General features: G+C 38.3%; 1 protein-coding gene and 1 long non-coding RNA gene across 2 annotated transcripts; both read right to left on the bottom strand.

The window, feature by feature from the left end:
* Positions 1–15,794: 15,794 nt before the first annotated feature.
* LOC121049190 (homeobox-leucine zipper protein MERISTEM L1-like) lies at positions 15,795–20,375 on the bottom strand. The gene is made up of 10 exons (XM_040505828.1): positions 20,228–20,375; positions 19,941–20,065; positions 19,713–19,794; positions 19,000–19,539; positions 18,792–18,896; positions 17,755–17,955; positions 17,497–17,668; positions 16,799–17,070; positions 16,264–16,362; positions 15,795–16,160 (listed from the first exon to the last, which is right to left on the bottom strand). The coding sequence occupies exons 2-10, from the start codon at positions 19,991–19,993 to the stop codon at positions 15,795–15,797; spliced, it is 1,890 nt and encodes a 629-aa protein (XP_040361762.1). The 5' UTR covers positions 19,994–20,065; positions 20,228–20,375.
* Positions 20,376–30,607: 10,232 nt separating this feature from the next.
* LOC121049541 lies at positions 30,608–31,852 on the bottom strand. Its single transcript, XR_005800678.1, has 4 exons — positions 31,429–31,852; positions 31,216–31,285; positions 31,025–31,122; positions 30,608–30,936 (listed from the first exon to the last, which is right to left on the bottom strand). It is a non-coding gene; the product is annotated as an uncharacterized LOC121049541 (long non-coding RNA).
* Positions 31,853–52,969: the final 21,117 nt, after the last annotated feature.

Raw genomic sequence — 52,969 nt, 5'->3', positions numbered from 1 at the left:
ATCCTACGTACAAAAAGGTAACTTTGCAAGAAAGCTTCTTTTGCCAATGCGCTCAATTGCGGTGCACCAGAAGTTTTCATTATCAAGATATAAAAACAAACTTACAGTTTGCGGGCTAGAAACTACTCTAGTTACGAATCCCAAACTTTCATCTTGCCCTTATCTTTGGAATGTTCTTTATTTTTGGAGTCCAATGGTTGACCTCTCTTCTTTTTTACCTCCACCTTCTCAGCTAGCAAAGGTTCCTTAGACATCATCACTTTCGCAGACACCAGCATTCCACCTAGGAGTTTCAATTAGTCTAAGAGATTTTGTCGTAAAGTGAAACTCTGGGCCTTTACTTTCTTCATGGGGGTGGTAACATTCGTCTTCCCCTCAAGAAGATCATTCATTAAAAATGTTAGCTTTTTTGGAGAGGTGCAAGGGGAGGAAGGGCGCCCTTGCTTCTCTATCTTTTTCTTGTCTTCCTGCAAAATTTCAACAGAAACTCGTTCCTTTTCCATCTCTTGAGTTTGTTCTCACATCAATTCAACAAGAACCAACTCCTTCCCATGAGTTGTGTCCTGCAAAGCATCAACAAGAACTAACTCTTGCTCTTGAGTGTTGCTTGGCGAGGCATTAACATGAACCAACTCCTTCTCATGGGTTATGTCCTGCAAGTATCAATAGAAACTATTTCCTGTTCATAAGTGTTGTTCTTCAAAGTAGGAATGGGAACACAAGCATTCAAATCAACTAGCACCAGAGCCCTAGAGTTGTCCACATTACGAAAGGCTTTCAAAATCTTCTACCTAATAACCAAAGGTTTGTGTGGTTTAGCTATATCTCTAGGACCAAAAAGATTTCAAGAGATTGAGGGTAGAACTAGTGTCTGAACACCCTTGAACTTGAAGGCTCCATTGGCAAAACTTCCATCTGCAAAGCTTTGGAAAGAACTAGGTAGTTCCAGCCAATTTTCCTTCTGCACATCCAATTGTTTCACTGTTGCACGCTCTGTTAGCTTGCAAGCACCATCCGCATGATAGATCAAATTGAACAGCCTGCACTTGCCTACTAGGTTTTTAAAGAAGAAAGAAATTTCCTCGATAACCTCAGGTGCCAATTTTATAGGGCTAGCCATTTAGACCGAATGGGCTGAGTCGGGTCGATTTCGAACCGAGCCAAATCGATTTGGGCCAAATATTCGGCTTACCAACCTTTCAGCTCAGCTTAGCAGTACTGAAAGTCAGCTTCGGCTCGGCTATGGTATGCAACTCCTCATACTGTCGGTATACCGTACCAAACGTATATACGTATACTATCGAATAATGTACAAAATGTTTAAAACTTGGCAACAGAAAGGAGTCAAACCCCTAACCTCTTGCCCACGATCTTCTCCCCTCAGCCAAATGGCTTAGATTATGACTTTGTGCTAGTTGTGAAAGTTTTTGTACATGTTGTTGGGAAGATTTTGGCATAGGCATCATGACCTAACCAGCAACGCGTGGAGCCCACGTGCAGCCACTGACGGCGGCGCATGGTAGCGCGTTCGACCAATTTTTGGGGTTATGTTTTAATAGTTGTCACGTAATTGTCGATACGAGCATGTTGATATATTATGAGGTCATGTTATGATGATTTGAATCATGCTAAGTTTACGCAGTTTCAGTTTTCTCGGTTTCCGATCTTTAAGGATTCGACCATTGGATCGTCATATAATTTTGTTAAATTGACCCTGAAAGTGTTCCGAAGACCTTGGGAGGTCTTGGAGGAAGTTTTGTCTTGATTAACGAATCTTTGATTTTTGGTTCAAATGCTCGGTTCGATCCGTAACCGCTTTCGTTTTAAATCGTGTGCTAAGTTGAGACCTTATTTTACTTAGGTGATTGATGGAGTGTGTTCTGTACTTTATCTTGGCTGTTAGAGACGACGCAATGGGATTTAGAGATGAGTACATTTCACAAGGTTCATTTATGAACGGAGTTACATTATTATTCAGAATTATTTGATAATTGTGAAATCGTTTCGGAAATGAATATTTGTTTTAAATTATATGAACTTGATCGTCTACGGTTCATAGGCAAGTTAAAATGAGATTTTATTATAAAGGACTAAATTCAGTTTAGTCCCTCAAACTTTAGGCCAAACATCAGTTTGGTCCCTCATTTTTTTTTAATCAAACTCATCCTCGATCTATCAAATTGCATCAACCTCGTCCAAAGTTTGAATCTGGCGCCAAATATGACATCATCCGCTGAGCTGGAGCCGACAAGGAGGTCCTACATTTCTGATTTTGAACCCAAAAGAAAGGCAAAATGTACATTTCATATTTAATTTAATTTCTAATTTTTTTCTCTTATTTTCTCTTTCTTCTCTCTCTTGCTCTCTCTCACTCTCTTCACTCTGTCCACTTCCGATGAAACCCGATTTGTGCAACCCAAAACCCACCCTGAAATGCTAAGAAGCATCCGTTCCTAGAGGCCCCACCGCCAGCGTTACGATGTGTACATCGGCGCTATGATCTTCGCCTCCTCTTCGTCTCTCTCCTCTACACCCGCCTCTCCCACTCCTAATGCCACCGCTTCAACTACTGCCACTAAACCCCCATCTCCCAAAACGACGACGTTTCTCTCTCCAACCCCCTCATCTCTGACGACGCCACCGCCGCCTTCACCACTATCCCTGCCGATTTTTCTTCGATCATGTCAACAAGGTTAAGATGTTCAAGTCCAATTTGGGGGAGTTCTTTGATCATCACAACCCACCAATCCAATACCTAACCAAAATGTAATGCAAACACCACAACCCAAAATTGAAGAAACCCAAGCAATCAACAACTTCCATTCAACAACCAACAAATTACATAAAAAATATATATATATATATATATATATATAAAGACATAAATGAACCTCTTCCTTGTGTGAACCGAGCTCCGAGTTTAGCATAAAAGGAAGGCTTGATGTTAAGATCTCCCTCTATCTACCAGGTCAAGTACCTCTGGACTCCCTCGACGAGTCCAAGTCAGTCACCGGAGAGGAAGATGAGGACGACGCCTATCAAGAGGCAGAGGCGGAGGCAAAGAGAGAGGCTTTGACGGTGGATTTGATCGAGGCCTCCTGTTGCTTCGGTTTTTAGAGGGTGTGGAGTTTGGTTGAGGTGTTGGGTAGTGGGAACTTGTGAGTAGAGATTCATGGTGGTCGGCCGGTGTTCAAAGTGGTTGGGAATATGTGTGTGTGTGTGTGTGTGTGAGAGAGAGAGAGAGAGAGAGATAGAGAGAGAGAGAGAGAGAAGAGGTTTCAGATGTGAGTGAGAGAGAGCAAGAGAGAGAAGAGAGAGAAAATAAGAGAAAAAAATTAGAAATTAGATTAAATATGAATTGTCCATTTTGCCCTTCTTGTGGGTTCTAAATCAGAAATGTGGGACCTCCTTGTCGGCTCCAACTCAGTGGATGACGTCACATTTGGAGCCAAATTCAAATTTTGGACAAGGTTGATGCAATTTGAGAGATCAAGGATGAGTTTGATTTTAAAAAAGGGTTATTATCACAAATGGTACCTGAACTATACCTCAATCTTATCGATGGTACCTGAACTTCAATTTTGATCACAACCAGTACCCGAACTTTTCGATTTCATTTTAAATGGTACCTAGAGCCACCTCCGATCACTATTCTGACTAAAAACGGCATGGGAGGCGATCATAGTGATGATTTCGAGGGTTGCGATCATATATAGTGATGATTTTTGGTAATAGACTTGCCTTGAACTTGTTTTTTTTTTTTTTTAGATTTGACTTTTTTGGCAGGAATAGTGATCGAATGTGACCTTAGGTACCATTTAAAATGAAATCGAAAAGTTCAGGTACTGGTTGTGATCAAAATTGAAGTTCAGGTACCATCGATAAAATAGAGGATAAGTTCAGGTACCATTTGTGATAATAACCCTTTAAAAAAAATGAGGGACCAAAGTGATGTTTGACCTAAAATTTGGGGGACTAAACTGAATTTAGTCCTATTATAAAAATAATTTTTCTCAACTTTTGTGATTGTGGACTATAGTTGGTATTGTACTTACTTGAGCATTTGCCTAAACTATAATTAGGTATAATGAGCCACGCTCATGCTACCGCCAGCAGTACCAACAGCTATCAAGGGTGTGACCTTTGGAAACACCACCAGACAGGCTATCGCTTGAGCTCCGGCTTAGCCAATATCGCCGCTGACAAGCCGCGCCAAAATCACCTCGCTGAAGTATCAAAAACTAGGAATAGAAGCATATTAGTCCCACATCGAAAACAAGGAACAGATCAGTCTCTTCCTCACCTATAAAAGGTCCACTCATCTCTCTTCATTAAATACGCATTTACTACTTACCTAACGTTATTCTATCAACATAAATACATTGCCTAACTTAGGCATCAGAGTAGAGAAGATCGCCAACCGCGATCTCCCTCTGACGCACTGTGTATTTTATTTGACAGCTAGTGGAAACACCAAGATCTTTACAAGTAACGGTCCGCCTTGCGGACCAGCGTTAACTGAGGTTTTGCTACCGTTGAATCTCAAACATTAACATGTATTAGTGACATTCCTGAGTGGATGACTACGTATATATATATATATATATTTATGTGAAATATATATCTTGATGGTGTGGCATTGTGAGAAGTATAATAATTGTGATTTTACTCGGGTTATTGTTTTGAGCATTTACTCTTTTCGGGAATGCAATATCATGCAATTGTTGATTTTTATTGTGTTGAAGAGTACCTTAAGTTGAGTGTAACATTTTGAGTCATGTGAGACTTTTTAAATGTTTTCAGTCTGAGGACCTACTGTCACAGTGGTGATTGAGTTGAGTGTAAAATTTTGAGTCATATGAGACTCTTTTAACGTTTTCGATCTGAGGACCTATTGTGACATTGGTGATCAAGGCAAGGACACTGGGAACCACGCCTTTGGCCGGGTGAGTGGTTACGATCAGTTAGAGCTCAAGTCTGCCTGCCAATGTACTGCTTGGGGGATAATTTTGTGTTATCGCTCTCATGAGTACATATTTGTAGAAGAGAGTTTCGCGTGTTTCTTTCTTTTATTGTCCATAAGAGACTTGAGTTCTTACTAATTTGTGGAGTTGTTTTGGTTGCTTAATTTATTCATGAGTTGCGAAATTGTTAAGCATGCGTTGTTTGTGTCATTTTAATTGAGTTTAGTCATACGAGCTTAATAGGCTTACATGGTTTGTTGTTGCAACTCGGTGTACTATTCCATGGTGTAGGTGTTATTCTTGTAGGTCAGGACAACCAAGGTTGAGACCGCGGCGTGTAGTTGCAGCAGTGTTAGGTTCAAGACCTATTTTGTTATATATTGTTGTATGTAGTATGCTCTTGGTGATGTAATATTTGACTCTAGTGATTGAGTCTGTATTGACATGTATAGACTCAGTTTATTTTATTGCTTAGTTTAAATGAAAAAAAAAGTTAAGCATTTGGGCGATTTGTTGAGTTATCGCGTTTCAGATTTGAATTTCCTTTATTCAAAATTCTAGGCGTGACACTAGCTAGCGGAATATTTGTGATTCTGACTCAGAGGAAGACTTAATGAGTCCATTTTGATGGTATGAGGCACTATCTGACCATCATACTCTTGAAGGACCAAATGAGCTTGATTGAAATACCAAGGAACACCCCACAACACCTTATTGCGGTCTCTTTTGAGGTCCAAAGCTATCACAAAATGATTTTGAGGTTGCTCCTGATCCCTAAATTTGCCATCAATGCACGCCAGAATTGACGCAACAAATCTTGCGTCTCAAAGAATTTTGACATCAGAGGTCTTGTACGTAGGAAAGTTTGAGAGCTACTCTAGTCTTGCGCGAGATGTCCAGAATGTCATTTCCAGCCAACGCCATGAAAGAATGAGAAAGATGATATTGCATTGATGCATTGTCGATTACATACAGATTACATATAGAGGGTACAAACCTATATTCATAAGGTAACTAATCTCACTTATCCTATAATCAAGCTATAATAAAGGAGTATAAAAGTAACGGATATCTACAGATCATACAGAGGATATTTAGGATTACTTTCTTAACATGATTGATTTCCTAACACTCCCCCTCAAGTTGGAGAGTGAATGTCTCTAACTCCCAACTTGCCAACCATAGGAATGAAGATTTCCTTTCCCAAAGCTTTGGTGAAAACGTCTGCCAATTGATGTGTAGAACCCACAAACTTCGTGACAACAGATCCATCTTGTATCTTATCTCTTATATAGTGACAGTCCATTTCAATGTGTCGAGTCCGCTCATGAAAGACAGGATTTGCTGCAATGTGCAGCGCTGCTTTATTATCACAATATAGAAGAGCTGGTTCTTGATGCAATACTCCCAAATCCTTGAGAAGATATCGAAGCCATGTGAGTTCACAACAAGCACCAGTCATTGCTCGATATTCTGCTTCAGCTGAAGAAAGGGAAACAGTTTTCTGTCGCTTTGATCTCCATGAAACCAATGAGGGACCAAGAAAGACACAATAACCTGAGGTGGATCTCCTAGTAATTGGACAACCTGCCCAATCAGAATCACAGAAAGCACGCAATCTAAAATCACTTTTAGAAGAAAAGAACAATCCTTGACCTGGTGCCTTCTTAATATACCGGACAACACGCAAAGCTGCTTCCATATGCAGCTTTCGTGGCTGATGCATGAACCTGCTTAGTACATGTACCGAATATGTAATGTCTGGTCTCGAAACTGTAAGATATATTAATCTCCCAACAAGTCTTCGGTAACGAGCTGGATCTTTTAGCAAGTCACTTTTGTCAGACAATTTTAAACCTTTTTCCATAGGGCTGTCAGCAGGGGCTGCGCCTATTAACCCTGCATCCTTGACAATTTCTAATGCATATTTACGTTGAGAGATAAAGATCCCATTGCTAGAGGTTGAAACCTCAATACCAAGAAAATATTTCAAGTCTCCTAGATCTTTAATACGGAAATGGGAATGGAGGAAATTCTTGAGTGCAGCAATACTCACTGGATCATTTCCGGTAATTAAAATATCATCAACATAAATTAGGAGAGCAGTAAAGGACTTGCCGTGTTTCTTGGTGAACAAAGAGTAGTCAGCTCTTGATTGTACATATCCGGCAGACTGAATAGCCTCTGAGAATTTAGCAAACCACTGACGGGACGCCTGCTTTAGGCCATACAACGACTTGTGAAGTCGGCAGACTAAGTGTTCCTCCCCCTGTCTCCGAAGCCCTGGCGGAGGAGACATATAGATTTCTTCCTCAAGATCGCCGTGCAAGAAAGCATTGTTGACGTCCAACTGGTGAAGAGACCAGCCACGAGCTGATGCCAAAGCAAGGAGACATCGAACAGAGATAATCTTGGCAGTGGGAGAAAAAGTGTCTTGATAATCAACACCCTCCAGCTGCGTAAATCCTTTGGCAACTAAGCGAGCTTTGTATCGCTCGACGGAACCATCAGCTCGATGTTTAATTTTATAAACCCATCGACAATCAATTGGGGTCTTACCAAGCGGAAGAGGAGTGAGAGTCCAGGTTCCGTTGTCTTGGAGAGCTTGCAATTCAGACTGCATCGCCTCTTGCCATGCCGGATAGGAGATAGCCTCAGAATAGGAACGGGGCTCGGTGGTGTGACTGATTTGAGCAAGGAAAGATTGGTGTGCAGGCTTACATCGGTGATACGAAACATAATTGCAGAGGGGATAGCGGGTGCCGCCGGTTGGACCTGGAAACAATGAGGATAACTGATCGGAGCGGGGAAGCGTGACCTGTGAGACGAGATAATCCCGGAATTTGACCGGAGGAGCTGTGGTCCGGCTGGAGCGACGAAGGGGCTCTGCTACGGGTGGGTCGGGCACGGGCAAAGGAAGAGTTGCTGGTGGAGGAGAATGGGAGGCGGGGTTGTCGGAAGTCGAGGAGGGGGTGAGTGGGTCTGGTGCTGGGGTTGTGGGACGGCGAGCATAGGTGCGAAGGGGTGGAGGAGGAGAGGACGGGGGCGCGAGGTCAACGGGTTCTGGGGCGATGGACTGGGAAGAAGAGGAAGACGTGGCTGGGAGATCGGAATGGGTAGAAGGCGCCGGAGAGAGTGCCGGCAAGGATGATGCGGGTACGGGTTGGTCTGGGATAGGGTCAATTGCAGAAATTGCAGGTGGTGGAACGGCTGGAAGATGGGATGGGGTCGAAGGGGTGTGAGATGTAACTGGGATTGGAGAGTCAATGTTGGAAGGAGTTGGGTCAGGGATTAAAGTTGGAATTGGGCCTGAAGGGGTTCCCAAAGGAGGGAAAACTGAATTGGGCTCAACAGAGGCATAAGGAAAAATGTTTTCGTGAAAGATGACGTCTCGACTAGTAAAGATTCGTCGAGTCGACAAATCAAACAATTTGTAAGCTTTTTGCCCAGCAGGATAACCAATGAAGATGCACTTGATGGAACGAGGAGAAAATTTATGAACAACACGAGGATTTGTAGCGTAAGCTAAACAACCAATGGTCCGAAGGTGAGAAAAAGAAGGGATTTTATTGTAAAGGCGTTCAAAAGGAGTTTGAAAAGAAAGAAGAGGAGTTGGAAGACGATTGATGATATGAATGGCAGAAAGAACGCACTCTCCCCAAAATTGTGTAGGGAGGTGAGCATGAAATTTCAAAGCCCGTGCAACTTGCAAAATGTGGCGATGTTTGCGTTCCACTACCCCATTCTGTTGAGGCGTGTAAACACAGGAATGTTGGAAAATAACACCATTATCCTTGAAGAAAGATTGGAGTGAGAGAAATTCAGCACCATTGTCACTTCGAAAAGTCTTAATATGTGATGAAAATTGAGTAGACACATAGCGAAAAAAATGCTTCAAAAGTGATTGTGTTTCACTTTTGTGTCTCATCAAGAATATCCAAGTAAAACGAGTATAATCATCAACGATAGTTAGAAAGTAATGAGCACCAGAAAGAGAAGAGTGTTTATATCGACCCCAAATATCACAATGGATTAAATCAAACGGTTTTTTAGATGAAATGGAACTAACACCAAATGGCAAGCGATGTTGCTTAGCCAAAGGACAAATAGGGCAAGCATCGATAGGCTGAACTGAAAGATTTAAGAAATTATTAGCAATGAATTTTAACGGGGAATGAGAAACATGACCTAAACGGCTGTGCCAGAGATTAGTAGAGGAGGTTGTGAGGTTGCAGGCTGGTAGATGGTTTGGTGATGAATTGGAATTGGTCAAGATTTTCTTCGTTGCCAATGCTACTAAGTAGTATAATCCATCACGCTGCTTACCCAAACCAATCATCCTCCTTGTAGCCAGATCCTGCAAAACACACCAATATGGGAAAAATGTCACTGAACAATTCAAGCCCCTTGTCAAACGACTGACCGATAATAGATCAACTTTGAATGTAGGCACACACAATACATCACGCAGATAATACACAGAATTCAGAGGCAATGATCCTTTTGCAACAATATTAGCCTTCTCTCCGCTAGGTAATAACACAGGAGGCAATGAACAATTTTTACTTTTATGCGAAAATAATTTTGGAGATGAAGAGATGTGATCCGTCGCCCCGCTGTCAATGATCCAGTTGCGGGAAGCGATCTTAGATAAACCTGGTTTAGTTACAGCAGCATTGGCTTGTGAATTAGACTGATTGGGCTTGCTGCTCCTAACAACGATGGTAGCTGAATGTGATTGAGGACTAAAAGAATCATCAGATACTTTGTGATTCAAAATAGCCAAAACTTGTTGAAGTTGTTGCTCAGAGAGAGGACTGCAACCGGAGGAACCGTTTTGCCGATTAGATTGGTTTGGTCGATTATGTTGGTTGAACACTATCACCAAGACCGGATGATCAGAATGATCAATGAAAAATGATCTGAAATTTTGATTTCCCATGGAAACGAGATTAAGGATTGTTGTACGAGATATAGAGTACAACGTAATGAGAAGAAAATTCGTTGCACGAAAGCTAAGGTGCAGCGGCTATGGAGTCAGGATTTTAGTCCTGCTTTGATACCATGAAAGAATGAGAAAGATGATATTGCATTGATGCATTGTCGATTACATACAGATTACATATAGAGGGTACAAACCTATATTCATAAGGTAACTAATCTCACTTATCCTATAATCAAGCTATAATAAAGGAGTATAAAAGTAACGGATATCTACAGATCATACAGAGGATATTTAGGATTACTTTCTTAACATGATTGATTTCCTAACAAGCGACACTGTAAAACTAGTAGTGACTTCATTAATGGAGGACATGATGAGAGGAGGTTGAAAAGGTTGTAGTTTGGTTGGAGATCAGAGACAGATCGACACAGAAGACTTCGATTTAGGATTAGGGTTTGACCCCTTTGTTTTGCGGCAGAGCGGCTAACCTGTTTTTATAGTTTTCTCAATTGTTATATCCTAAAATATTACTAACCTCATATGCCTTTATCCCATCTAATAATTAATTATCTTTATCACTACAACTCTAGAATCCTTCTAGCTAATCAATATGATACATACACATGTGTTTTGTGTAAAATTAGACATGAAAATGATAAATTATGTCATTAGTTCACTTCATATGCCCCCACTTCAAATTGCGCCGTAAACATGTGGTTGTCACATGTTGGAGGTGTGACTTGAAGTCCAAGTTTAAACTCTTTTTTTTTTTTTCTTTTTGTCACCTAAACTTCGACAACATTTATTTTTTCTCTTCTTATGTTGGTGCTTGTGGCTTATAGCAATACTACTTGTTGAACCAAATCTGTGAAGACTTCGCAACACGGTACCTTAACCTTATTCATTGCCCGGTTGGCTGTCTGGGCCCCTAGCGCATTAATCTTTCGGCCTAGGAATTTTTTGGGATACCGTGAACAATCTAAAAAGAGGGAGTCAAAAAAAAAAAGATGGTGTATCTAATATTTAACAATGTGTGAATAAAATTTCTCTTTCCGCAAGCAACCCTTTTGCTTGAGAAATAAGGATAGGGGATCGAGGGGAATATAGGGTGAGATAGTTCACGTGGTAATGCACTCCTTAAAATCTCCAGTTCACAAGCCCCTTACTCTCTGTATAAAGTATTCAAAATGCACCATCAAAGCAAAATCATGCGACCGAAAACTAAGCGAGATAACTACTCGGTTAGGAGGTCTACCTCATCACGGGCCAAAGTCCTTACTTCTCCCCAATGTGCTTTGAACACAAGGAGAACTAAAGTCACAAAGAAAGATAGGATCAGTGAATTACCAGATGACATCCTTTCTCATATCGTAGCCTTCCTTCCTACTAGGGTCGCAGCTAGAACTGCCGTTTTATCTTCCAAATGGAATCACCTTTTTTGGTCTTTAGTCACCAAGGTCCAAGTAGACTCCTCAGAAGCAAACTGGAATAGTTTCGAACTACGATCACAACAAAGTGTATTAATTCTGTTGCTGCCATGATCCAATTATGGTCTTCATAGTGCTTGGCATCAATGTCACGCAAAAGTACCTCGCGCTAGGCCGATTGTCAGAATTCAGAAAAATACACATATTTTGGCTGTACTTAATTCGAAATCAACGCCTTTAAAATGAAATGTCATCCCTGCATATTGTTCAAAGCTGGGCTTCTGTCCATATAGCGAAGCTCTAATATTCCAGTTGAGTTGATTCTCTGAAAGCCAAGACGAAGGTAGTAGTTGATGAATTCTGTTAATTATCACCTTTTGGTAAGGCACTTGATGAAGAAAAGTGAGCATTGATCCACTGTCTATGATGGTTCCTCCCGTACCTTCTCGTATAAGAGAAAAGACCCAATGGTGGAAACCCTAAGCGGCGTCCTGCAACACTAATATCAACCAAAATAAAATAGTAAAGTTGCGGTATGAGGATTGTGTATGATAGTGTCTTCTCCAAAATTTGGCACATTAATTGAAGTGCCACTATAAGTGAAGTAGCAAGAAAAGCGGCCGTGAATGACATTCCCCATTTGACTTGCAAGTGAATATGGAGTCAAATTAAAACCCAAGACCCCTGAAATGGAGCCTGCAGTGTCTTTGAAAGGAATGTTTTGGCATGCATGGTTGTCATTTGAGCACCCAAAGACTAAGTTTGGAATGGACTGAGGACTTCCAGTCTTGGATGGAAGTGAAAACGTTTCTAAAGAGGCAATGCCTTTCGTGACGGCAGACCCACCAATGTACCTTCGATTGCAGGTACATTCTCCGCCAGCACATTTATATATACACGGCTAAGTGGGTGTTTCGGAGGAAGCTTTTTGTAGGTAGAGGTAAGAAGTTGGTGTGAAAATGGGATCAGTTTGGTTGAAACAGTTTATGCAAGGCTAGCATTGCGTCCAATACTCGAAGTAAGGCCGCTAGCCCGCTACCGGTGTCCGCAAGTAATGTTTGTGAAGTGTGAGCTAGGGTTACCAAGATATACCTGTACGGAGTAGAAGTGGCTATGCTTATTCACAGGAAGGTGAATGTTTTCAGTGTTATAAATGTTATTACTACCATCCTGTTTCAATGAGTACAATGACTCTAAGTAATTAGCTTTAATCAATCTTGGAGAGTTCAACCATTTTTTGAATTCTGTTGGTTTTGGTGAGATTTCCGGGATAAATCGGTGAGTAGGAAGATTGACGAGTCTCTGGGGATGAGCTTCAAGCTAGACCAGTTGTCTTGGCCGAGGCAATATAACTGACCAAGGCGAGGGTTAAAATGAGGTGAAGAAAGAGTGTTGCTGAACAAACTCTAGTCGGCCATTTTAGGATGTAAAGATGAGTTTACTTGGTTGTAGCTCCTTCCTGGCATGCATGCATTATGTACGTACTTATGTAAACACATATTTTCAATTAACAAATTAAATGAATGAAATCTTTTCGCAAGAAAACAAAGATTTGCTATTGATTGATTTTGGATTTGCATAGTTAGTGCTATGAATGGATGGCTCTTAGGATCTTCAATGGGGAAAGGTATTCTGATTTTCACATTTGTCTATCATTTCTTGCTGATTTTTTCCACTCCTTTGTGTTCAAAATGTGGTTGTGGTTTTACTTTTTACTAATCCAACTAGATCCCGTATGATTGACATGTAAAATGTAGCAGATTTCCTTTGTTCCCCTCCCAAACCAACAAAAGAAAGAAAAAAGTGGCAGATTTGACTTAGTATAGTATTAGTAAGAATCGGCCGCAGTTCATTTCCATTTATACAAAAGTCTATAGTTTTTATCTTCAGAAGTTGCATTCGTCTCAATTTTAATACTCTAAATTGGTTTTAAGGGGCACATGGACAAGGGAGTGTCCAGATTTGGACGACATAATCTTGGGATATTGTCAGCATGTTAATGTTCAAATTAAAGAGAATATGGTTTTGCTTCTTCCGTTGCTATGATTGAGGGCCCAAATAAATTTATACTCTAGACTGGTCATGGGTTGAAAACCCATGCGAAGAGTGCAAGGCCGGAAGAGAGTTCTCTATATCACCACGTGTTTATACAACAAGATATGCTTATTTATTTCAGACAACAAAAGAAAAGAAAAAATATGCTTATTTTATACCTTTCAACCCTATTTCAAAGCTGTAACGGCTACTTAGAAAAACAAAACCACCTAGGGAACCCTATTATGCTATGCTGTATTCGAGTTGCAGATCGAGTTATCTTTCCGTTGTGTCACCGTTGGGAAGCAAATAGAACCGTCTGGAGCGCGTTCTTTGCTAGTTGGTGCGTATTTGAATACAATTATTTAGTAGAGATTCATGATATTATTTCAGGATGTACTCTAGGTGCCCATTGTAATCAGGGGTTTAGGCTTAATGTCCCCCCCTTGTATTTGACGGTTTCAGTAATCAAGGCTTGAGGGCAGCCGCACCAGCCCTTTATTCAAAAAAAAAAAAAAAATTTGGTTCAGCCTTTTTCTCTGATGCAAAAACAAAAGCAGTTATAAATTCTCCGGATATTTGCAATACCCAACTCAGCATAGAGCATCCGTTTTACTCTGGGTTTGTCCCATTTGCATGAGCATTCAAGAACAAGCTGAGCCAGCTAGCTAAGTGTTCTTCATCTCTTACATGCATGAAGCAACGTGGTTCCCGATCCATCTTTCCCTCATTGTCGCCTTCCCTGCGGTTTTGGCTTCCTCCTTCAAATCGTGAACTCTTTAATAAACTGCTTCTTCACGCGGTTTTTGAGCTTAAACTCTCAGCCCCATGCTCATATTATTAATTAAAGAAGAATACATGTGGGGGGGACGTAGTGTCTAAACCCCATAAACTAGAGATGATAAATAAATTTTTATCAACACAATCCATGAGCCAAGAAGGCCCTTCCTCATAAGTCATATATAACCAAAAATGACATCCACTATTCCGGACAATGAACTTAGCAATTGAGTGAACCACCTTACTGAACTTAGAAATATTGAAACTAACATAAAAAAAATAATAAAATAAAGCTTACAAAAAATCAGAAAAAAATTATCTAATCAAAAGGTATTAAGAAAAAAGGTGTTTTTTATATACAAAAGTAAAATGTACACACAAAAAAAAAAAAAAACCATTTGATACCATTTTTTGTACTATAATTTATTGCTATATTGAAAAGCTATAATAAAATATCTCAGTTTTTATTTATCTCTCTGTTTTTTATTTTTTTTATTTTGGATGAGCAATTCGAACTTTTGAAACCGTTACTAATATTATGTTGGAAAGAAATGCCATATTTACTAGACTAAATGCTAGTTGGCGCCTAGCTTAACTTTTGCTTATGGCTATCAATTAACTATTAAACTAAGCTAAAATGCGAAGCTTCATAACCGCCCATTGTTTTCCAAAATTACACCGCGGTTTCGTAAACCGCCAATCTTTTTATAAATAGACCCCATTCGAGAACCCTCTATTTCAACTATAAATACCGCTGAATAGCGACCATTTGATATGTCTGCATACTAGTCCTGTATATATATCACCTTCTTCAATTACTCAATCAGTGAGCCTTGTTTTCTCGAGAAAAATGGTTAAGATTTCTCCGCCACCTGAAAACGCAGACGAAAAGAAAGATAGTTGTATTGGAGAGTTACTACTATAATTTAATGATCGGATCAATGGTTTACCAAAGGTATGTTTACGACGGTTGTGTTCTATTATGGTTGTGATTGACCTTCTTCAAGTCAATTAGTTGCTCACAATCATATTTAACTTGGTGCACTTCCTTAAATATTTCTTCTTTAAGTGAGTTTATACGATGAGGTTCCATTTTTTGCTTTTGCTGCGGTAATTCTATTTCCATTTGTGAAACATGAGCTCTTGAGCAAGACAACTTTCTTTGTGAGTACCTAGTTAGATTAGTTGTTATCTAATACCAGTTTAGTGTCAGTACTTCGCATCATCACACACTAATTAATTTGGATATTGCAATAGTTTTCTTAATGAAAACTAGTCTTCTTCATACATGCTCTGTATGTGTAATAGTTTTTTTTTTAAAGAAAATTAAAAAAATTAATGAAATAAAACAGTTATTGCTGAGAAAAAATAATGGGAGAGAAAAGTAGAGGTTGTGGGATAATTTTTTTTAATTTTTTTAATAAAAATTTATTTTGTAATTGTTATATTTACCCTTGTGATTTAACTTATTTTCAAAGTTTTTTAATATTTCAGGGTTAAATCTGTTAAAATTTTTTGTTTTGACTAACAAAACCTCTTTTCATTATAATAGTATAGATAATAATATTTCTGCTGCAATTATAGCCTATCTGAATAATCAAATTTTAATTACAACGTGTTCATTTCAGAAGTAAGGAACTTGACTCACTGCTCTGATTCAACACTATTTTCTCCCTCATTTGATAATACTTCTGTGATTTGAATCACAGTTCCAGCAATAATGTTGAGTATATTTTGAAAAGTTTGAGGAGGGATATATTCCTCCGCTGCTCCTCCTTCGGTGATGTGCAACGCAAGAGTCAACAGACTTCCACCAGATTCATCATTGGCCATTGGTCTATCAGGAAGGATGGAAAACCCGGATGCGAGAATAGCAACATGGTCTGGGTTTGAGCCATCCAAGAGAGCAGACATGGCGAACTGGTCAATCGGTGCGTAAACTATGTACGAGCCATTTGAGTCTGTGTAACTCTCCTGGAAGTAGAAAACTTCAATCTCCTTCGTTACACCCTGCAAAGTTAGAGGAAGGGAAAGTGAGGATTGTGAAGTACCACTCTCGCTGCCCTTTCCTGCCTCCTGCTTCAGTGGATAGAAGGATATGTGCAAAACTTACATTTTCTACTTCAATTATCGAAACGCGATTTCCTGGAGGGTCCCCAGTTGCGATATAAGCAATTTCTCTTGTATCTTTTTCATACGACATCATATCCCACTGTAATACACAAATGTAAATGGAAATTCATCAGCCTTTTGGCATAGAAATTATTGAAAGGATTTAAATAACAAAATCTTAAATTTACTTCACTATTAATGATATAAGGATACTGCAATACCATTAATTTCAATGACAAACATGAGTCATCTACTCCTCTAAAATGCGGATCTCTTAGTTGCAAGAGACTCTGTAACGTAATGTAAGATATTGTGATCCTAGCTTTAATGTAAGTATGACTGATAATAACCAGTGGAAAATATCTTTCCATAATCCTACTTCTACCTAGAAAGCCTGTCACAGAGGATTCATATGATCCTTATATACTCTTATTCATGATTTGGCTCTAAGAAATTTAATGCTTTCCAACCTAATAAGGATTAATTTGTACGCGTTTCAAAGGCACATTATCAAACTTTAAGTGTACTGTACATACCATGATTCGAGATTCACCATTGCGAAGCAGATTGTATATTTGAGTTCTTGGGACTGGAAGATGGACAGAAGTAGCAAATAATAAGGTGGTACCTGGAGGCTTTCCAGGGTCATTTAAGCTAGTTTTAGTTGTGACCTTTACATCTTCGGCACCAAATACAGGTAGTGCCCTCCATTTGTTTTCTGTAGAAGCACTAATATCAGCAACAAAACTTCTCATCATCCTCTCCGAAAGCTTCAACAAGCTTTTTCTCCCAGCTCGCGATACGAACACTTCTCAGAAGGAAAAAAAAAAAACATTAATACTGTATATATCAATTAATCAAAATCTAGTGTAGTTCAAATTTCAGAATGAAGACTGTTAAATGTACTGTCTGATAACCGATAGAACTTAACCAAGGTTCTGATAGGCTAGTTAGAGATGTTAATTAACTTTTCGAATCAGATCAAAACCAGTCGAGCCCAATGGTTTCTATGTGGCAACTTAATTATGGCACAGCTACAACATAAGGTGGTCTAAAAAGTTTCACCTAGCATTTTTCGAACTAGGAAAACATTATTATGAATCAACATAAAAGTACAATAATTTAAAAAGAATTTTTCGCTAACATTTTCGATTTTAGCTTTTGGTTTTTCCTTTTGTTTCAAGTTTTAGTCAAAGTGCCGGGAACAAATCAAATGAATTGCAAAATTACTTACTACAATCTGATGTAGGAGGGCTTGTAGAATTTAAAGTTGCCAACCATTCACATTGTCGAACTAAAGTGGAAACCCAACGCTTTGCGCTAAATGCAAAACCAGAACTGACCAGTGGCTTAAACATATTGTGAACCATTCTATTATCCACTTCCACATGCTCCACCCATATGACCTATAGTACATGAACAGAAATTTATTGATGATTGAATATAGCTTTTTCTCAATAAATAAGCATGTAGGTAAAGTCTCAATTGTTACCTTAGAGCATCCATTTGACATTTCCTGAATTAAACATCCTGATGGTTGTCTTCGAAAGTTTGTTGATGGAAGCTGAAACAATTTTTCCAAGGATACATCAACAACTACCCACATTCCGCTGTCCAGCTGTTTACTATACCTTGCAAAATAACTTTCTCTAGCGGGAATAAGTGGTGTTGGGGCATGAAACTCAGCTGTCATCTGGAAATCAAAATGCTATAGTTAACTTTATGATACCATGATGAATACTTGTAAGTATACTTCTAATAGTTTTTTTTTTTTTTTTGCTTTGTTTTGCAAAGTACTAATATCAGTCGTCCACACATCAATAGGCATGGCAGTGAGTCCTCCACCAATGAACGATTCATGGTCGTCTGTGATATAACGCCAATAGAACCCTTTATATCACACTGATACTGATATACCAATCTATGATTATAGGCACTACTAACAACTTTTAATAAGGAAAGATTTATAGAAGTATTTGATGGGATTACAGTGCCTACAGATTAAGTGCTACTAGCTTAGCTTACTAGCTAGCAAAATAACCACTAAATTATCCTGTTTATAGCAACAAGATTGACTACAAAGAATACGTTCTCAGAAACTCCATAATATCACTACATGCATGATTGCTTATCTTATAAATGGCATGTGATTATTTTGCAAAAGATCTAGCTAGAGGTGATATTGCCATATGTTCAGGAATAATTGTTTACTCTAAATTATGTTTGTGTATATATATATGTATGTATGTATGTAACCCTAAGAATGCATGATTGGAATTTGGAAATTTAACATCTGAAACTAAATGGCATGCATCATTGTCTCATATCATGATATGGTAGGTACATTCTTCCTTTAGATTTTCCTTTGAACTAGCAATTGCAAGAACACAATAATCGTTGTAGTGAAAATCAAACTTTGTCAGATAAATAAAGTATGCAAGACATTGTATGAGATGAAAACTTATTTATGTAAGATAAGAAAATTGCCTAAATCACCCTATTACCACAAATAAGGGCCATTTAGATTACCACTTGCAGAGTTCCATCATAGTTGCCTTCGAATCTTGTTGATGATAATACTCCCACTACTTTTGCTCTAGATACAATATTAGGAAACACCAGTAGCCATTGCTTCTGAACAAAAACAAAATATAACCAGTCAGAATTTCATGTTGATTTGTTCCAACTTGTCAGTTAAAGGAACAAAAGGTTTCAGCTTAATCAAAAGATATCCTACCAAATCCATTAGCAATTGAACAATGTTGACTGCTTTCATTTTGACATAGTCAATAGCTCGTGAAGATTCCGAACTAACTGGTTTTCCAGGTTGATTTGTTGTCGATATTGGCCTATATTCACTTTCCATCGAAAATTCAGAATTGTTAATGCTTCCGAATCTTGGCAGGTCAGATTGAGAGTCTCCCACCTCAACCATTCTAATGATTTCTATCAATGACGTACTTATGTGTCCAAATTCCCTCAGATACTCGATATCACTAAGAAATTCAGTATTGCTCTCTATGTCACACTGCCATAGAGGTTCTCGAGCTAGGGCCAATTTAGTTAGCTCTTCCATTGCTTCCGAAGCTAACTCACTTATTTTCATTCTGTTGATTTCAGCACTTGAAGTTACTGCCATGAGTAGATCACTGGCTCTGGAAATATTGCTTGCAATCTGGACATTTGACCCCAAATTCTCCAATGAGACTTGCTGAGATGGTGTTGCATGTTGAGGTATCCTCATGTCTACCTCAATTTGTGAAATACTGCTGTCCATCTGCATCAAATTAGCGGAAATGATAAAGATTTAAGTTATATTAAACTTGATTTAATCCCGGCCATTTCAACTTTCGATCAGATTATGTAACACAAGAAGAAACTTATACACAAATTTAATATAACTAAGACATGAGGAATTTCTTCAAGTCTCTATCCCCATTAATTTTTTACCTGTAATTCCTCTCTGGTGTTTAACCCTAATTGACCTCCATTCGCTATTCCGCTACTTGAAGCTGCAGACACTCCCACAAAACTGAGGGGGAAAAAGAATCATAATCACATCAAAGAAATGACTTAGAACAAAGAACACAAGAATTAATAACACCGAGAAACATTGGTGTCAAGAATTAATGCATGTCTGTTTAATATCATCCTAACTCAGTCGAATAAAGAACTTACTTAGAGACCTCATGACTAGGTTCTCTTTCTTCAAAATTCTCAGAAAATTTCATGTTTTCCCGATGATCAACAACTCCACCGTTCGTAATATTACTGTGGGTCAGTCCTCTTCCGGAAGTTTTGACCTGTAACATGCATATGCGAAACCCTATCAAACTAGCACACGATTTAGATCTGAACAAAATTAAATTAGAAAAGAAAATGGAAATTAAAATAATAAAAAATAAAAAGACTTGCGAAGTGGGTTTGAAATCAATTCAAAGATAATTTAGGGTAAAACGTGATACTTAGAGATGAGATGATGATGAAGATCACTAAAATTGATTGTGAAATTGTAGATGGGGATGTGTCTATGGAGGAGGATTTAGGTCTTGGTTTATAGGCTGGACTGGTTGGAACGCAGCTGCCAGGTGAAAATGTACGAGATGTCCACGTGAAGTGCTCCAGTGTGTTTGGTTAGGGTTTGGATGGGAGTTTGCTCACTCACTCTCATTTTCATGAGAGTGCGGGATTCAGGTGCAAAATTAATTATTGTGGGTAAAAAGAAGAGAAAAGCGATTAAAAAAAAAAACAAGTGGGGAAACTGTTGGTATAACTAGAAGGGAATAAATCATAAATAGTCACCCAGTTATGACATGTTCGATACTTAACTCACTGATTTTTAAAAAAATATCACTTAACTCACTCACTTTAATATTTGTCTTTCACATAACTCACTCACGTCTAACGCCATTTATTGTGTTGTTAACTTGTTATAAATTAGTCGGTGAGCCGTGGTTTGTTGGTTAGCTAGCCTAACTAACACTATGGAGGTCACGGGTTCAAATCTCACTGACATCAAGGATGGGGTGGGGTGGGGAGTTACATTGTCATCCAGAGTAAAAAAGAAAAAAAAACTTGTTATAAATTAGTATGGAGAGGGTCATTTTTGTCAAATTACATATAAATATTTGAATAATAAATATTGAAATTAAAAAATGAATATTTTATTATTTGATTTCTTTTTCAGTTTTTTTTTTTTTAGTTTTCTGATAACTTCTAATAAAAAAAGAATTTTAAAAAATAGGAATTTTAATTTGAAAACAAAAAAAAATCTATATTTTTTTCTTTTAAAAATATATTTTTTAAGTTGGAAATGTATATTTTAGTACTTAGACAAATATATCCTCAATTTTAATGGGTTTTAAAGGAAGATATAATGGCAGTGAGTTAAGTGTAGGATAATAGTAAATGTAAGTGAGTTAAGTGATATTTTTGAAAAGTCAGAGAGTTAATTGTCGAATGGGTCATAACTCAGTGACCATTTATGATTTTTTGCCTAACCAAAAAAGGCATGGAGTCCTCATTCCATTTTGTTATTTATGTTCAAATAAATCTAGAATATGTGTCTGGTCCAAACTCAAAGTTACTTGACCTAGTGGTAATAGAGTTAGAATTAGATATAACATCGGAGAATCTTGGAGATATCCAATCAATTGTAATATTACGCAAGGTTCTAAAAAACGCTAGGCGCTAGTCGGGCGGTGACCCGGGAACTAGCGCCTAGGCGGGGACTAGGCGGTTTTTAATTATTTTAATTTTTTAACTATTTTATAGTGATTTACCGAAGTTTTGAGATTTTGGAAATTAATTAAGGAAATAGAAAATGGGTGGAGCGATCCTAGCCATCCATCGTCTCCACCTCTTGATCCTAGCCATCCATTATCAATTGGACACATCTATATGACTTGGTGAACAGTGGGAGAATACATGAAATTTCTAGAGAGAGGGAGAGAGAGAGCTCGGTGATCTCTGACCCGAGACACAGCGCGACCCGACCGGAAATTCCACTTCCGGCCACCCCACGACGGCGCACGGGCACCCACGTCTTCGTCTCTGCGTCGCCTACTTCCCTGCACCCTCAGATCGTCCATGCATCGACGGTGAGCAGAGAAGCAACGACTGGAAGCTCCGAGACTTCTCCGGTGAGCTCTGCAATCCCCGTCTATTCCAGTCACCTTTTAGACTACTTGTGGTATGGAATCTCCTCCCCTCGTCTTCCTCTACATGTCTAAGTAATTAGTTTTCAGTTTGGATGGTTTTGGGTAGCTACGGCTCTGCCTTGTTCATCATTACCGGCAACCTTTCCGGCTTCGTTTTGGCTTGGTTACACGCTCTTGATAAAGAAGTCGATCATGTCGCCAAGATTACCAGCTTGGGGCATTACATACGGCAGCGATTCGGATGAGGAGGAGGAGAAGCGGCGGGAGTGAGAGGTTGGTGGAGAGAGATGTGGTTATGATTTGCATCAGTCCGCCTAGTTGCCGACCGCCCAAAGCCAAGCCGGGGCCGGCCAACCCACCTAGGAGCCTCCCAGCCCGCCTAGGCGGCCGATTTTCTCCCTCACGCCTAGCTCGATCGACTAGGCCATAATCGGAACGGCCTACAGCTGCCTAGGCCGATTTTTAGAACCCTGATATTACGTTTCCTTATAGAACTCTGATTCTATGCCTTGTAATCCTCTATATAAAGAGGCTCATATTATCAATGAAAGTACGACTCAATTCTCTCCCAATTTCAGTTTTCCTTAAACACGTATCTAGCCCTAAAAACCAAAACCCTAAAACTCTTCTCACCAAATCCCCCGCAGCTTCTACTCACCCCTGCGCTCGCTGCTCCCCGCGAGCGAGCCCTGCATTCGCTGCCCCCGCAGCCCTACGCTCGCTCGCTGGCCCCGCACCCTTACTCTCGCTTGCTGCCCCCGTAGCTCCTACGCGCCCCTGCACTCGCTGCTCCACGCGTGTGCGCTCTGCCACTGCTGCCCCGTAACCCTGCAGCGCCTATAGCCTACCCCCACATTCAGCTAGCCTAGCCCAAAGCTCGCCTGCCTCGCACATCCCCGCAGCCTGTTTTCCAACACGCATGCATCAACACGCGCGTGTTCTCAAGCCTCGAAACAACAAGTAAGTTTTTAAAATTGAAGTTCCCGTTTTTGAAGTTTTTCACTCTTTTCTTCTTTTTCTCGGGGACTTGCAATCTCCTTTTTTCTATCCCCCTTTCTTCATCATAGGGGGGACCAAATTAAGCCGAACTGTGGGAGTTCGTGCTTACTCCAAGCTTGGAGCTTGTTGAGATCTCCAAACTTAGAGTTTGTAGAGAATTTATGATTGACCACTTACGTCATTGTTTCGATCTAATCCAATACCTCTAGGAATTGAATTTCTTGGAAGCGATTACGCTTAGAAATTCATAATTTCTTGGGAGCAACTACTCTCAGAAATTTTATATGTTTTTATGGTAGCCTTTTACGCTCCAAAACTAACCCTAATTTCTTGTTCTCTTTCAGGATGAGTAACCTGAACAAATTGGACTTTCCTCCATTGGGAACAATTGGCTCTGGATATCACAGGTGGGTTCGTGATGTCCGCCAACATCTCAAGGCCAACGGAATCCTGGATACGATTTTTGAGCCTAACAAGGACGTGCTAACTGTTGAGCAAGCTCAAGCTTTGGAAGCAAATAGAGCAGCCTTAGAGGCAAATAAGGCAAAAGTCATCATCCTAATGACTCGTCATATGGATGATTCACTCCAGTACAAGTGTATGAATGAAGAAGACCCCAGAAGGCTGTGGGTCTTACTCGAAGAAAGATTTGGCAATGTCCGTGACTCCCTGCTTCCTGACCTAGAAGTGAGATGGCATAGCCTCCACTCCTGTGATTTCAAGTCAGTTCTTGACTACAACTCAGAAGCATTTCGCATTAAATCCTTAATGGAATTCTATGGTAAAGAGATCACAAATGCGATGTTGATTGAGAAGACTCTCTCTACCTTCCCCGTCTCTGCATTGATGGTTACTAAGAACTATCGAATCGATGTTACTGCAGGACAGATCACAAGGTTTCATGAGCTCATTGGAGCTATGAATGTCGCTGAAAAGCATGACAACATCTTTGTGAAGAACTATAATTTGAGATCCGTGGAAACAGAGCTTATTCTGAAATCCAATTATAGTCGTGCCCCTAGGAGAGGGCGCCAAGAGCGAAACCCTAATCTTAGGGATACTTCTGGATGTTCTGGTCCATATAATCACTCTACTTGGGAAGGTAACCGCCAAAATAGGAGAACACGGAACCGAAGAGGTCAACGTGCAAAGAAAGAGGGAGGCAACGCCTCTGGCCATGTTGGTGGCACCACCAACACTAAGAGCCATCTAAATGTAGCTTTCAAAGCGCTTCAATCAATGGAGTCTGAGCAAAGAGATGTATGTTCTCGATGTGGAGTATTAGGTCATTAGGCACACATTTGTAGAGCTCGTGAAGAAATTGTCACCGCCTACAAAGCATATTGTGAAGCAAGAGAAGCTCACTATGTGGAACAATAAGATTAAGAAGATGATCTAGAGTGAAGGGTTGAAGACTACAAATATAGCTGGGATCAATAGATCGCCAATTCTGTTTTAAGTCTTTATTTTTCCAAGAGATGTAATAGGCAGTTGCCATATACTTTGTAGTGAATGCCAATGGTTTAGTCTTTCTTTAAAGTAGGCTCACCTAAAATAAGTGTGATGTCTAAGAAGGTTCTGAGATTAGTGGTACTTAAGCGAGCCTTGCTCCACCGACATCTCTCTATTCATCTGGTCACATTTATTTTGGAATTACCGAAAGAAGTTAGACGACTACCATTGTTTTGCATTAGCTAGCATTTTGGATTAGATTTTCTTTGGTCAAAGAGACAATGATGTAACTACATTGGCTTATGATTAAAATTTTGAGTTCTTTTCATTATGACTCAATTTTGATTTTGAGCATATGACTTTGTGACTACGATGGCTAGTCCATCAATATTAATTCAAAGACATGGAATAGCTCAAGTTCCCCTTGCCAAATGGCACCTTGATTATTTTCACAGAAACTCTCTACACTCCTAAGGCAAATCGCACCTATGAATAGCCAACGGATTCCATGCGAAAACGATGTAGAGAACGGAAATGAGTTCCTTTGCAATACCTCTAATGATTGCGAACAAAGGCACATCTTAGAAAATTTTATGTGTCTCCCTAGTGGACTCTATGTCACTATTCGAGCTATTAAATCCAATAAAGTTATGAGATAAGATCTCTTGGATTTAGACACATATTGGCTTTGTCATGACAGGATAGGTCATCCTGGTCATGATATGATGATCCGTCTACTAAAGACTTCACACGGACATATTTTCTCTCGAGCGAAACGAAGCATGAATCAAAAGTTGATTCCTAGACTAAGTGTGACCGATGCTGTTGTCTAGGGCACCGCTTCCATCCAGTGCCAGCCCTATCCATGACGCCTTGGATGGCGTCCATCATGGTGATGGCACCATGCCGCAATCACCAACTTGCTTCAAATAGCGTTTCAAACGCTCAGGCGCGCCCAACCAAAATCCTCATTGGTTGCTTCTAAAGCCTCTCGCTCGTTTTACAAAGCCCGTTCCTTAAGGAAATTAGGACTGAGACCATCCTATGTAAAGGATATGATAACACTCATTTTGTTCTTACATAGAACCCATGGGGATTCTATGGACTGATTCAACCAACTTGCGGACGTTTAAATATCTCATGATGTTGGTTGACACGCAAACACGTTAGTCACGTGTTGTGCCATTGTCCACTTGTAATGCTGCTTGTGCTACACTCCTAGCACATATCATATAACAACGGGCTCACTCCCTGGATCAACTTATTCCATCAATCGGACTTGACGATGCTAGAGAGTTTACATCGAAGACTTTTAATAGTTATTGCATTGGGATGTTGGACATTATATTCCTATGAATACACCCAAATGGTCTCGCGGAAATGATTACGATGGTAGTCAGGACATCGGTAATGCCCACCAATCTCCTTATATCTGCTTGGGGTGATGCAATATTGCATGCAACTATGCTAATTCGTCTACGACCCACTGCCACTCAATCTACCTCTGCGTTATAGCTAGTGACTGGGTAGAAGTATCGTACTTACGCATATCTGAGTGTGCCATTTATGTGCCAATTGCGCCGCCGCAGCGCTCTATGATGGGTCCTTACAGACGAATGGGCAACTACGATTTGAGACTCCAACAATTGTCCGCCACTTAATGCCCTTGCAAGGCGATCTCTTTACCGCTAGATTTGGTTGTCACTTTGATGAGACAGCCTTCCTATCGTTAAGGGGAGATAAGAACACGAAAGTTTAGCAGGAACGGTGTCCTGTCCCCATTATGTCTCATCTCGATCCGCATTAAAGTGACGAGATCACACAAATATGCTGCAAACATGCCTGCAAGGAAGGATATCTTTACAAGAGAACGTAGCGCCACCCTACACGGAGGTAGGCATGGTACTAATGCCATAGAAAGTGGCACTTTGGCGTTACAGGTCATGGCCCCAGCCAGAATGCATGGGAGGCTCGTGGGTTCGAAGAATACTTTGGCACATTCCAATCCTTTGATCATCAAGACTCAAAATCCGTCTCATGAGTATCTTCCGGACCATGGTTATCGTTGGGGGATGCTTCAAAGTCAGAACCTATTCTTGAGAATATATAACTCTATGAAAATTACACTAGTGTACATGAGACGTGGGATAGAAACACCATCATAATTGATGATGTAGTTGCGCATGAGTTTGTTGAATCAGATGATATCGAACCATGCTCCGTTGATGAATTAATGCCAACGTAGAGAGATTTGACCTAAATGGAAAGATGCGATCCAGGTTAAGTTGGATTCTCTAATGAAGAGGAAGGTTTTTGAGCCAGTGATGCCAACACCTCCTGACACAAAACCTATTGACTAATGGGTCTTCGTTAGAAAGCGTGGTGAGAAAAAGAGATGGCAATATCGCCTTATGGCGCAAGGCTTCTCATAACACGCCCTGGAATCAACTACGATGAGACATATTCTCTCGTAATTGATGTCATTGCACTCCACTACCGTGTCAGTTTGGTAGTTTCCGAATAACTGATTATGCAGCTTACAAATGTGGTCACTACGTATCTCTATGGGGATCTAGATACGGAATATACGTGAAGATTCATGGTGAACTTCATCTACCCAAGTCAAGTGGCTCTAGACCATGGAGCGCGTTTACAAAGAGGTTGAAACACTCACTAAAGTGACTACTTGATTGGGAAGGGATATGCCCACGCGTTTCCATAATAAGTTTCGGATTCTATCGTGTTCATGTTGGACACAATCTTCATTGGAAGCCCTTAAATATTTAAGGGAAACTGTTGAACACTTGAAATCCGAGTTTGAGATGAAGGATTTTGGGAGAACATGATTATGTCTCAGTTTGGAACTTGAGCATCGTGTTGATAGATGCTTAGGCATTTTGACAAGGTCAAACCTTCAAGCACCCCTATGATCGTCTGTTGTCTAGATCCTGAAAAGGATCCTCTTCGTCCAAAGGATGATGACGAAGATGTGCTAGAGGAAATAGTGCCTTACTAAAGTACAATAGGCACATTATTGTACTTATCTCAATGCACATGACCGGACATCTCATTTGCAGTGAACTTGTTAGCTAAGGTATAGCTCTGCGCGAACGCGACACCATTGGATTGGTGTAAAAAGATATCTTTCGATACTTGAGATATACGATTGATATGGGCTTGTTCTATCCCTACAGAGAGATCACACACTAGGAACACCGCCAACACTGGCCTGCGTCCACTATCCTCGTCCCAAAAAGGGTAAGCGTTTTGGAAGGTTTTGCTGATATTGGGTATCTCTCTGACCCATACAAAGGTCATTCCCAAACTGGTGAAGTGTTCACCATGGGTAAAGACCGTGATATCTTAGAGGTCTACAGAACAGACCCTAGTCGCTATATCTTTGAACAATGCAGAGATTATTACTCTTCACGAAGTGGTTCGTGAATGTATATGGATTGGATCCATAATTACGCATGTTCGAATAATTGTGGTTTGAAGTCTACCATAGATGAGCTTACGAGCATATAGGATAATGCTACTTGTTTTCAACAAATGAAGCAAGGCTACATCAAAAGAGACAACAACAAGGATAATCAGCAACAACAAACTCTCCTCAAGATCAAAGTGAACTAGGTTCGATCTGAGGACAGTATGGCAGACTTGTTCACTAAGTCATTGCCTAAATTCCACTTTTGAGAAACATGTTGGTAGCATCGTTTGCGGAAGTTATCCGAATTCCAATGACCGTAGTCGTCTGGGAGAGATGCAGACATTAGGGGGAGGTGTCTACATGTATGGTCTCGAAACGTGAAGGGTGTGTTGTACTCTTTTTCCCCCTCGACAGAGATTATTTTTGTCTCACTGGGTTTTTGTTACTCGGCAAGGTTTTTAATGAGGCAACGAGAGGAGCAACACATTTGGGAGACACAAGGGGGAGTGTTCAAGTAAATCCAGAATATGTGTCTGGCCCAAACTCTAGGTTACTTGACCTAGTGGTAATAGGGTTAGAATTAGAGATAATATCGGAGAATCTTGGAGATATCCAATCAATTGTAATATTACGTTTCCTTGTAGAACTCTGATTCTATGTCTTGTAATCCTCTATATAAAGAGGCCTATATTATTAATAAAAGTACGACTCAATTGTCTCACAATTTCAGTTTTCCTTAAACAATTTCCAATCTTCGGTAAGTTCGGATAGAGAAATAGCTAGTTAGAGCTATAAATTAGCTCAATATAATGTGAATTTAGCTCCTGCATGTTCGGCTATTTTTGGCTCATTTGACTTCTGCTCATAAAAGGAGTGAATATAAGACGAGTTAAAACTCTTATATATCAACGTAAAAAGTTCATGATCAATCGCATAGTTTATGAACCAGCTTAAGCATGTTCTTACTCGGCTAGGGCCTTTCCCTTTGTCACCCTCCTCGCGCCCCTTAGGGCTATTGCATGTAGCTAGTGGAGGTTTATATGGTGGTTTTGCATTAGGGGATGGGGATTCCCAATCTTCATTTTTCAAAATCAGGTATGGGCGGAAATAGTACTGTGATCCTTATCCTCATATTCGTCCCAATATATTAGTTATATTTTAAATATATATTATATAATATATTACGTGCAATTAAATTAAAAATTGGGGTCAACTTATTTTTATTGTAAGTTCTTTTGTTTTGCAAGAGAGAGATGACAAAAAAATATTGTCATAGTTAGTACTTTATAAAATATGAATTTTTGTTGTTTTGATTTTAATTTTTGTCGTTGATTTTAGTTTTAAACTATTGGTGTTCCATTGGTCGACTTTGTCTTTTGTTATTTTATGTTTATTAGTTTTAGTTGTCTCTAATTTTTAGATTTTTTTTTAGATCTCAAATTTTTTTTTGCTATTTTGAGTTAGGGTAATCGTCATGGATTCTAGTGTATGTCTAGATTTAATTAGCTATTGACTCAAAAGTGAAAAGCCAATATAGCTTGATGGGCTAATATATCTAGACTCAACTTGTCCTTAATCGTTTTTTGGCCAAGATGAGCCGCTCGTGTTGTGATGGAGCTTCCTCATCCCAATCTCCACTCTTATGTTTAATTTTTTTTTTATTATATTAACAACTAGTTTTCAACTCACAAAACTTACGACATTTCACATATAAAGGCGATATTTCACCATGCCAAAAAGGCCTTCAGACGACAGAACAATTCTGTCGTCTGAACGAACAAAAATGTGTCGTCTAGTACGGTGTCGTCTCTTGGGAGCATCAGACGACAGAAGTGTTCTGTCGTCTGATTTTTCAAACGACATAAAAAAAATAAAAGTCTTGTGTCGTCTGATGAGTTTTGTATTTTGGAAACATTGTGATCTGTATCTTTAAAAGCATTCAAACTACAGTTTTGTATTGTCTGATAAACAAAACAATGATAGTATTTTTTAAATACTATTGTATGAAGCATATTTGCAAGACTTATTTGTGTGGTCTGAATACCCTTAAATAAGAAATATGAAGACTCGTATGTAATGTCTTCTCTCATACAACAACACTTAAAGGTTGTGCTAATTTACTTTACACGACAATTATATGTGGTCGTAAAGAGAATCAGAGGACAATTAAGTGTCGTTCTAGGGTTGGTTTGTATGACATTTAAGTGTTGTGTGAAAGATTTTGAAATTATACATATGTGATGTTGGGAAATGGTTTAGACAATTGATATCATATTCTTTCTATTATGTCAATCGCATTACGACAACAATTTACTGTCGTTTGAGATTATTTAGACGACAAATTTTTGTGGTCTGAATATAACAAAGACCACTAATAGTACGTGTTTTATATTGTCTGTAATCACATCCAATCACACTTATTTATTGTTGTTATACACTTTAGCCAATACTTTCAACTAACTTATGTTGTTGTTTTGGCTTTCAGACTATAATTTTCTGTTGTCCCATTGTCAAAAAGACAATAGACTTATTATTGATTTTTGTGTTGTGTCTATGCAGCTGCAACCACACGTTTTGGTGTGCTTTTGTTGTAGGTTGCAGTTTGTGACGATACATTTTAGTAGTCCCCTGTACAATTGGTATGCATGCATTCTGGAAATTAAAATTTGCTATTCCTGAAACCATAAAATCCACATCCAAAATCATTCATTGCAATTTCCATTAATCCACCATTGTCTCATGTACACAAACCTAATCATCAACATCAGAACCTAATCATCAACATCAGTTCTAAACGGCCCATATCTACTAATCTGGGCAGCCAGCAAAATATATGCATGCAGTACTACTTGCTAATAAACCAGAAGCACTACACAATGTGGGCAACCAACTAAACAACATAGCAAAATAGCTAGCAGTACTGCAATCAAAATCTGGCCTATATATATATATATATATATATATATATATATATCAACTATGCATGTCCAAAAGTTGATGCTACATATCTCCAACTACTAGTTAACCTACACATGCACTAGTTATCTTTGAACTTCATAACATACTTTGCCCACTCTGCCCGGACAACATCAACATTCTCCATTGTGTAATAGTGATTTGCTTTTCTTTCCCACTGCAAGGACAGAAGCTTAATTAGTTATGCATCACAATTGATTATTAATTCAATAAATCACTAGTACAATAAATTAGTTACTGATTACCTTAGCACTCCACTCTTGGTTTTTGTCCTCTACTATATCCCTCATGTAATGTATAATCCAATATCCACAAGTCTTATCACCCATCTGCTCCGGAATGCCTTGAAACAAATAAATATTTTCAGTACCTAATAAACCTTGCCTGAACTAGAAAAATGCAAACATAAATAGTTAGCTAGATGGGGAACACATACTGCACAGTTTTTCCATTCAACTGTCTTTCGGCCTTTCCTATGTTTTTGTGCATTGAATATTTTGATGGAGCTTCAACAACAACACAATACACAAAATTATGATGAAACTAACAACTTATAAATTGAGAATCGATAAACATCTCCAAAAAAAGGAGGACTAAACTGTTTTGTACATAATACCAACAACAAAACCAACAAGCTAGCTGCACTTACTTGTCCACAATAGTTCTCCATTCACCGGTGATGAGTCGCTTCTTTAGCGGATCCATGAAATACCCCCAATCATGATAAGCATATCTGAATAGCAAGCATCGGTCATTCCATGCTTTGCTTTCAAATTGAAGGTCTGAATCAGACTATTCAACTTGGTTGTCTTCGTACAACCAGGGTACAAAGGTTGATCCCCATCCTCTATCTACTTCAAAAACTCATTAGAGTCTTCGGAAATCTGCTCATCCTCACTTTCCCCAAAGCCCCAATCATTCTCCCCCATCCCAGGGTCCCAATCTACAGTGTCAGATTCAACTCTATTGTCATTCATAGCAGATGTAGCAGGTTTCCCATGCCACCTCCAATGCTTATAACTTTCGTTAATACCATTCCAAAATATATGATCCTTAATAACTCCAACAGAAAATCCCTCCGTGTTACTACATTTCAAGCAAGGACAAGAAATCTTGTTTTTGTTATTGGCATTAGACTTGGCAAACTTGAGAAACTCTGCTACTCCTAGCTCAAACTTCTTTGATCTTCTATCAGCATGCATCCATGACTTATCCATCTTAAATATATAGGTTCCTTCATATATAACAAATTAAACACACTCAAATAGATGCTAATTCTAAAAGTAACATTGCTTAACATGCTCATACTTTTAATAGACAATATATTCGTTAAGACTAGTACTGGTAAGAGTGGTCTTAACACATACAAATTCATCCACATATAGCTGCAACAATTACATCGATCCATGACAATTCTAATGTTCAGATTGCATTCCATGCTGATACTTCTATTATACAAAATAATACAATACTCTATCACGGAATAAAAAATGAACTTATGATTATACTCAACTAGCACTACTAGAATTATGCTCATAGACATCACGACAATTAAATCGGTGAGAAATACACGAGATGTAAAACAATGTTATTAACGTCGATTCCTCAAAAACCGATTTGTATGCATATAACTGACATCGTTTTTTACTGTTGACCGATGTCTATATTTTGATTCTAAAATTTTCAAAAACGCGGAAACACTAAGTTCAAACTTTTAAGGAACGCAGGGAACAAAATTTTCATTCCCCACACTTAATATTTTTCCAACACACTTAACTTTCACACAATTGAAAACTGGCCACCCATTTTCTCTCTTGCTATTCCCCAAACCCTAGCCCTCTCCTCCTTCCTCTCCCACTCTCTTTCCACGGCCACCACCGATTCCCTCTCCTCCGCTCACTCCCGCTACTATCTCTCTCTCTCATTCACCGCCTCCGCCCCCTTGCTGGCGCCATCACCTCCACGAGCAATCTCTCTCTCTCTCTCTCTCTCTCTCTCTCTCTCTCTCTCTCTCTCTCTCTCTCTCTCTCTCTCTCTCTCTCTCTCTCTCTCTCGGAAGACTGAAAGAAGGCAAAGAATCCTTCTCTCAATCTCTCTCTCAAATTGGGGAAATCGATTGTTTCTATGAACCAAGACAACATCCCAGGGGTGACCGGCACCGTTCTGTCAAAGAAATCTTAGGCGCTGCGCAATTGATTATCAATAATTGTAGTTCGAATGCACCGTTTTGATTCGCAGCAGTCAATTTGAAGGTATTGGAGTTCGATTCGCAGCAGGCCATTTGAAGGTATGATTCCAATTGATTCCATTATAACTCTGGGTTTAAGTGTCTATGCTTTTCTGGGGAATCGTTGTGGGGTATTCCAGCTGCTATCCTTTCACTTGTGAATGGGAAACCTCCGATCTGTATGAAGTTCCTCTCTGCTTCTGCCAATGAAAAAGTCGAAAAACTTTTATCTGGTCATTAAAGTATATCATTATAAATTTAGTTGCTGGGTTGATTTTCAGGTGATTGTGTTTATAGTACAGGTGATTGTGTTTAGTTGCTGGGTTGGATTTCATTTAGAATTTGTCAACAGTATGATTGTTGGTAATGTATGAACTGTTTTGATTGTCAAGCAAACTTGATTAAGTTTTGATAATTGAGTTGTGGAGAGCATGAACTGTTGGTAATGTAGCCATTAAGAGTTTAATATAGTCGACGGAGTTCGATCGTGAGTATTAGATTTAGCTTAGGAGAATCCATGATTGGGAGTGCTTGTCATTTGGCCTTTTCTATTTTGTTGAGAAACTGAAAATAAAATAATTTTAACAACTTGAATCATCCTGCTCCAGCCAAAAGTAAAAGCAGTTTCAATGCTAGGAAATCACTTGTTGGAACAACATAGTGGACATCATTGTTAGGTCCCCCATCAAATCTTTGATCATATTCAGCTGTGCTTTGAAATGGTGTCATTCAATGGTCCTTTTGGATTGCGATTAGATTGTGGATTTTGATTTAGCCATAAGTTGCAAAGCTGGGTTTCCAAGTTTTGAAAATAGCCCTTAGAAAAGATGGGTTGGTGGAGGAACTTTATGTTGACCTTGCTTTCTAGTTTTAGTACTATTTCAATGTTTGTGTTTTCATAATTAAAGTTTTAGTGATTAAATTGGGTTGGTGCAGGTTTCCCTTCTTGGTGGAGCATTCTGCGCATGTACTAGGCATTTCTTTTATAACACCGAGTCTCTTGAGGTAAGATCATGTTTAGTGCAGCTGTAACTGTGGTCACAGAGTACAAGGATAATGATAAATTGAGTATGCATTTTCAATTTTTCAGACACCTTAGAAACAACTGGTGCTTCGATGTAGTGCAAGGCATTGCAGCTATTAGCTGAGGATTAAAGCAGAAACCAAAATTGAAGGTCAGTAAAATTTCAATGAATGTTGAGCAGTTACAGCTAAATGTATAATATGGTCAATTTCTTTATAATTGGTTTGCTCTTCATTATCAAATGATTAATATTTTTAGGCTTTCAGGCTATGGGCTTCATTTGATGTGATATTGGAGGTTGCATATGAATTTGAAGGTTGCATATATTCAAGAAGCTGAGAGAGCCAAGTTTTTTGACACTCAGAGGGATAGGTTATACTGGAAACGAAAAGAAGAGGTTTAGTTTTGAATCTCATTCAGCTTTTTTGTTGTTTAGTTAAAAAAAAAAAAAAAATTCTCCGAGTTTGATCGTCATAGACCCCATCCAAAACTAATCTTTAGACCATAATTGATATCATCCCAAAACTAATCTTTAGACCATAATTGATATCATCTTCAGTTGTCTAGAGCCTTATCGCAAAAAAGTAGAGCTACCAAGTCTCAGCAGGCTGTTGCAAAGGTAATTCTACTTCTTCTTGCCTATGTTGTTTTGTAATGGCTATTTTTATGACAGTATGAATGCACATCTTTCTTTCTATAGAATTTGGAACCACAAAGCCGCTGATAATGAGTTGATGGAACTGGTACTCTTAATAGTGGAGTCATTAGAATGAGCATAGCACTTCTAGTACGCTTTATATTGTGAAAGGTTAGACTAGAAGGCCTCATCTGGTTTTTAATCGCGCACAACCTGAGTTCAACATAAAATCTAAGTTCTAAGTGAATTCTACACCCTAAAGAGAGCAACCAGTTAATAGCAATAGGTAATAATTGGCCTGCCAAGAAAGGAATTCTGTCTGTACATATGAGACAACCTACTGAGAACTTAAGTTGAGAAAACCATAAGAGAGGGGACTAAGATGCATCTATCTAGTTGTGAGTATCACCAATTCACATTTGATCTAATCATGATATGTAAGTCCTCAAGTTACGCTCTTATTAGAATGCCGACACCAATTCACATTCGATCCAATCATGATATGTAAGTCCTCAAGTTATTGGTTAGGTGTTTTAATTTTCTCCTGTAATACATATGGAATATTAGTTTGTCTACTTGGGGTTCTTGTATAAGTATAAAATTTGTTGGTCGGTGTTTGAAGTAGATATTGAATCAGTAGTGAAGTAAATGGTACTGCTTTGTTTCTAAATACATATAATAACATGTTTTTGTTTCTTTATTTTGTTTTTACTCTTATAGTTATTTGATTGTTTTATTATGCTTGATTATAGGTATCAGAAGTGAGCTCTCGTTTGGGCAGTGCTAGTACTGCTGGACTTGGGAAGGCTGTGGAAGTTTTGGACACCCTTGGCAGTAGCATGACAAATTGAAACCCTAGTAGTGGTTTTACCTTTGGGGTTACACAAAAGGGAACAAAATTTCAATTTTGGCTTTTGAAGTTGCAAACACAATTGTTAAGGGTTCAAATTTAATGCAATCCCTTTAAAGGATAACATCAAACATTTGAAAGAGGTTGTGCTTCCATATGAAGGGGTACATAATTTAATATTGAGATATGGATGAACTCCTGAGAACTGCTGCAGCTGACAAGAGGTTGGTAGTGAAACTTTTCCATCTATACTTTTCTGGATGTTTAGAAAAGCTGTATTTGTTATTACCATCAATCTTTAAATAATAATATATGAAGGTTGGAGAATAATTTATGGTTTTATATATTGTCAAATCCTGGCAGAGAAGAACTTAGTGTCTTTTCGGGAGAAGTTGTGCGTTTCAAATTTTCAATGTCAAGGTGCTTTGATGTAAAAGAAGCTTCAGGCTATCGTCTTAGTTCTTTGTCTTTGTATCTCCAGGCATTGCAGTTGGGACAAGACTCGGAACTTCTTCGGTTGTCTTTGAAAATCTGGAATTAGTGTGCAGTAAGAAGAAGGTGTGTGATCTAGGAATGGGTTTTCGGTTTTTTGCCTTTGTTTTTGTTCTAAGTTAATATTTTTGTGATTCTTTCTTCTCAATCTCTTTGAAATCGGATTGGGGTTTGCAGAAAACAGAAGGAAGCTTGGTGTTGTTGAGTTTATTCTTTTGAGGAATAGTTCGTAAACCTGGAATTTTTTTTTATTGGGATTTATTTTCTTTGTTTTTTTCTATTGATTATCTGCTCTAAGATGAGGTGAGAGGGTTAGATTTTATTTGATCTTGAGTATCAGAGCTTTTTCCAATTTTTGATCTATTGATAAAAGGTAGTCATGAAATATCAGTAGTTCATAGAATTTTCTTTTTCACTTGGGTATATGTGAGTTGGAAGCTAAATAAAAAAAAAAAAATTAACAACTATATGAAATGTATTAGTTTGATTTGGTTTGTAATTTTTTTTTTTTTTTGCATAGGAACCATCTGAGAATTTCAAAGGCAAGGGTTGTGAACATCTAGGTTTGGTTTCTGCAATTTTGTTGCTTTATATTAGTTTGTTCTGTGAAATTGGAAATGTACCTTTTGAATTAGCAACTATCTAGGAAATGTTTCTGTTATCTTTGTTCTGGTGAATGAAAGAGAGTATTTAATTACACGTAAGTTGCATATAAATGGTTAAACTTGAAATGAACATATCAGTTGGCGGTAGAACCACTAGCTATAGCATATCAGTTGGTCTTATAACTATAAATTTGTTATGATGAAAGGGAATCATTTCTTGCAGCTTGCTCTCCTAAAGATGAAAAAATGTATATGCGCGGGGATCATGTGGCATTAGGACAGGGGGGTGCCAATCCAGTTTCTCAACTCAACTTCCAGGCAATACTTCTTTCTGTTACTAAATTCATGATTTCAGTTTGATTGAGTTAATTTATATCATTGCCTATCATCTGTTCAGAATGTTAAAGTGTTGCATAGAGACACCATATTGGCATTTCAAATCTCTTAATTATATCTCAGCATAATTTTTGTTATTATTTTGATTCATCCTTCAATAATGATTTCAGCTGAGCTTTGTTTTCTTTAGAATTGGACATTCCAACTTGATGAGGTGCGCGTTGAGGTGATTGACTGTTTGCAGACTTTGCTATAGATGCTGACTAGCAAAGTGATTTTGAGTAAGGCTAGCTAGATTTTTTGTGAACCATTTGGGAGTAGTTGTACTATTGCAGCAACTGTGAACAAAACTACATGTACACTTATTGCAATGGTAAGTTTTAGGCTAGCCTTGAAGTAGGTTGGGGTATTTTTGCCTATTTTTTGAACTATTAACATCTTTGATGTTGGATACAAATTAATGCAATGCCTTATATTCAAATTATTTGGTATTTCATGTTGTCAAATGTGGATTAGATAGATGCATTGTAGTAGCAATTACAAAGTTAGTGGATATCATGCTCATGTAAAGGACATGATGTATATACGTTTATTTCAAATAAGTATTAAACTACAAAAACGATGTCATTAATTAAAGAGATGATACATCAGATTGGAAACAAAAATCGATGTCTCTTTATTCAGTGCACATCGAGTTATAAAGTAAGAAACGACGTAACACACCTCAATGGACATCGACTTATTAAGTAAGAAACGATGTAAAACAACGCAATGGACATCAACTTATTAAGTAAGAAACGATGTAAAACAACAAAATTGACATCGATTTATTAAATGAAAAACGATGTCTAGTATAAGTATGAACATCGGTGACAACCTCAAAAACTGATGTTTAATATAAGCTTGCACATCACTTCGTAAAAGGAAAAGATGTTTAACATAATAATGAACATCGGTCCAGTAATGCAAAAGAATGTAGATTCAATCTTAAATAGTTTGATATATGGCAAGCACCCGTAAAGCTTATAAACAGCAGGCAAATTTCAAAAATACCGATGTGTAAGAATATATTACACATCGTTTCTAGAATGAGTAACGATGTTAAAATGACTACTAGTGCTATTGGACATATATTTCGTTAAGCATTAAATGCATAAATATGAAGGTTTAATAATATCTAAAAACACCAATTTGTGATCATAATAGCAGTTTAACATCGAGTCTAGAATCTAATCCGATGTTTATTGTTGTATGGGACATCGGTTTTTAACCGATGTATATTTTTGGCGATCTTTTACATCACCCACTAACACATATGTACAAATTTTTTTTTACATCGGTTTCTGGCCGATGTATATGAGAAAAATTCTAGTAGTGTAGCTAGCAGTAAACGTATAATCATTATGTGTAGGCAAAGACATCAGCAAAAGGATAATTAGCTACTTGCTGACTCATATATATATATATATATATATATATAAATCACAAACATTGAAGACTCACCAGAAAATTTTACAAAAAGCCTTCTGTTTTTCTCCACTACACTACTAGCAGTGAGCCTTCCTTCACAAATCCTTTTGTACCACCAAGTTTCCCTATCAAGGTCAACAAAACAAAAGGAACATGTTAGAAAAAGAAGAACTATTATTCAAACTCAAAACAAGAAAAAAAAGACAAACAAAATCAAAATATCAAAAATATTATAAAGGATCTGCACCTCAATCGTCCCCACATAGAATCTTTTTAATAAATATTGAAAACTGAAAAATTGTTTTCAAAAAAATAATCAAATTGCAGCTCTATTACAAAATGAAGAAATAGAGCCGAAAAGATTATAATCTACAGATTGCAGTTCTATTACAAATTGCAGCTCTATTACAAATTATCAAATTGCAGCTCTAATACATCCAATCTTTTCATAAAAGCTGAAAAGATTGCAAACCATAGTAAGCTAATGCACAGATATGATAGTTGATCTAACAATTAACAATATTCTGACTAATAAAGTCATGATTAGACCACAGTAAGCTAATACACTTATCCACAGATACAATAGTTGATTTTACACTTCCATCTTTATATGGGGCATAAAATTGATAAAAAGCTTAAAAGTAGAAAATCTATGATAATAAGGTTTATCATTTTCATTTATTTGCAGATATAATCAAACGATCATGGTTAGACATGGTTTTGGGATTACCTAGCTGATTGTATTACCCGTGATATTTGGGATTCTATCCGGGAAATAAAGAGAACTCATAGACAACTTATGCCACTGAGTAAAAGATTTGTATGACGAACATATATTTAGAGAGAAAGAGGATTTTATGAATGAAAATGCAAATGAGGCTATGATACATCGAAAACCTTTGCATCAGCTACAGTCCTTAATGCTGTAGCACTATGATCCTATTCAGCTCAATTACATCATTCGATCACTACAAAAGTAAATGAAGTTTTGAAAAAAAAAAGCCTGATTCTCCTACTTGAACCTTCAAAAGTTGAACTAAGTTGATATATTAGTTAAGTTAGCATTATAAGCTGAATGATAAGTACACATCAATTCCAGTAACTCAAAGTATTCCTTGAGTAACTATTGCATTCAAAATCTCTATCCATAGATAAATGTACAGCAATCAATAAATCAAACAAAATAAAGACTTCATGACCAACATTCAAACTCACATCAGAGGAGATACAATAAGTATACATAGAACTTCTAAAACAGGAAGAACAAATATATATCAGAACTGTAACAGTAATTATTGTGTAAATTTACACTTCTTTGCTTTGTTACTTAAGCTAAACTTTTGGTAGGGTATTTACGATCTCATATAATGATTTGGATGGCTCACCTAAATCAGAATGCAAGCTTGAATACAATGTACCGATCCCATCCATAATACCACTTGATATAAGTATGGCAAGATATGGCATCATTACAAAAAAAATTGGAACAAAGCTACTATCAAAATCATTTCTAGTATTATATATTCCATATATCACATAGAACACATAAAAAAAACTTTATTTGTAAATTGAAAATTTTAGATGACTTTCATAGTACACTACTTGCTGTTTGCCTTTATCTCAAGAATCATACTACATCAATGATCAAAACTACTTCATCTGATTCAAGTACCACAACTAAGTCTAACAGCTTCTCTTTCAATTTTACTTGCTGCATCAGAAAGTAAGGAAGTAGGCTCTGCACAATACCCTAATTTTTTATTCCAGATTTCAGAAATCATAGGTCGATTTGAGAGGAAGGGTTTCAAACTTGTACGCATTAAAGTAGTTGTAATTTTCAAGTATTGAAATCAATTTAGCATACATAGTGATCACCACTCAAAAAAATCAAGAATGTTTCCTAAATGCCTGTCATATTCATGTGCACCAAAACTATGTCATGTTTTTCATCATCAAGGTCAACATTCTCATAACAAATAAAAAATAGCAGAGAACCTTACCTACTCTGACCAAGTTATGACCAGAAACTTCAATCGAAAGAAATGCACTACAGCCTTGGCAAGTATTTAATGATAAAATTCTGTGGAAATTAAACACATAGTTAGATTGGCTTTAGTGAAAAACAACATTGTACTAAACCAAAGACACATAAAAAATTAAAAACAATATGGTTACCTCCATCAGTAAGGCCCAAGTTCAGGATGTCCAAAAATATAAAATTAAAATAAATTAAAAATTAAAAACTATTCATACCTTGTGCATGGGGTTAAACACTTGTTTCTGAGGCTGTACCAGATTTATTTGCAACAGAACTTAAGCGTAGCTTATTCAAACTTCTGATAGCCGAATCCAAATCATGACTGCATTATTCAAGTGTTGTCTCTAGGAGCTAGGATATTCATACAAAAATAGTTAGTAACTCACAATCTAAACTGAGTAGATATGATACACACATGATCCAAAACCGAAGGATAGGAAAATCACTGTCAATTAAAGGAAATGAGAACATATACATACAGACACACACACACACACACATACGAATAGAATATGCACTTATATAGAAATAATAGGCTAAGAGCTCTTACCAGTACAATCAAGAAAGCAACAACAATCTAAATAGGACCATAACCCAATTTTCTTTCCTCTCAGAATGAAACTATCACTAGATTACTGACATACACAAATACCATTCCACTGCTGCACTAATTCAATTCATTGGGCAACAAAATAGACCATAAAATTATTTCAATCACCAAACTCAATTCAGTTTTTGGTTCTTCAAAAAATCAACCATGCTTATCGGGTCGGTGTCCTCCCCATTCTTAATCTGCTAACCTACAAAATCAGTTCAAAAGTCTACAAAGGACTAACCTTGCTACAATCACACCAACCAAGCCCCAATGGTCGATATAGCAAACTAATCTTTCTTGCAGGGAACTCTTGTGTTGGATCTTGATTGCTTCAGGGTGAAGAATCTTAAGGTATAGATCTGCAAAACAACCGTGTTTCAATTAAACTTACCAATTGCATCTATTGAGAAACAAAACACATGCATTAAAAACCCAATAAAAATGAAATTGAACAAAACCCCAGATTATATAAATCCCAGAAAAATTGACTAAAGCCAATACCTTTCTCAAACAAAGCTTCAATGGTGCAGTCGAGCTTCAAGAACAGAGGGAGAGCTAGGGCTAGTACCGCCAACCGTCCATGAGAGATTGAGAGAGAGAAGACGACGACTCACTAAGTGATTGACTTCCGATTCAAGGAGACATCAAGCAAAGTCATTGAATGCCGTCGTTTCGCCGTCGTCATCTATCAAGGAGGCTGAGAGAGAGAGGTCTGGGTTTTAAGTAACCGGAACATTGAACGATGTTTGTTATTTTGATGAGGATGAAAGGCACCCCATCCCCAAATTGAAAAGAACTGAATCGAAATTGGCTGAGAGAGAACCGAGATCGGAGAGAGCTAAGTGAAAAGGAGAGAGCGAGGCTGGTGTTTTAGGTTTCGCGGGTTCTAGGTCGAGATGAGAGAGCTGATTGATCGAGCGAGAAGGCCGGACAGAAAGTGACTTAATTGCGAGGGATATATGTCAAATAGCACAAGTCAAATAATTGGGAAATTTTAAAACAACCCCCACATTTAGACAATAATTAAATGTTGTCTGAATGTCACAACATATTCCAGTCAACTAAGGCATATGGCTATTTGAGAGGGAAAAGAATTAATCAACTTTTGGATATCCCTCCAAATTTGAGATAGGAAATCACCACCTTCTACAACTACACAAATGTGTTGTCTGAATGCTCACCATTTTTCCAAATTAAACCAGTATGGTTTTAGTGTATATTCAGACAACAGAAAAAAAAATTATGTCGTCTGAAAAACTCAGACGACATAAAACAAAACTTATGTCGTCTGATGCATGTCGTCTGAAGGCCTTTTTGGCATGGTGTTTTAATATATCTCTTTTGATTAAAAAAAAAATGCAACACACATCGTAGAAATTAAAGCCGGACGGGGGTTGTTGGGACAATATCTTGTTCCTACAAATTTTCCTAGGGAAAACATCACCAATGGTCACTAAGTTATGACTTATTCGACACTTAACTCACTGTATTTTCAACAATATCACTTAACTCACTCAGTTTTACATCCGTCTTTCACTTAACTCACTGTCGTTAATTCTGCCATTAAAAGTTATTAAAATTGAGGGTATATTTGTCTAAACACTAAATATTTCTAACTTTTTCTTTAAAAAAAAAAAGACAAATTTTTTTTCAAATTATATTTAAGTTTAAAAAATCATTTTTATTAGAAATCTCAGAAATTTAAAAAATTCTAAAAAATGTAAATTGATGGTATATTTGTCTAAACACTAAAAAAAATGCATTTCTAACTTTTTTTAAAAAAAAAAGACAATTTTTTTTCAAATTATATTTAAGTTAAAAAAATCATTTTTTATTAGAAATTTCATAAATTTAAAAAAATTGAAAAAAAAAGTCTAATAAATGTAGTTTTTTTAAGTTAAAAATGATTTTTAAGTGTTTTGACAAATATACCCTCAATTTTAACAGCTTCTAACAGTAGAATTAACGGCAGTGAGTTAAGTGAAAGACGGATGTAAAACTGAGTGAGTTAAGTGATATTGTTGAAAATACAGTGAGTTAAGTGTCGAATAAGTCATAACTCAGTGACCATTGGTGATATTTCCCCAATTTTCCTATACCAAAAAATCTAGGCCACTAGTACTTTACCATGGGCAAAGGGCAATGGTACATGAAAGTATGAAACTATAAAATTTTGTTTTCATGCCAGGAAAGCAATATATCAACGACATGTTCCTAATTATCATGATTTGTAGTATTTATATCGGCTCAACTTGATGGGCATCCAAGAAGCTAGTCGTTGTCAGTTGCCCAACAAGCATGTGCACGGTGTACCATATATAACTATATGCTAGGGACACATCATTCAATCACCAAATAATAACCATTGATTGTAGTATGTCTTTGTCATATATATTACGAGAAACAATACACATTTGATAAGTAGTGTACACAGTTTTTTTTTTTTTAATAAAGGGTGGTGCGGCTGCCTTCAAGCCTTCATTAATGAAACTGTTGAATACAAGGGGGGAATAATGAACCAAAGCCCCTGATTACAATATGCAACCAGAGAACATCCTCAAATACTATCATGAGTCTCTACTAAACAATTGTATTCAACAAAGCACCAAAAAGCAAAGAGCGCTCTACTGGCGACTCTATTTGCTTTGACATAAGTCACACAACGGTGACACAATGGAAATATAACTTGATCTGTAACTCGATTACAGCTTAACATAATTTCCATACGCACTGCTTTCCCATCATGTTGCCACTGGAAAGTACATCCAGTGACACTTAGTTTCACCCTGCCACTAGGAGGTAATGACCATTTGACCAAGCAAGGAACTCACCGCCTACCTAGAGCAGATACGTTACTGCCACTAGGAGGTTGCAACCATTTGCTAATGCAAGGAACTCGCCGCCTACCTAGGGCAGACCATGCACACAAAAGGTGCAGTCCGGGACCAAGCCCACGTCGCCCTATCAAATAGTGATGAGGACTTATTACCGGCATCAAGCCACATTTAATTAAAACTAACAAGTAATAAAACATAACATAAAACAGAAAATAATAAAAGAATGGGTCCTGAGCCAAAGCTCAGGCCCAACAACCACTAGGCCCAGCAAGGAAAGAGCACAGGTCGAGACCAATCCAACAACACCACGATCCAACCAGCGCTGCCACTGCCACCACTACATCACCATTACCGCACCTCCGCCTTGCCACGATCTCCAACCAACACCCAGCCACGATCTCTGACATGAACCCACGTAGCCAACTCCCTGGCAGAGAAAACGCAGCCTCAGAGCCACAGATCAATGGCACAGCTTCAACCACGGAGACTAGAATCCTCCATCTCCTCCCTCTGATCTGCATGTCCCCAGCCATCCCTTGCCAAGCCCACAAATCTATCCCGCCATCCAACACACCCAACCTCAGATCAGATCGGATCCGATCTAGATTGAATGGGTCAGTACCAACAACGGCCACAACTCGGCCACCACTCTCACCTCGACAACAAAGGAAGGATATCAGGCCATTAAAGCCCACAGTGGGCCGTCCAACGACGACGTCCATGGGACACACCGCCGGACGGAGCATACTCTCTCTTACAGACGACAGGCGCATGCAGCAAGTTCTATAATGTGTTTTTTATGCTTGTTACGATTAAGTAGTGTACACAGTTAAGTAAACAAGATTTTTGCAGAGGTTAATTTCATCACAACCCTAATTCAACGATTAATTTGAACTGTTGATTTTTTTAAAATTTTATGCAGAAATTGTGTCTACACAAATTCAACCAAATTAATAATTATTTGATCATTGAAAACATGTAACAAATGCAATTAATGAGTGGTACTAGATATATATATATATATATATATATATATACACACCACTTTTTCTTATTTGCCCTCTGTATTCAAGGCAGTGAAAAGGTATGTAATGTACTGCTCTACCTTGAGACTATAATGAGAAATCATTTATGATTTGATTAAAAAAATGCATTCATCAGATAAAATTGGAATGATCATGGTGCTAATTAAATGGTAAACATTTTTCAATTTGGCTAATACATGGAAATTTAAAAGAAATTTTGATAAACATCAGTCAATATTGGTATTTAAATACTACTTTTAAAAATATTTCCTACTTCGCTAGTTCGGTCAAATATGAGTGATGTCAACTTACAGAAATTTGATAGAAATATTGTTTTTGAAAGGGATAGAAATATTGTTAGTTTCAAAGAAATAAACCCTTATATTTTTAAGACAATATTTAACAGAGAAAAATAGAAGTTAAACTAAGAGCTTAATGCTCAAGGTTCAAAATAAAACTGCTAAATACAATTGGGGACATGATAATACCAGTAAGCATAGAAAATACAAACTGACCCAGCCGCTCTCTGCTAGGGTTTCTCGAGGACTTTTCTTCGACAAAATTTCCCAAATCTCATCTCAAGATCCATTGCAGATGCCATTGTTAGTCTCTCTGCTGCGTTCCAGTTGGCTGATTCCACCCGGGTTGACCTAGGATCGGTGGGAGCAGCAGCTCTCCATGATGATCACTGGTATATGGTGGGGCGTTTACTTGGTCCGAAAGTGAAATTTCCAGGGTTCAAGGGCACTATTCCTATCATCTAGAGGATCAAGAATGGGCTTACCATTCGTGATTGTGGGGATCGCTATGTCTTTCAGTTTGATCAGGAGGTGGAAAGAAACCGGATCCTGCATGGTGGACCTTGGTTCTATAGGAATGCCATTGATTGTGGGGGAGTATGATGGTTTCGGTGCTGTGGAGGTTGTTCCTCTTCAAACTTTGGAGACCTGGGTGGCTGTCAAGGGATTACCTCCAGCTTTGCGCAATAAGGTGTCCTTGGCGTTGGTTGGATCCTCCATTGGGCGGGTCATAAAGTTTGATCAAACAGTTCTTAGCCTTCAGGAGGAAGAACAGAGGATCAGCCGATCAGGCTTGAGTTTGATGTGAGGCGTAGGGTTAGGGTTTGGATGGTTTTTACCTTTGCTCCTACGGTGGAACCTAAACTTGATCTTGTGTTTGAAAAGGTGAAGGGCTTCTGCAGGGATTGTGGGCTCCTTGAGCACGATGTGACATGTTGCGACAAGCTACTGGTGAAGGAATGAGAAGAGTTCATGCTCCAGCCGCCAGCAGCGGCTTTGTCGAATCTCTCCATTTTTTCACCTAGCTCGTCCCGGGGTTCTGGTGCTTCGACGCCCAAGGGTATGGCGTGGTTGGCTGGTGCGGTGTCTGTTGGGAGTGGGAGCAATGCAATGATTATCGGCTCTGGGGCCGATCGTGGTGCTAAGAATGGGGAACTGACTGATATGGCGTCAGTGGAAGGGCAGACGTCGCTGAGCTCCAAGAGTGTGGGAACTCCAAGCTTAGTAGAGAAAGGTATACCAGGGCTAGATACTGCATTTCTGAAGAACTGGGTGAGTACTTTTTCTTCCCCTCATGTTCTTGATGTTATAAAGAAGATGGAAATGCATGTGGTTGTAGCTCCTTCACCTGTTATTATGGATGAGGATGTGACTATTCAGGAGTTGGCTTCTCTATCTGGGAAGAAGCGGAAGGCATTGAATGACTCTGCTAGAACAGGGAAGAGGTTCTTGGCTCTCCCAGAACTGGGACTCTCAATTGAGGAAGGATTGACTTTGGCTCTGAAACATAAGCATGGTCAACTTCTGATATCTCCTAAGAAGAAAAAGATGGGAAGACCAAAAGGTAGTAAGAATAAGTCCAAGCTAGCTCGATATTTGACTTTTGATGTGAAATCCAAACGTCCGAAAAAATGGAAGACTCATAGTAAGGCTTCTGAGACTGATAATGCCAATGCTACTGAGGGTGTAGTGGTGCAAATTGATAAGGCTAGTCCTATTGTGGCCTTGGGTCCAATTGAAGGGGGAGTGGGCAAGGACTCGCCTACTTCATTTGGTTCTATTTGACTTACTTTCAGGTCGCAAAGATCAGCTTCTGTGTTGAATTTTTTATGTTTGCTTCGGAGTTGCTCGATCTTTGTTAGAATAAAGGTGCTTAACTTTAAAAGGTGGGTGTACTTGGGGTATACTGGGCTCTTATTCTGCTTCTAGAATAGGTTTTTAGGGTACTCTGTAATACGGCTCTTTCTGACGGCCCCTTAGGGTGTGTCGTGTTGGTATTGCTTACTGAAATACAATATTGGGATGACCTCATTTTACTCAAAAAAAAAAAAAAAAGAGCTTAATGCTCAATGCTTCCTACAATACTTTAATTCGAAAAAACCTGGGCCTCCACAAAGGCACAACAACATTTACTCCCTTTGCCTACAAGTAGATAACTATTGACCTAAGATGTACCATTCAAGCTAAAAGCTTATCCATGGCGTTTGTTCTGGTACCGCTGGATATTCTAAGGTGCAGTTGAATTGCTTGCTTTTATGAGTTTTATCAAGCTGATGACTGAGAAACTTTGAAAATGGAAACTTGAAGGCTCGAGAGAAAAAATTATTCAGACAACCTCTTAGCTAGGCAGATGAGTGAGGATGATTTTTCCCATCCTAAACCCTGAACCTGAACTTAGGCTCCATTTAACAGTTTGGTACTTCTGTTAATTTTTTCAGTTAAATGTAAGGATAAAATTGACATTTAGAATATATGTATAAAAATAAGAGAAAATATTTCAAACAGTACCCGAACTTAGGCCGACTCCTAACTTCAGTACCCGACTATGCAAAACTATCACTTTGGTACCCCAAGTTTGAAGCCCGACTCAACAATGGTACACATCGTCCATGACGGCGTTAACTAGCTAACCACGTGGCATATTTTGAGGGGTAATTACGTCCAACTTTTTTTTTTTAATTAAAAAAAAAAATCTAAGACCAATTTTTTGGTCTAACCAATAACACTTGTCCCTACGCGAGCTCTGGCCAAGATGACCAAGAGCGAAGAAGCCATCACCGCCAACCTCCAAGGCCTCTCCAACAAGGAGATCGGGAGACCAAAAACAAAAAGAGAGAGAGAGAGAGAGAGAGAGAGAGAGAGAGAGAGAGAGCTAGTTGCTCTCTGACCCGGACACACCATCCTCGACCCGAGAAAGAAATCTGACTGGAAGGACGATGTCCGGCCACCCCACGATGGCGCACAGCCACCATTCCCTTCATCTTTGCGTCGCCTACGTCCCTGTGCATTTGGATCACTCATGCATTGAATGGAGAAGGAGCAACGACGACTGGAAGCTCCGAGACTTCTCCTCCAAGCTCTGCAATTCCCAGCGATTCCGACCACCATTTTGGCTACCTGTGGTATGAAATCTCATCTTCTCGTCATGCCCAACAAGCCTGTGAAATTATTTTTTTAATTTGATCGAGTTTTAATAACTTGGTTTCTGGGTTTGGTCTTAGGCAGCCGTGTTCTTGGACACCGGCGACATTTCGGGCTGTTCTCGACTCATTCCTACCTAGTTTCTGGTTCGACTGCTTCTCTGGATGAGGCCTGACCCTGTGTGGGAATTAAACTTCGAAGATTTCTGGGTTGTGGTCATTGAGGCTTGAATACCAATTCATCATGAACTTCCAATCACAAGTTGACAAAACCCAGATGAAGGAGACGAGGAGAAGAAGAAGGGATCTGCTAAAGAGGCAACCATTTGGTCACTGATGTGTGTTTGTGTGATACGAAGCTTTACCATAATCAAAAAGGACTCTCTCTCTCTCTGCAACAGGGTTTACTAATTTCACAGAGAAATTGATAAAGCCATGAAGGATTTGGTTGTGTATTGTGTTTGTGAACTGTGATTCCATGGATGTTGGGGTTTCTTGGGTTATGGTTTGAGTTAATGGGTGGTGGAGGAGGCAGAGGAAGTGGAGGAGTTGGTACCGGTGCTGTGATTTGGGTGGAATTCTTGAATTTTGGTTTGACTGAGAGAGTGAGAGTGAATTTGGGTTGAAATGACCCAATTACCCTTCAGGTATTGCCACATGGCTAGGTTCTTAACACTGTTATGGACGGCGTGTACCGTTCTTGAGTCGGGCTTGAAACTTGGGGTACCAAAGTAATAGTTTTGCATAGTCGGGTACTGAAGTTAGGAGTCGCCCTAAGTTCGGGTACTGTTTGAAATATTTTCTCTAAAAACAAAATAAAAACGTTAATGGTCGTTCTTCATCATTTTATGGATATGAATTAATGCTTATGTGTTATATTGAAGATGAAATGTAAGCTGTCTGGTTCCTTACGAACACTTTTGCTCCTTTTTACTTTAAAGCAAAGGAAAAAAATTAACATATGGTCAATAAACTTTGACATGTTCGACACTTAATCCATTGATTTTTTAAAGGCTTAATTAATACTGGTTACTACCCTGTGGTTTAGGTCCAAAATCAATTCAGTCCCTGGACTTCTAATTTCATCAAAAACACCCTTGTAGTGTCAATTTTGATCTAATAAGTACAATCTGTTAGTCTTCTGATAATTGAGTCATTTAACTTGTTGACGTGGCTCATATATGGCCTATGTTTTATGATGTGGTGTTGAGGTGGCATGCATAGTCAATTTAGGAGTGGGTCTCACTATTAGAAATCTATCAAAGAAAAAGTTTTTCATCAAATAATCCAACTATAAGTTGAACCCATAACAGAATGTTAATGAATTGGACCTATTAGATCAAAATTGAAAGTACAAGGGTGTTTTTTATGAAATTAGAAGTCCATGGACTGAATTGATTTTGGACCTAAACCACAGGGTAGTAACCAGTATTTAGCCCTTTTTTTAAATATCACTTTGATTACTCAAGTACATTTAACAGCGCTTTACACTTAACTCACTGTCATTAGATTTTAGAGTGAGAAAAAAGTAGCTACGAGTAGTGGCTAAGAGGCAAAAAAATCCCTTTAATTTCCTTGAGGGAGGGAGTCCTCCTTGCTATTCGGAATGGTTGGAATAACATTGGGTTAGAAAGTGAAAGTGTTATCGTTGTTGCAATATTCATAAGGAATCAGAGGACACCTCGATGTTGGAGTTTTAGTTGGAGCTCATGTTTGTCATGTGTCGTTTTAGGAAGCAAATAGTGATATAATGTTGCACATAGACTTACCCACCTTGTTAGAAATACTGATAAAGAGTATGCATGGTTAATAGAGGCTCCTAATATAATTTAAGATGTTTTGTTCGAGAACAAAACAAAATATATAGGACCATTCCACTAAGGGATTTTTTTTTTTTTGTTGCCATTTTAAGGAATCCCTTGTGGGCCTCACTTTTCTATCGCATTTCGGCATCTCAACTGTTTAGTTTTTAGGTCCTAATGTATAGATTATTTGTGTAAATTTTCAGCCAAATTGATGATCGTTAAGGTATCGAGGTAGATTAAATCAATGGACGAACTGAATCTATCTAACATGAACTGTTCATGTTCATAATTGTAAATCGCAATTATGAATGCCTTAATAATTATCAATGATGTAAATATAAAAGTGAGTCTAATGAGTTATCCCTTAAAATATCCAAAAAAAAGAATCTCTCACTAGAAGGGTCCTCTGTGTGTGTTGGGGGGAGGATCAAGAGAGGACAACTTTAAACTCCTAAAGTGAGGATGTTTTTATTTTTAAGATGTATTTTAATAATCACAATCACTCATTCTTTAGTTACCTACACACATATGAATCCTACAAAATATTAGTCAAATCGAAAAACGTTTAACCATTTGATTAGCACAATGTTCGTTTTAATTTTATCTAACAGATTATATTTGTTTACACAATTTTGAATGACCAAATGATTATGGATTTGGTTGATTTTTTGTAGATATTATTCTTACACAGGAATCTAAAGAATCAATGGTTGAGATCATTGAATTAGGTCACATACTCGTATAAAGTACTAAAAATCCACAAATTCTTAAAAAGGAGGTCCTCTCTAAAATAGGCCTCTATACCTGCGCGCGCGCACACACACACACACACACACACACACACACACACACACACATATATATATATATATATATATATATATATATCTTTTTTTGGTCATTTTAAGGGATTGATTAGATAGATAGATATATATATATATATATATATAGACGAACTGAATCTGTCCAAACTGAACCGTACTAGCTTTAAGGCAGTTTTCAATGCCTTAACGACCATCAATTTGGCTGAAATTTTATAAAGATAATCTATTCATTAGTACCTAAAAACCAAGGTTCGAAAAATCGCTAGGCGCTAGTCGGGCGGTGGGCTGGGGAGGAGCGCTCAGGCCGCCTAGGCGGTTTTGTATTTTTTAATTTTTATAGCTTTTATTTATGTAATTAAAAATGTATTAATTTATAAAGACTCAAAGAATAATAAAATTGCACCTAAAATATTCAAATTTTAAGAGAGTCCTAATTCCTAAATAAGCATACTGCATACATAAAGACTAAAGTGATAAAACAATTGCATAAGCCATTACTCTTCTTCACCATATCCATCCAAGACTCCTTCGGTATCGGACTCAAATTCAACATCTTCTTCTTCCTCCTCTTCCGTGTCCTCAACCGATACAAATATTAGCATTATATGATTATAGCACCAAATCAACAAGCCTACAATAGAAACATCCAGATTATCAATTTGCAAAACAATTTCCAAACCAAATCAACAAGCCTACAACAGAAACATCCAGATTATCAATTTGCAAAACAATTTCCAAACCAAATCAACAAGCCTACAACAGAACAAGAGGATTATCAATTTCGGATTTCCACCAACAAAAACAAGATTACAAGAAGATTATCAATTTCGGAATTTCCACTTTCCAGCAACAATTCAACAAGATGATTATCAATTTCCAGTAACAACTTAACAAGAACAAGAAGATTATCAATTTCTAGATTGTCAATTCCAACAACAAGAACAATAAGATTATCAATTTCCAACAACATGCCAACAACTCAACAAGAACAAGAAAATTATCAATTTCCAGATTATCAATTCAAGCAAAGATTATCAATTTCTCAGAAGCAGAACTTACCGTGGAGAAGCTGAGGGGAGGAGCTGTGGAGCGGAGGGGCGAAGAAGCTACCGGTTGAGATGGTGGAGGAAGAGTCGATACCGGAGTGGAGGGTGGAAGAAGCTTTCGATCTGGTTTCAGAGCAGCCTCGCGTGCAGAGAGAAAGAGAGAGCAAGAGCCGCCTGTTCCTATATGATTCTGGAGTTCAGCCGTGCGCAGAGCCGCAGAGAGAAAAAGAGAGCGACAAAGAGAGAGAGAGAGAGAGAGAGAGAGAGAGAGAGAGCGACAGAGAGAGAGAGAGAGAGAGCGACAGAGAGAGGCTGGAGATTGAGCCGCTGAGCGAGAGAGAGAGGGTCACCAGCGATGGGAAGAGATTGAGCACGGAGGACTGGATGAGAGACTGAGTTGAGCACGGGAAGAGATTGCTACGTTTTGGCCTTTGGGACAAAGTGACGGACTGACCCTATCACTTAAAAATAATAATAAAAAAAATGGACGCCCAGCCGCCTAAATCCCCAGCCCCCAAAAGCTCCGATTATGCATTCCTCGAGGCAGAGAGGCGCCACCTAGCCTGCCTGGGCGGCTGAGTTTTAGAACACTGCTAAAAACTGAACGGTCGAGATATGAATATGCGACCGAAAAGTGACCCTAAACACAAACCTCGTACTTTAATTTCAGAGTGAGGCCTCGCTCTGGATAGAATCTGATATACAGATCTTATCCAGAGCGAGGGATAGAATATATATATATATATATATATATATATATATATATATATATATATATATATAGGCCCTTCTAGTGAGGGATCCTTTTTTTGGCCATTTTAGGGAACTGATTATTTGACCAACTTTTGGATCACTTATCAACATCTCCACCGTTCAGCTGTTAGATCTATATAAGTAGATCAATTCTGTAAATTTTCAGCCAATTTGATAATTGTTAAAG

The sequence above is a fragment of the Rosa chinensis genome, chromosome 5, assembly GCF_002994745.2.
Source record: "Rosa chinensis cultivar Old Blush chromosome 5, RchiOBHm-V2, whole genome shotgun sequence".
NCBI classification, from domain to species: Eukaryota; Viridiplantae; Streptophyta; class Magnoliopsida; order Rosales; family Rosaceae; genus Rosa; species Rosa chinensis.
The sequence above is the reverse complement of the archived record's forward strand: the minus strand, read 5'-3'. Positions and strand labels throughout refer to the sequence as shown.

Bases quoted from the DNA above. Each gene is read 5' to 3' on its own strand.
- LOC121049190 (XM_040505828.1), bottom strand. From the start codon at position 19,993: ATGAAATTTTCTGAGAATTTTGAAGAAAGAGAACCTAGTCATGAGGTC. The intron at 19,795-19,940 runs GTAAGTTCTTTA...TTTCCCCCTCAG, and splicing joins CCTAGTCATGAGGTCTCTAA to TTTTGTGGGAGTGTCTGCAG. The intron at 17,071-17,496 runs GTAAGTAATTTT...CCTTCTGAGAAG, and splicing joins CCCTCCTACATCAGATTGTA to TGTTCGTATCGCGAGCTGGG.